A 72,089-nucleotide genomic window follows, 5' to 3' on the forward strand; every position below is an offset into this window, starting at 1 on the left:
AAATCCAACTTGATGGCGTATGTAAATTCATGCTTCTCGGGGCTCACTAGGCGCAACCCTGCTCCTGCGTCGTCCTCGTTTGATGCCCCATCAGTGTTTAGTAACCGCAACTCATTAGATGTGTCTTTCACGGGAGTCTCCACAATCTCACAATCTTTGATCTTTTCCACTGGGACTTCTGTGACGAAATCCGCCAAGACTTGACCCTTGATGGCTGGGCGCGACCTATACAAGATGTTGTGGCCCCCCAGTTCGATCGCCCATTTTGCTAACCGCCCAGACGTCTCTGGTTTTTGCAATACTGTGCCGATGTGAAAGTTGGTAAGTACTGTGATTATGTGCCCTGTAAAGTATCTGTGCAACCTTCTAGAGGCGTGAAGCAGCGCCAGTACCAACTTTTCCATTGTTGAATATCTTATTTCTGGGTCGGTAAGCACTCTACTGACATAATAAATTGGAGTTTGTACTCCGTTTCTTTCTACCATCAATACCGACCCTACTGCCTTATCTGAAGAAGATAAGTACAGTATGAGTGGTTCCTTCTCGTACGGCGCGGTCAGAGTAGGGAGCTTTATCAAACATTCTTTCATTTGCTGCAATGCGGCTTCTGCCTCAGGTGTCCACTTGAATTCTTGCTTCTTCACGCAGTTGCGCAAGGTGCTGATAAAAGGATACGACTTTGCGGCGTGATTTGATAGGAAATGGTTGAGCGCGGCTAAACGGCCGGCTAATCGTTGCATTTCCTTGATTGTTTTTGGCGACGGCATTCGTTCTATCGCTTGAACCTTCTCTGGGTTTACTTTGAAGCCGCCATTTGTGACTATAAAGCCTAAAAACTTCCCTTATTCCATACCAAAGGAACATTTGGCAGGATTCAACTTCATGTTCAAACTTCTCAACGAGTTGAACGTTTTCTCAATATCCTTTAGCATTTGGTCCTCTTCGGGACTCTTGATTACCAGATGATCGATGTAGACCTCGATGTGTTTTCCAATATCATCAGCGAATATTTTATCCATCAGGCGCTGGTATGTCGCGCCGGCATTCTTGAGACCGAACGGCATCTTTGTATAACAGAAGATGCCGAGATCGGTTCTGAAAGCTGTCTTGTCTTCGTCTTCGAGCTTCATTTGAACCTGGTGGTACCCCTTGTAACAATCTAGGAAGCATTTCCATCTGTATGGTGCGAGAGAGTCTATCTTTTTATCAATCTCAGGCAAAGAGTGACAATCGTTAGGGCATGCCTTGTTGAGATCGGTATAATCGACGCACATTCTCCATCCTCTGTTTGACTTCTCTACCATTACGGGGTTTGCCACCAAACTCTGATAGCGCACCTCTCTTAAAAATTCCTGCTTTCAACAACTCGCAGACTTGCTCGTTCGTTGCTTTGGTCTTATCCGCCCCTAAATTGCGCCTTCTTTGTACTTTTGGTTCAACGGATGGGTAAGTGTTCAAGCAGTGCTCGGTAATGTCGCGCGGGACACCGGTCATCTCTGTCGGAGTCCAGGCGAAAATATCCATATTCCTGAACAAAAGCTGTTTGAGGTGCGTTCCGATGTTTGATGAGATAGCGTGGCCTATCGTCACCGTTTGTTCTGGGTATTTGCGATTTAAAACCCATTTTTCTGGTTCTGTTGCCGAGACTTTTAGCGCTTTGGTCGGGAGCATCTCATCTGCCGACGTTACTTCCTTTTTTGCATAGATAATTGCCACCCCCGTCTCAGTTGGAAACCCGATTGCTGAGTGAGGCGTGGAAGTTACCATGTTGAGCTCTCCTTGGTATAAGAGTTTTTGTTGCCAGCCAGTGACTCTTCAGTTTGCGTGACTATCTTCGCGGCTTCTATGAGCTTATCCCACTCTTTGGGCATTCCATCTTTTCCTGTGATAGTCCTGATAAGGCTATCACAGCGAATGGCTTTCATGAAGTGGGCGCGCATGAGTTGCTCGCTTACACCACCAATTTCCAGACACTCTTTGTTAAAGCGAGTGATGAAATCTTTTAAACCTTCGTTCTCTCTGCGCCAAATGTCCGTAACCTCAGCTGTGTCGCGCTGGTAACGTCTTTACTGACTGAAGTGGTTCACAAACTGTGTTCTGAAATCAACCCATGACTTGATCTTTCCTGGTGGGAGGCTGTCGAACCAGGCGCGAGCAGCTCCCGTGAAAGTTTTGATAAACAGATGGCACCACATGGGCATATTCCATCCTCCCATGCAACCAGCGCTTGTGAATACTCTGACATGATCATCAGGGTCAGTCAGCCCGTTAAACTTTCCAACCGTTGGAGGCAATTTTTCCTTTGACAATGGCGCCAAAGCGATCTTTGGGATGAACTTTGAGTGTTCTGTAGCTTTAGCTGGTCGATAGGCGAGGCGAAAGTCTCGCTCTGCCTCTTCGCTGTATCCGACGTGCTGCCTTGGCCTGTAGTATTCATGATTTCTTTGCAAGCGATTGAAAACTGAGGAACCCTCGTCATCTTGCCATGTTGGGTCATTTGGGTCTGTATCATCCCATTCGTTGTTCATGTTGCGCGATGTGAGCCGGCTATGAACTAGTCCTCTCTGCACATTAGACGGATAGTCATAATAGCTTTCTGTTTCTCCCCGTGTATCGCGCGTGTCATGCACGCTTGGTCTTCTCTGGGGAGGAGGCCTGTTGATTCTTCCTTGGAGATTTTGCTGTGGGGGTATCTGGCGCGCCCCCTGACTCTGGCCCTGAGGTGTAACCAAGGACGGTTCTGCCGTTAAAACTGCTTGTTGTGCGCTCAAAGATTGATATGCCGCGTTGATGGTGGCAATTTGCTTGGCGTACCACGAGGCTGGAGTTTCGCCTTCGGGTAGCCCTAGTAGCACCAAAATATTCTGAGGTGGAGCTGGATTCGAGGATCCAGCACCATTGTTTCCTGGGGTTACCGTCTGAGTGATGCGAGTGATGCTCGCGCGGGGTCCCCCAGTGTTGACTAATTCAATTTCACCGATTTCTTCCAGCTGTTGGGCTTGGACGTTTTGATTGTCTTCCCCCAACACTGCATTAGAGTTTGCTCCAAAACCAAACTCATGAACGATTCCTTGACCAGCCATGATCGAAGGAAAAAACAACGAAAGCTCAGAGAAAAGAAGATGAAAGTGATTTTAGAAAACCGGTGGGCGCCAATGAAGAAACACGTAACTAATTTTATTGTTAATTAGTTTGGTTTATGTTTCAACCATAAGGGTTAATCTTCTTTGGACTCCTGAGCTCCTTAATGACCGGTTAATCCTGCAAAACAGAAACACCGTTAGCTCGTTAAGAGGGGAATATGGGGGTTTCCCTCTTAACCAGACTCCGGCGTGAGAATAAGTATCTGCTTTGAGGAGATTACAGTGAGTAAAGAGTGAGAGTAGAGGTAATAGAATGGTTTAACCTGTGAACTAAGGTCTTTATTTATAGCCGGAGAGGTGTAGAGGATGAGGGCTGATGGGCCTTGGGCCAGAAGGCGACAACGTAGCGGATATGCTCCTTGTCTCACTGGTGTCGACCGTTAGTGGCTTCTAGAAGCTTTCCGGTGCTGGCGCGCCGTGGTTGGAGCCACGTGTCATTGTTGTCGGCCTCGTTATCCCTCTGCCACCAGCAGGTAAGTGGAGATCGTGGGGCAGGTATCTCTACCCTGTGATTGGTGCCACATAGGCGTCCTTGAGTACTTTTTGTCTCCTGCACGTCAGACGATCGTGGAGCACGATTGAGCAGAGCCTGGAGGATGCGGATTGGCTCTTTTCATCTGCCACTTGTACCTTTTGTACCTTCTGAAGTGTTCATGTGCTACAGGTCCTGCGCGACCCTTACTGAACACGTAACTAGCCCGCGCAGGATTATAGTTGTTGAAGACTCTTATCCAGAAAGCTAAGTGTTGAGATCAATGTTCTATCTTGTTTAGACCCCGCGCGAGGTCAATCAATGCTGAAGTAGGCCGCGCGAGGTTGAGATTGAACATCTTGCTGATTACGGAGTATGGTCCTGCGCGCGATCTGTAGCAAGGTCTGCGCAGCTTTTTGGGACCATACCCATTCACTAGCGTAGAGTTGCAATGGGTCCTTCATTGCCCGAGAATTCTATTGGTTTGCAGGACCAAAATTCTTTGTAAGAACAACCATAAGACATGGTTCTTCTCCTTTTGGGAATGGGCACTTGAAGTGCTGGTCCATTGTTTACGCTGTGATCTGGTTCAGTTGGTCGCTTACTGCCATGGTTACTTTTATTAGCAGCTTCCTTAAAAGTTTGAATAATAAATGGCATTGCATCTATGATTCCCTGTGCCACTATGTGTTGGATGGCACTATTATCCACTTGATTTCCATTGTTATTGTTGTTCGGATTATCATTATTCGGGTTATTGTCGTTCTGGTTATTATCATTCTGGTTTTCCTGGTTCACTTCGTTGTCCATCTGAATTTTAAACATTTACCAATTATTAATATCACAAAATAATATTTAATGCAACCAATCATATGACATGCATATTGATCAAAAATGTCGAGCATTGCGACTTACTCTTTTTATATAGTATGCATCTAATACAAACCGATACTGAAATTTAAAATTACAATACTATTATGCATCAATAACTATTGTAGAGATTTTTTTTCATACACACATGTTATATATATTATTATTATTACTACCATCACCATCACAGATATGGGTTCATCCAGAACTCCATATTGCGCTCGTCGTACTTCCAGACGAGTCGCTCTCCGACCTGCCTCATTCTCTCGCTGCTTTCTAAAATCTCCTCTCCGAAAGTTCGGAGCTCTTGCACATTTTCTGCACTCATTGGGGGTGCAGGTGCTGGGACTGAGTTTGGGAACTGGGGTATAGGTTCCTGGTATGGGTATGGATTCTCTATAATTTCTCTAATGTATACATCGTTATCATAGTAGGGATCTAGAGGGTCCAAACCTGGGTAGGCTGCTAGATTCGGCATGGGTTCATCTTCGGGTATTGGGTATCGCTGCTGGTAATCCCTATGCTCATCTAGCCACGGGTCGTAGTCTGGGTCTAAGGGATTGGGTGCTGGAATCCTAGGTATCTCTTCTGGATTAAAATCATGCATTTGGATTTGATTTTCTGGGTTGTTTTCTATTCCCATGGGCTGGGTAGGAAACAGTGGTAGTGGTTGGGGTGCTATCAGTTGCTCCAGGTTAGGGTCGGCAGCTGTGGTTGCTAGGATATGGAAATTGGCTAAACTCATATTAAGCATATCCTGTGTGTGGGCATCTGTCTCTCTATTAGCGGCTGCTAGGGCTCTCTGTTGTTACAACTTTTTTATTCTTTTCATACGTTCATGCGCTCCTCTACTGAACCATCCTCTCTTTTTAGGAGGGAATGACTCTTCAGACTGAGCCTTAAACACGAATATCCCGTCTTCAATATCAGCTGAATACCCTGAGAGGGCAGGCTGTGAAGAGGTGCCTTCGCTTCTAGGCGAGCTGGACAACTGACGATACGCGTCGGAAGGTCCTTGGTCGCTAATACTGTAAATTAACAAATAGTCAAATAACACACAACAATAAAATATAATTATGCACGTATTTCCATAATTTATTTCCTAACACTTTAGATAAATTTTGGTGTCAACAGAACACTTATGTGGCTGAATTAGTGGCTTAACTCTGATACCACCTTCGGTCGCAACCCCCGTCCCCTAAGAACCCGGGAACGGGCGGCCGCAACCAGTTTCAGTGGTATTGGTGTTTATCCATTTTGGCAGCGGAAATTTCATCAGGACCGTAGTTAGGAAATATTTTATCAGAGTAAAATACCACACTTTCATAATATTAAACACGTGGGAGAAATCCTAAGTTTAAAGTACACACATTTTCATAGGGGTAAACCCTATTTTATTTAATAAAAATATCTCTTTATTTTAGGTAACTTTATAGCCACTTTTCCAAGTCTTCAGTGTTGTCCAGCTGGCTTCTATTTGGCTTTCACATTTTGTTACCTGAAACGCGTTTAAAAAACATTTTGTCAGTGGGAAATACTGGTGAATAAATCTCAGTTTAATCAAGTTTAATAAAAACCATTGTACAGTATTGAGGGCGGTCATGCAATTACATTTGTTTCCATCTACTTAATTACCACCCACGGTACTGTCAACCCGACTTGTGGTCATGTTACTCCTCGCAAGGTAGTAACAAATTTTGTATACAAAACCCCAACATACTGACGATAATTGTAGAATACAAATACTCAATAACTGTTTAATATATTATTAATTATGTGAGGTTTTGTAAAAACAATTTGCAAAAAAAAAAAAAAAAAAAAAAAAGATTACTCACATTGTTGTCTTAGATTTTCTTTTAGGGTTTCCTGGTGATTATCTATAATTTACACAAATGCACACGCGTTAGTATAATAACCCAATATTTACATTAGTAATACCCTCCCCGAGACGGCTTTCCAACGACTACGTCGGGCAGAACCACGACAGCCGTTACGGAACCCTGAATCGATCGGGCAGCTTATCTAATACGTAACAGGGGTTATGATACTTACAACGGAGCAGAACTTCGTTATTTAGGGGGGTATTATACCCGAAAAGCACTTTGACTATGTGAGAATTCGAGAGAAAGAAAAGAAAACTGAGCGAGTTGGACTGAAGGCCGAATGCCTCTATATATAATGTTTGTTCGCCTTCCGTCGCGCCCCGCGTAAGCCACGGCCAGGGCCTTCGCGGCCCGCGAGGCTCCCTAGGGTAGGCCCTAGGGTTGCTGAGTTGACCAATAGGCTCGACACGACTAGGACACGTGGCGGCACCGGGTTAAGCCTGGTGGCCTATATGTCGCGGCCCGCGTAAGAAGTAGCCGAGGGCTACGCGGCCCGTCAAAGACCCATAAAATGTGTTTTTAATTAATTTTAATAGAAATAAAGGTATTCGGGACCCGTTTTCGCATACGGGGTATATTTTAGGACATATCGGGCCACTATAGATATATTAGGGTGTCGAAAATACTTAGGAGGGTTGTTATAGCCGGCCACCGCCACCGAACACCGGCGCCACCATCACCACCCGTCTCCGCAACCACCCTTTCCGCCACCAAACATTAGCACCAATGCCACCATCAACCACCAAACACCACCGACCACCGACCACCGCCACCACAACCCACCACCGTCGCCACCCTCTGCCACCGAACACCAGCATCACTGCCGCCACAACCTACCACCACCGCTGCCACCAACCTCAGCCGCCACTCACCGCCGCCACCCATCGCCAATTTTATTACTTCTTCTTTTCCTGCCCACCAAACACTACATGGTAATGATTCATTCCATTCCCACATGGTAATCAGATAAGACCATGGAATGGAATGATCCATTTCATTCCTTTGTCCAATCCATCACCTCAACCATTCCATTCTCCCGTCCATTCCATTACCCTATACCAAACAGACCCTTGAGTTTGATGAAAGATACCACCTATGAATTGTTTTTTTATTTTTTTAACGGCAAATTTAGATCACTGAGGGACTACTGGAGTATCATAGTGCCATTAGCGGAACCAACCGATCATATACATCTCCACTAGACATAATATCTATACCACCAATGAATTACTCTACCTTTGTTACAATTGGAAACCATGGAGTTACTCATGCTTACTACGTATTTAAATGTGAATATTAATTTAACTAAAGAATCTTAACTCCAAAATGGGAAAAACTCCGGCGACCTCTTCTTAAACTTGTAGAAGAAGATGACTCAAATATTTTTTTTTATGTCCGGTTGTTATGCACATGCTAACAAACCCAATGCATGGTCCTTTAATATTTTTTTTGTATTGTTAGTAAATATTTAAAAATCGATATTTATTAATATTTCTTATGTACGTTCGGTTGTTACAAACCTAGTGCATATTTTAAAGATAATATATAAGTATATTACTTTAATAAATGCTAACAAACCTAGTACATTTTTTAAATATAAGTATAGTACTTTAATAAATAAATGCTAACAAACCTAGTGCATGTGTTTACCCTTTAATATGTTTAGTAAATCTTAAAAAAAATATAAGTATATTTTATTTTATTTTATTTTACTTTAATAAACGATATTAATCAACAGGACTTGGATATGTACAAGTTTTATTTGTATGGATTATTTTATAACGTTAGTAATTTAACAATTTTACCATATAAATAAATTTTATTGTTGTTTTTGACTAATTATTTTTTTATGAAATAGGAATATGTTTGTTAATAATTAATTTCTAAATTTCAGAATGAACTTTTGCATATACAAATACTAGGTTAGAAACCCGTGTATTACACAGATAAAATATTTAAAACTTAGTATGGTTTTTCTTAATTTTTAAAAGAATAAGTTACAAATTTTGAAACAATTATAAAACCTTAGAACCATACCAATGACAAACAGAAATTACAAATTATAAAAGGTTTGAGTTGAAAATCTAAAACACATGAAACGAATCACCATCCTCCATTAGCAAATTCTTTTGAAGAACCACTTTCAACAACATGATCAGATGAAGGTTGGTTTAATGCTAGAAACTTAACAACTGTATTAGAAATAAAAGAGTGCATTTCACAAAGAAATAGATAATAAAACAAAACACAAATACTTCTTAAAACTAAATACTTGGCGTCATAATGGTCTCGGTGTAAACTCCTCCCTTGGATCAACGGAAAAAATCACTAGGATAAAATTGATGGAACTCCTTCGCCTTCACATCATGGAACTCCTTCGTCTTCATATCAATTTCAAAAGCAGTCGTCACAAATTTGCCATCACGTGTGTCATGATGGAAGTTGCATGCAATGAAAAATAATGGCGTAGCATAGTGGGGGCGGCCGACCCCCCGAACTTTTCATTCGGTAGTTGAGATTATGTAGTTTTCGTATAGAAATTTTGGGTATATACGTTTTCAACCTCCATTCGAAAATCTCAAGCTTTACCACTGATAAAAAAGGCATCGTATTAGGAAAAGCCGACAACTTAATTTGTCCACTTTTCCCCTTTAAAACTCCGCAACTCAGCTGATTGCCTACCTAAGAAACAAATTAAGTTTGTTTTGAACAATCGGTAAATTCCAATGATAACATTTGAATTCAGAGTTAAAAGGCAAAATGAAATATCTTTTTTTGATAGTTATCCCTTTTTTTTTTTTTTTGGTAAAGGGTTAACCCGGTAAATTTTATATCAGCCAAACCAAAGAAAAACAAGAGAAGGGCAAAAACACCCCCCAATTCTCGAGTGAGACATGCCAAACTCGAGTAGACAACGCAAAAGCGAAAACAAACATTAAACACAACCCAACAACTAGAGACTAGACATCATAAGCTGGAAAAACTAGACTACAATCAACCATTATCATCGTCCGCTATCATCAGACCATGCGGAAGCGCCCACTCTTGTAAAATCCGAACCGTGTGGCTTGTAGACTTGAACTTCATTCAATTTACAATATAAACTATTTTCAAAGAAAATACCATTAGACCAGTTAAATGGGTAGTGGTACTTATGTAATTGAAGTTTTATAATTAACTTTTATAGACGCAATTATAACTTTGATAAAGAGTTAATCAAGTTTTTAAAGTGGTCGTCGTCGGAAATTAACAAATGAACAAAACTAAGGACATGTTTGGCTAAGCTTTTTTAACTAACTTATTGACTTATTAGCTTTTTCAAAAAGCTAATAAGGAGATTTTGTGTTTGGCAAACCTAAAAGAACTTTTCAAAATGACTTTTTGTATAGGAGAAAAAGTCATTTTTAATTATGTAACCTTGTTTTCAAAATGACTATCAGGCGAAAGCGGAGGAGATTTTTGGTAACGTTAGATCCATGGGTTTTTTCCTGTTTAATCATAGGTCTCAGTTTCAGTCGATAAGTTGGAGTGACTGGTGTAAATTTGTAATTATGTAACCTTGTTTTTGTTTTTGGTGGCCGGCTCGGTTTTCGGGTTGGTTTGGTGTGAATGGAAGTTTAGTTTCAAAAAAAAAAAAAAAAAAGTCATTTTAAGAAGTTAGGATGTTGTGACTTTTTGAACAAACTTATTAGCTTATTAGCTTTTAGTCATTTTACATCAATAAGCTAAGCCAAACACTTTTAAAAAAATAACTTATTGACTTATTGGTTTTTCTCACCCTATAAGCTAATCCAAACACTTTTTTAAAAACTCTTTTTCAAAAAGTCATAAGTCAATAAGTTCTTTTCACAGAAAGTCCCTTTTAGGTAAAATAAGCTTAGCCAAACATGCCCTAAATCCCAACAGTTAGAATTTAGCATGTCCCTAATCCAGGATGCATCGACGCATGATCATCTAGTCTAGACATAATATGTTATATTTGTTTTATAATCATCCCTTAAGAATAGTCTAAACCCTTCTTTCCATATATGTCGTTTAGTATACGGGCATCTGTTTCCTAATTTTAAATTCCATATCAAGATTGTGTTACAAAATATGTTTTGGAAGTTACAAGCGTTTCGAAAAGGTTTGTTTTACATCGGTTATTTGGAAAATGATTTATTGATAATATTATTTTTATGTATACAAGTTTACATGTTTGCGAGTTATTTATGAGCTTACGAGTTAACGAGTTTGCATGTTTACGAGATTACATGCTTACGAGATTATAAGTTAACGAATTACATGGTTACATGTTACAACTTTTGAACGTATATGAGTTTATAAGTTTCAAGTTTAAAAGTAAGTACATGTATTATGTTACCCAATTCAGTCCCTTTTCTGTGAGAATGATCATAAACTCATCATTACGTCATAAAGTGATATGGCACATCGTGACGGTGAGTTGATTTCACGCCGTCTCAAATTATAAGCTCATAGAGCAACATGGTACCTTATGTACAAACAAGGAGTCGTATAGATGTATACTAGAAAAAAGTAAATGAACATGTTACAATGGGAATAGGTTATGTGATTTGCCCGTACGTTGTTTTCCACATGGACGTATGGGCTAGCTACCCTATGTCGCCCATGTTAATTGATTGAACCATATGGACTTTGGCTATATTTTGCATATCATGTTTTTTTTATCAAACTTTGTGTGTTGTGTCACTCATTAAAAACAAGTCACGTCATAAAAAATTGGCCACATAAGCAAAAAAAAAAAAAAACTAAGTTGGTGTCTAGTTAGTTGGGAGCAACAAACACACAAAGTGTTAAGTTGGGAGTGACGGGGGTCAAAGTGTCAGTTAGAACTCGCAGCACCTGTCGTGGACATGGGTTGTTTAAGGATTTTACTTCACATGGTCACAGTGGTGATAATGTGTTGCGCATTCTACAACTCAAAGTCACGTTTGTGCATATGTCATTGTCCATAGCTTACTTGCTTCACATTTCTACGTGTTACATGCTGGTTATGCGTAAATCGCTTTCGCTATACTATATGCTATTAAACTTGTGTACTCACCTTTACACTATGTGTATTGACTTTATTTTAACGTATGCGACAGACGTTTAGGATGTTGTGCTATGCTTTGCTTGATGAAAGAAGTACGTGGTCTAGAAACGTCATTCAATAAAATTTGAGTTGTCGGAACAATTATTTGTCTTGAGAACAATGTCTGTAATAACTATTTATGCTTTATATGTTTATGGTATGGGACATGAACGTTAAATATATTGTCACTAATAGTGTTATGGATTCTCTTGAGCAATCTGTTTCGCTCAGTGCCTCACCCTGATGTTTTCGTCATCGGTTGGGGTGTGACAACACATGGGTTCACGGTCATGTAAGCAGTGACGAAGCTTGAAAATTTCCATCGGGGGGTTGGAAGTCACCGGACCTAAAAGTATATATCTAAAAAAATGACTGTTTTATAAAACCGGGGGGTCGTAAACGTATATACCTAAAAAATTCTATACGAAACGTACGTACGTACATACATAACACTACTGAGCGGAAAGTTCGGGGGGTCGGGCGCCCCCGCCAGCCCCTTCGTAGTTGCGCCACTGCATGTAAGAAACATTTGACTTTCATCTAGTATGATATATAACTAACGAATTCTCGCCGCATTGTGACGGATGGTAACTCTAGTTATCGCTAAAAACAATCTGTAAAAACTTCTTTATATACAACGGTTCTACTACGGCTACATATATAATATAAACATGTATTGTGTATTTAACTAAATAAAACAATACGTTAAATGAAAAACGATCTTGCATAAGGTTAAAAGCAAATTTAATCACATAGCACAATAAAAATATTGCATTTAGTAGTAATATACAGATTATAGTCATTTGTTTATTTTGCATTTACTACTTATCAAAGTATATTTCTTATTCTTAATATATAACTTTAATAGCATGCAGAATATCGTTTTTTATTCTAATATGTAACTTTAATAGCATGCAAAATCCTTAAAAGAACACCAAAACCAACTTGGCAAAATAAAACAACTAGAAGTATAAATTATTTGCAAAAAGAGGTTTGATAATGAAAGATTCGATTGACTTGAAAATATGTATTAATGAAAGACTTGAGTTCGATCAGATCCGAGGAAACAGCATCGCTTTTATTACCATTTTGTTTGATTCCTAATATAATAAATATTCGAAAGTCAAGGGTTTATCTCATCAAGATCCAATGACCCTTTTCCACTTGCTATATAAACTTAACCAAGATCATATAGTTTTCTCCATCAACAACCAAAACAAGCAATGGATCAATACAAAGGTTCAGATGTTGACAAATACAGATGCTTTATGAGTGGTGAAGGTGAGAAGAACACCACATGGAGGTATGGTAAACCCCCTACCTATGAAGTGGTCAACAAACTCTTTGAAGAAGGCAGAACCACGGTATGTTCATAAATCTATATATACGCGATATTTTTGTCACATATTACATTACATTAAGTAAGTGTATGTTGACGGGAAACAATGTACGTGAATAAAAGTAGATACGCGACTAAACGAGAGTTATTTCTTTCTAACATGGCAATATATATATATGTTAAGCCATGGCCCGCAGGTTCATTGGAAGAACAAGTTCAAAATCTGGTGAAAACATGGGAAATGGAGTTGTTCCATAAAATAAACCCGAAAGATCGTAAAACAACTGATGTCACAAAGTTAGAAATTATTGTTAATGGTAAACTCATGAGAAACTTACTAAGCTTTGTTGTTTGTGATTAATATAAACTATTAATATCCTAACGACCTGTGATTTTCAGGGCGTAACCCTTTGACACCAGAAGGTGTAGCTGAGATAGGTGGAGGGTACAATATGTTTCTTCAAACTTCATTGCCAAAAAATTTACGACTATACGATCCTACTGAGGAAACTGTCGATACGGCTCACGAACTCTTCACCACTACATTTGAAAAAGGTTTCGCAATGGAGATTCTCCAGGTTTATTCTGGTCCTCCAGTGATCGTGTATAAGTTTAGGCACTGGGGTTACATGGATGGACCGTTCAAAGGCCATCCACCTACCCACGAATTGGTAGAAATGTTTGGTGTATGTGCAATGAAGGTAAGAATTAATACAACTTACTACCTTTTTTTTTACCGAAAGCTAATTTAACTTTTTTTACCGAAATTGTTTTTGATTTTTAATTGTTTTTTAAATATGCTATGCGAGTGTTATTATTATTATTATTATTATTATTATTATTATTATTATTATTGTTATTATTATTATTTAAAATATAAGCTGAGAAAGTTTTTTGACTCTTTAAAATGTAATTTTGGGACAAATCATTTTTGGTAGCTACATTTGTAACCATTTCATTTCGGTTGCTATGTTTGCAACCATTACTATCGGTCACAAACTTTGATCATGTTAGTAGTCTTTTTAATGGGTGTCTTGATCTCAACGATCCGTCTGTCTGATTTTTTTTTAGTTGGATGAGAACTTTAAAGTCGTGAAGATGGAGTTATTTTACGATAGAGGAGAATTGCTCGCCGGCCTCATGAAGGGCGCAGGTGCCACAACTGCTGCAACCGGTACTGGTGGGGGATCTTCGACATGCCCATTTTTTAACGGATGAAACACTGATTCATTTGCTAGTAAAATGAATATGATTCTATCTGGATGGAATAAATAAAGTTATGTTTTTATTTTTCATTTGTATCGTCTGTCTGTTGTTGTATGGAGGTTCAAAAATCGAAATCTTTAGTTTTCATAGTTGTAACTCGTAAACATTAATAAAAATAAAGTAATGTTTTTGTTTTTCATTTGTTTCTTCCAACGTGTGACATTTTGACATGTTGAGTTTTAAATTTATGATATGTTCTTTAATATTATCGTGGGTGATTATGAAATAAATATTCATTCATATTCCCTGATATATTTATTGATTGTTGATTAAGGGGTTGATTTGATAGCCTCTTAATAATTTCATTAAGAAATGATATTTGAATCGTTCAAAGGTAAAGTGTGTTTGGTTCACTAAAAGCAAACATTTGAATCAGTAAGTTATAGAGAGCCTCTGAATCGGCTATATTTATAAACATGATGAATGGAGCCTCTTATTTGGTCAGAGATGTATATGCATTATGCCTAGTGGAGATAGATATGATCGGGTGGTTTCGCTCGTGGCACGATGATACTCCAATAGTCCGTCAGTGATCCAAATTTACCGTTAAAAAAATGGTGAGAGGTATTAATGGCTCCGATGGTGGGTTCCAAACAACCCCTAAGTTATGCATTTTAAAGGATATAATACTCAAACTTTGTGTCGTTGAACATATATAACTAAACTTTATTCTATCTTATATTATTTATTGGATTATCTATTTTATTTCATAATATGTTATCAACGAGATCTACCTAGTAGGAGAGGTACCGACTATGTGTTTAGGTTAGGCTTAAGTATATATAATTAAGTTTTGGAATTCAATCTTGAACTTTAATTATATAGACAAAAGATCAAATACAAATAACTTTAACGTACAAAACGTATGAACTGAAGATTTTGCTGAAAAAACGCGGTGGCATTTTCGTAATTATTTGTAATTATCAAAATTATTCTACAAATGATCCTGTAGAGTAATTTTGATGTTTGTAGAGGAATTTTGTAAAATGTTCTTGTAGAGTAATTTTGATCTTGTAGTGTAATTATCAAAATTACTCTACAAGTGTATCAAATTACTTTGCATCAAAATTACTTTACAAGTGAATCAAAAGTACTCTGCAAGTTTATCAAACAACATACAATTCAAAATTACTCTACAAATGATCCTGTAGAGTAATTTTGTAATTTTTATAGCATTTAGTTATGGGGTTTAGCTTTATGGTTTAGTTTTTAGCATTTAGTTTGAGTGGGTGTGTTCTTTTTGGTGAGGTATAGTTTTTTGATCAAAATTACTTTACAAAACATTTTACAAAATTACTCTACAAGATCAAAATTACTCTACAAGAACATTTTACAAAATTACTTTACAATATCAAAATTACTGTACAGGATTGTTTGTAGAGTAATTTTGATAATTACCCTACAAGCAAATATTACGAAATTGTCACCGCATTTTTTTGCCTTTTTCATGATATTCGTACGTTTAGTACGTTAAAGTTTTTTATACGGGAACTTTACTCTAATTATATATTAACTTTGTATTGCTTGTTGATATTATTTTGTGGTTCACTAGTTCATTCATTCAATTCAATTCAATTACATTCAAATAGTAACCCTCTATTAATTTGCAAATAGGTGTTGTGTGTGGTTTTTACTATTCAGCTTTGTACAAGTCTTTGGAGCTTCTGTACAACTCTTTGAAGCATCGTCTAAGTGAAGTATCTGTTATTTCAAGTCTTTGAAGCATCATTTGAGTGAAGCATATGTCATTTCATGTATACTTGATATTAACTTTATACTCTAATAATAATCGACTCGATCACTATCCAACAGTGTTTTGGTTTGATTTAATTGCCTGTTTAACCGATAAATAATTCTGATTTTGGATGGATTAATTCCTATGATGATTTGAACTTTCTAGGTTGAATATAAGCTAGCAATTGTATCGATCCTCATCCAACATTATTTGTTTTCATTTGAATGATTGTGATTTTGTATGGATTCGATGTGTTATCTTTAACATAACCATGTCCTTTTCTTGGGTTTTAATTTATAATTGTAGTTAAAAATTTATTCCCCATGTGTCCATGACATCAATTTTTCGCCCTGCAAATTATCATAATTTGGTTGTAGTTGTTGTTTAGGGTTTCCGCGCTTTGTGGTGAAATTGAATGTAGTTCTATCTGTCTAGATACGGTTTCTCTTATTACGTGTGCCTAACCCAATTTTTTTGTTGTACGTCTATAGATTTATATGAATTTCCTTTCTTAGTTTGCATGTGGTTGTTTTTTCTTAGTTCTAATTGACTAAGGCTGGCTTTAAATGGCCAATTGTGCATACTTATATGTGTTTAAGCTTTTTAAAGTCCAACTAGAAGTAACTAAGCTTGAATTGGTGAATTTTATTCAAGAGTTCAACTACAACTACAAGTAATGGGAAATTTGGTTGACTTGAAAAGTCAACATCAATAGAATAACAATTTGCTGTTAGGAGGCCAAAAGTTACGACTTTTTATCTCGAGACTAAAACTATACATATTAATGTGTAATGTTTCTTCAATGGATAATCTCCACTAAGGTTATTGTGTATTTGATATGTAAGTTATGTAGATGAATGATGTGTTTAATTAATATTCAATCATGAGAATTTCATACCATTTTGTTTTGTTTACTATTTTTAGGTTTCTTAGTCGTATATTAAAAGAACATCAAATAATGTATCCATGATTGAAGGTTGAACATTGCTTTTAAAACCATAATGTATCCATGAATGAAGGTTGAACATTGCTTTTAAAACCATCTGTGTTTACACTTGTTATTATCAAGTTAAATGTTGGTAAATTACTAATTAAGAAAGGTAATCTATAACGCCCCAATTTTCTTTACACTTTAAAAGACCACATTATGAAGAAAACTTTAAAAATTTTCGGCATGACCCATTCGTATTTTGACCATTAATCCCCGTCATAAACGGAAACATACCAATATACCATAACATAAAAGACCTTTTATAAACCAAAACGAACATTATATAACCCTACAAAAGTAACTTGGGTTGCCTCTTTAGAATGAAAAGTTGTGACTTTTCAAAAACCAAACACACATACCCCTTTGCTTAATTATTATATTATATAACCCTAAACAAAAAGTAACTTGGGTTGCCTCTTTAGAATGAAAAGTTGCGACTTTTCAAAAACCAAACACACATACCCCTTTGCTTAATTATTATATTATATAACCCTAAAAAAACAACTTGGGTTGCCTCTCTAGAATGAAAAGTTGCGACTTTTAAAAAACCACACATACATACCCCTTTGTTTCATTATTATATCATATAATATTATAAAAAGCAACAACGGTCACCACTCAAACTCAATTAGTCGACGTGTCTCCTCACACGTTGGTGCCACCTTTTCACTAACACGTCTAATATAATAATTGAAATGATTCAAAATCACAAATTTCAAATCGTTCACTCGTAGTCGCACGATTCTTCCATCCACCATGCCCATTAATATGATCCATATTTTTTATCATATTATTTTATAAAACCATTGAATATTTTTTTATTTGCTTGATTCGGTGATTGTTATTTGCATGTGCAAGTTATCTTCAGGATTGTAATTCAGTTTATGTTTTTTTATAACATTTTGTTTTGAATTCGATTGAGTCGTTCGTATTGAATTTTCATTTTGATTGTTTATACGCTATCAGATCATTTGTTTGTTGTAGTGTTTTTGATTGTTGATATTATCCATATGACATAGATTCATGGTTATACGTGGGTACAGATTCGGTGATTCTATGTTTATATAATTCTATTAGTGGGGTACTTTTAAAATTTTAAATTGCAGAAACAGTAATTTTGTGGATATACAGAGTGATATTGGGATAACTCTATGAGACAAATAGTTCTTAAACATTGTCAAGTGATTATGGATTCACATATGCCTTTCCATGTTTGCCGTTTTTCCCCTTCTTGAATCACGACACATCTCTACCAAATATAACATTTAAAAATTTGTTTATTACAAAATTGACATAAACTGAATACGCATCAGAATTCTAACCAGAATTTGTTTGTTTCATCACCAATTGTAGAAGACATTGAAATTGGAGATTTTGAATTAGGTTTAAATTTAATAAATTGATGTGTTAGCATGTATTTAAATGCAAAATTATATCTCATTTGATTAGACTTTGTTGTTGTATCGACATGTAGATTTTGAAGCAAGAGATTTTACAAGAGAAAGTGTGTTATAAATTGGAAAGCATATACGAAAGAAGGTTCTATAATCTTCGTCACCATGCCGGTTATTTTCATGTTTGACTTTTTTTATTATTTTTTCCTTTCTGATGAGCCAACCAAAAAACAAAGTTCTAAGTTTTGCTTTGAACAAAAATAATAAAAGAGCGAAGTGTGTATCACTATGATCGAAAGAATTAAAAACCACAATAGGATGAATATGAATAAACTAGTTTAATACCCGTCCGTTGGACGGCTTACGCTAACAGTGTAACAAACAAAGATAATGTATATTGAGGGTGTTCAGCAACGCTTTTCCTTTTCTTCTTTTCCATATCCTTTTTTGAAAAGGTTGCAACCATCTAACTTTTTCTTTTCTTCTTTTCAAACCAGTAAACCTCGTTCTCAAAACACATTATCCAAAAACTATAAAAATGACCTATTAACTTTTAAGAGGTCAAAAACTTAAAAGGAGCTCAAAATAAGCAATCTCAAACACCCACATTAAGTGGACACAAATCTAAACAACATTATAAACAAAAGCACCATTTTTAACTTATAAAAGGAAAACGAACGTGAACAGTGTACAACCACACAACAATATAAAATAAAAATGACAGAGTGGCAAAACATGAAATGGTGTCATTTTAATGCAAAAGTAAACGGTAGGCACCACTGTGGGAAATTGTTTCAACATGAACACGGACTCCAACGACGACAACAGAACATTCTAATATCATGTGCCTCAGGCATGTTTGGTTCAAACACGACCGTACTGAAGTCTGTAGAGCGTAAAACATTCCCTAAAAGTGGAACAAAACACGTGTAAGTAAATAATACGACACACTAAATGAAAGTAATTAAAAAAATTTAAAGAGATTATATATGTAATAACATACATTCGGGCTGACGAACCAACTTGACCCGAGACACATACAAAATAGATTTTCGTTTTATTTCCCTATAAGTTTTTAGAATATCAGTATGCCTCGTGTCGTATAAAGATATCCGCATTATATGACCGCTGTCACAAATAATAATTTTGTTAGAAACCAAAAAAATCTTACTTACAAATACCAAAAAAAAAAAAGAAAAAGAAGTTTGAAAGTTTTGAAAGATAAAAACGTACGTCACGTCTTGAAGAAGAATAACAAAATGAAAATGATCCTTTATACGCTCACCCGTGATAATTCTCCCTACAACATCTATAACGAAGTTAATTATTTTTTATATTATGTATTAAAAAAGCATAATATACAAATATAAGTGTAATGAACAACTTATATGTACCGATCATTAGTTTAACTGATCTCCTATCGTGCATCAGAGTTTTGATAGAGGGAACTAACGGATACAGACGGAACCCTCTTGGGACATGGCTCAAGAATGGAATAAGTTTAGTATATTCACTAATTACGATCTTGAAGTCACCAAAAACCAAGATGTGCCTTTCATGTTTTGGCCACTCTTTGTATTCGAAGTTTTCAATTTGGAAACGACTTAATACAAACATGTTGCCAACCAAATTCATGTCATCGTAAAAGTGAATTAAACATGCTGGGATGAATGTGGCTACTTTTTGTCTCTGAAAGATGAAGAGATTTTTAGTGATTTAAGTAAGAAATAAATTTTTATTTAAAAAAAGAAAAATGACACTTACGGCTTGATCGAGAAAGATAACCAATAATTTGTTTTCACCAGCGATAGACAAAACAAACTCGACCCAAACGAATGTAACGGTATACCAAACTCCGTATTGTGTGAGAGATGAAAAATAGTCAACGATGGAATGCACATCCATTATCAATTAGACCTACAACTTTAATGTTATATGACAAAAAACAAAAATTGAATGTGTTGTTATAATTGTAGTAGTTGAAGATATTGATTTGAAAATTTACAACTTATATGAATTCAAAATAAGGTTAACATATTATTTTATTATAAAAACATAATTTAATCCCTTTAAGAATATTATATTTATTGTGCCTTTGGGCTGCTATACATAATTCAAATTAAGGTCAATTTATTATTTGGTAAGTTGAAAGTCGGGAGTGGTACGGTAAAAATCATTGTTATTGGTCAATTGGTGAAAGTTAAGATTATTTAAATCCAATATCCCTATAATGTATATCAAAATTCTTAGTCAATGTCACATGTTTGTGTAATTTTATTTTATAAGTAGGCCTTCAAAATTATAGGATATTATTAATAGGTCTCTATAACCTTACTAAATTCTAATATATTTGATTTTACCCAACTCGTTTTGTTGGACTCGGTTTTACCCGACATGTACTTAACCCCGGTTTTACCCGACATGTACTTTACTAAATTCTAATATATTTGATTTTACCCAACTCGTTTTGTTGGCACATAAAAATTGGAAATAGAAATAATAATAATTGGGCTTATAATCTCTAACCTAATAAAATGAGTTTGATTTACACTTGGGCCCAACCCATTTATTCAACCTAAATATATAAGTCAGTGTGTTATACTAAAAACCCTAAAACCATATACACACATTCAGCAGCCGACATCATCTTTCAGACATCTGCTTTCTCTGTCCGATCATCGGCGACCGGTACCGGTTACGGCCGGCTACCGGGGTCCCGTGGTTGCTCGCATGTCACCCCACACAACCCCAAGCTCCCTCTTCATCTTAACCCGCCGCACATACGCTGCCCTGTCCAAAGAGAGAGAGAGAGAGACATCGGAGAACAGGAGAGATCGGAGATCGGAGCACATACGCGGCGACTTTAATTCCTTCCGACAAGTTCACCGGTAAAACATGGTGGTGTTCTTGATGAAATAATCCAATCATTGCAACATCAAGTTGAGGTAATTCTTGTTGTTAAGTTACTTGGAAGATCTTTTGTTTTAATAGGAAATTAGGGCAAAATTAAATGATGAAATTTGGGATTTGTTGAATTTCTGAAATTAAAACATTTTTTTTTTTTGTCAAAGTTTGGTTCTTGTGAAAAATTTGTGAAAATCTTGGACATGAGTTTCTGTTTTAGGGTTTATGTTAATATTGAGAAATTTTAATTAGGGTTTTTTGGATAATTGTTTAATGAGGTGAGATTTGGTTACAGATAGATGAGAATGTTCAAAGAGAAATCATTAATCACAGCCTAATAATTATTTTGGTTTCATAGTTTTTGTTAATTGTATTAGTCATGATATTTAATATTTTTTTATTGTTTAATACGGATTGGATATATATCAATCTATTAAATCGTTCTTGCTTGAATTGCATGTTTCTTTAAGTTGTTTTATTTTGACTACCGTTTGTGACTATATACACCGTTAGTGTCTTAACTATTTATATTGTAACTCAACGGGTTTGGCTAGTATTTACTTAACTCAATGGGCGGATCTTAGTATGGGTAGGGGTGCACCGCCCCTTGTTTTTCCGCTTCGTAGTGTAGATTTTACCGAAAACTCTAAAAAAATATACGTATTGAGCCACCCCACAAAAAAAAACCACGTTTATCCTTGCTCTAATGTATCAGTTCTCTTTGCATATATGTATCTAAAAACTATTGGAAAAAAGGTTATTATACTTCTACACCGTTGGATAATAAGTGTCCTTTCAAAAACGCAAAGAAAGCTAATAGTGTTTAGTTATTTACACTTTATTTAAATCTGGTCATTCACAAAATATATACAATTCACAATAATTATACCATGTGTAGTGGAAGACACAAATAATGCTCCCACCCTTGGGCATTTTACGTCATGTGTCAGTCAAGTCAGCAATAGTGTATTATAGGGCGTTTTTTTCTAAAATGGTTGTAGTAGGGATGTGAGCATTGTGGGGCATTATGTTAAAACTGGTGTAAAAATTATATAAAAAAACCATCAGGAAAAGGGAATTGGCCTACCAAAAAGTTGAATACATGTCGTCGGCCAAACAATTCAAGAAGAGGCGTGGAAAAAAGGACGTCATATGCTTTTTTTGAAAAAAAAAGCCTCGGAAGGCAGTTGATAAGGGGCGTTTTTTTTGGGAAAAACGCCCCAAAACCCTCACTACGGGTGGTTTTACAAAAAATTAACAAACTATACATCATTCTATACATGTAGGGTATCTATTGAATGCTGATTTTCATATTGTAATAACTTTGATAATAACTACTTATATTTGTCCACTTGATAAGATCGACATACGAAATCATAGTAATGGGTCTCCACTAAAGATAATTTTGTATGCTAGAAAATGATTAACAATAAGACAAACTTACAATAGGCATTTTAGTATGTATGTTCAGATTTACAGCTATAGTCCGAATAATTTAAGACTTGGTCATCGTTTATACATAAACACTTTTTGATATAGACACTTTTTGATATAGTAATACATACATGATTTTTAGGTTGTAATAGCTCTTTATTATTTATACATAAACACTTTTTGATATAATGAACTTGTTGGAATTTTCAGGTTCCTAAATGTATCTTTATTTGGGCAAAATGGGAGGCACTCAGACTGCTAAATGGGATCTGGGCTGGCATAATATATTGGAGTGGATTTCAGCTTGTTAAACAAATGACGTGCTGACGCAGGTATATGATCCTTATGCGTTTAACTTCTTTCAGTCTACGCATATTATGCCTAAAACATGTAGTATTAAGATTTGTATGCCTAAATAAGAAAAGGTTATGCCTAAAAATTCTCTAGTTCTTGTGGACTTTGTAGTGAAGATGTTGAAAGTTTGAAGAAGCTTTATCTACACAATCCCTACATAAATAAACATTAAAAAAGAGAAGCTTTACCTGGGTTTAAAGAGAACGTAGGAAGAATGTAGGAATCTTTATATACGTGTAATCCTGAATTAAAGTCAGCATTAGAAATATCAATGTATCTAAAACACATAAACAATAAAAATGAGAAGCTTTACTAACCGTTGTTTAATGATTTGAGAAGTGCATGAATGTAAAAGTGAAATATGACATAGAAGCTATATTTAAAGTCTTCAATGAAAGCAGTTATTTTTACTTACAAGAACGGTTAACTCTACCCACTATCACCATGTCTTAATCCCACTCACTCACTTCCTACAATTTAGGATTAAATAAGTTACAGGTTTTCCTATGGTTACAATTCATTTATTTTAAGGCAACTTATTTTTTACAATCTCCAATTATGTATTTTCACTTCAAAATTCCAAATCTATTGGATTTAATTAGTGGTGGGCTGGTGGCAAAGTGGGCAAGTTGGATGGGTTTGGGTAATGGGTCAAGATGGGTTTTGGGTTAGGATGGGTTAAGATGTGTTTAGGTTAATGTAGGTTTGGGTAAACATGAGATGAAAAAATAATTAAAAAAATAAAAAAAAAATTCTAAAAAACTAATTTAAAAAATAAAAAAATGCTAGGTTCAACTCGGCACTACGTACGATATGGGGCAAGTATAGTGAAATACAGCGGTGAACATATTTTGATCTTTTTTTTCTTTCTTTAAGTCGAACCCATTATGGTTAGCACTTGTTTTGATCCAACTTATTTCGTTAGAACTTGTGTTCACATGTTAACCGACCCAACCTGTCAGTTTTGCCTGGTTTAGCTAACTAATGTTGTTATTCTTATGTGTTTTTTTTATTAATTTTCGATAGATGAACTACAGTCCAACAGAAGCAATGTTACAAACTGCTATGAGAACCTTTTTGACTTGCAAGACTACACGTATGTTAAGCTCGATCGCCTTGATGAGTTGGAGATTACAAAATTCGGTAACATCAAACCTGGAAGTTTGTTTTTTGAAGCTTATGTTGGCAAAGTCATGTATGCTAAAGAAAGTAAGAGTGTACCGATTTCCTTGCTTGAATTTTTTATTTAATTTGTTTTCTAAATCTTACTCTTACACCATGTTGTATGAGCGTTTAACATCAAAGCTTACATTTGATGCTGTTGGGAAACTTTAGGTTAAAACTAAAAAATGTCAAAAGGTTTAAAATGAGAAACATAAAAACCTTTGGGTTAAAACTTAAAAAAAACAACTTTTTTTTTGAAAAACACCCAATACACATCTTACAACCATCAAAGCAACAAAAATTTGGAAATTTATAGTTTGGAAATAGATACCTCATCACAAGCTGCTCCATGTTTTTTTATTGTTTTCTGCTCATCATCCAAATTAGCAAGTCCCATTTCCTGAAATAAGAAATCAATGAAAATTGATGATCATGAACATATCAAGAGTTATAAGTTTATATTAACGGTATTAACCTGATTACATGCAGGTCCATTATGAACCAACGTTTTCTGCTGCTCATCATCCAAACTGGTAAGTTTCATTTCCTAAAATAAAAAATCAATCAAAATTGTTGATGATAGAAATATCAAGATTAATAAGTTTATATTAAGAGTATCAAATAAAAACCTGATAACATTCTGGTCCACTTTTTATGAACGGATTCTGATCCGCATCAGTCAAATTGTTGATGTTGATCTCCTAAAACAACAAAATCAATACAAATGTTTAGTGTATGGATAGGGACAGTAGCAGGTTTGTAAACAGATGCTTTTACTAACCTTTGCTGAAGTGCCCGATAAAGTTGCTAAGGGAGGTTGATTTTCATTGGTAGAACACTTTTGGTCGCCTAGTTCGAGTTCAGTTATACTTTGCTTCATTTTTTTTGCTGAAATGCTTGATCGAATATGTTTGAAATTGTTACATGCAGGTGCATTATATAGCACAAGATCATGGGCCTAAAATTCTGGAGAAAACTTGCAAGAGGAGTGGAGATCATGGGCCTAAATTTCTGGAGCAAAACCACCAGCAGAAAACTGCAAATAACCTCCATTAGAGTGGTTATTTTTGGGAGTTTAAAGGGCTGAGATTTAATCTCAGCATGATCCGACGGTTGAGATGGATTTCAAAGTTAACTCCCACTTAATGGGTTCCATATATATATATAATTTGATAAATCGTAATTCTTTTTATTCAGTTACAAAGAAAGTAACCTATACTTGACCTATATTTCTTAACTTAAAATCGAATACTAATTAAAACAATATAAATAATTTGGCACCCAAGAGTTCCAAGGGGAGTAGTAATCGTTTCCTGTGTGGACTGCACATGAGTACAGGTTTTTAACATGTTTGACAGAGGATCAGAGGATCGATCATCCCATCTCCAGGCGTCCTCCGAGCCGTGATAAAACTCCAAGATCTTGAATGATTATGTATTGACCAAATTAAACTCCACCACAGCGTATGTTTTTCCGTTTTAAAACGCCACCACTATCTAGACAACATCTTCACATTGAGGCTTTTAGGGGAACAATACCTAGGCCACCTCGATCTTAGGTGCAGTTACAGTTTCCCAGGATACGCAATGCTTTTTTGCCCGATTGAAACCACCAATATATTATATCTTTTGAAAATGCTTTCTTAGTTAATAATAACAAATCAATGACCTGTACGAATACATTTTTTAAGTTTGGTTTACTTTTTAAATAATTAACATTCCGCCCGTGCGGGTTAGAGTTAACTCGTTATCAACATTGTTCAAAACTAAAACAAACTACTACTATTAAGTTTTTGCCCAACTACAAGGACATCAAAAGATGACATAAGTTAAAAATTCACAAGACTAAAACTAGGACCACATTAAATTAACTATAACGGAAGCGTGAGATGGGCGTAGATCAAGTGCGCTCGTTCCAAGTCGACCAATCGCTTGAGTTGAGGATTTACCTACATTTAACAACAAACAAATAAGTTAGTATTTCGTCACTAACACAATTATCTAATAAATCGATTCATCTCTATCATGACTTTACAACATTTAGTTGCATTTCTACCCGTTAGACGGTTCATTACATGCTCGTCTCAATGTAGAAACGAAACATACTATTCTTAACATACCCGCTAATGACGGATACTAGTATCTTTAACATAGCCTCCATTCGGTTCGTTCAAGACGAACGAATACCTTCTTTTCATTCTTACACTTACGCTCCAGTCCGAGAAAGACGGACCGAATAAACTTTCATTCATTCAATACTTAACTTTCCATTATCCGGTTCAACTAGAATGAACCGGACATGATGCATGCCTCTTTAAGAATCTTTCATTTCCTCATAATCCATTTACAGCGGATCTTACTTTTACTTCCAAACAACCATAGACTCCAATATCAAAATTTTAACATACGACGTGATACGACTGGAATTAGTACACATAAGACATCATAATAGAAATGTAGTGTACACTAGCGTACCTCGATCTTGTGAGCCTTCCGATTTCCTAGTGTTGGAACCTTCTTCTTTCACGCCTATAACAACACATTCATTCATTTATTTACTACAACTAAATTTCATTCATTCATCCTCCAAATTATGCATATTATTCTTTTAAGCATTTCATCAAACACTTGGTGGGTTTCGCATTAATAGGACACTATATGCAAGTTTTTAAAGCATAATTTCCTACTAGTTCACCTCATAACCCATCAACGATCAACAAATTCATATCATTCTTTAATCCAACATTGCTTTGCCTATGATTCAAGTATTACAACTTCATCAAATTTCAACATTTCATATAGTTATATCTAATCAAATCATCATATTCCTAGCACATCTTCATAAATTAGTATCATACAAAAATATCTTTCAATTTACCTAGAATCCAACATGAGTCTCATTCTAAAAAGAAATTCTAACTCAGATTCCTCATGATTGTTACAAGAATTCGTGATTGGGTTGAACCCCTCATACTATAAATCATAATTTCAGAAAATTAAGCTTACCACTTCACAAATTGGAACTTGCTATTCGAAATTTGAGCTCATGCATCAGATTTTCTTTTGATTTAAGCATTCAATTGCTTGATTCATGAAGCTAGGGTTTTCACCCTGTGTTTTTGTTCTTGGTCGACATCCCCCAGGCGCACCATCTGTGTGTTCTGGGGTTAATTTTTGTTTTTAATTATTAGGTTTAATAATTTACACCTTTACCCCCTTTACTTTATGGGTGTGTTTAAGTTCAAGCTTTTTCCATACTTAACTACCACCATACCATTTTTCAATAACTTAGTTCAGTTCTTTATTAAATATTATATATACATATATATATATATATATTATTTTTTTGTTAACGTTTTTGGGGTGTTACATAATCAAACTTCAAATTATTTATAACATAATTGCTGTGTAAACATGTTACATCACATGCTTATATCATCGTTCAACCGGTATATATTTATAACACAATTGCTATGGTGAATTTTACATATAGTATTTATATGATTTGTTTCTACATTACTAGGTAAGAAAGGATAAGAATAGTAAATTAATATGAGATAATCTTTGAAATACTTCCGAACCTTATTAAGATGAATTTCAACTTGCAATTTATGTGTCAATTCTTTTTTGGTACAACTAGGTCAGCAACAATCTTTGATACAAAAATTACACTACATGCTACCTCGAATATTTATCTAACAAACACTTATAACGTTCTACATGTCTAAGCGTTTGTACAACGCATACGAATACTAGAAAGTAATGGCATTTAAATCAAAACGACCAAATTTCAAAAATCTATATAAAGCCTCTAGTCACAATGTATTCGGACCACAAATTCAAATAAAAGATGAAGCACCTTCGCCATTTAAATCAAAACGACCAAATGTCAAACTCTATCTCAAGCCTCTAGTCACAATGTATTCGGCAAAAAAACAACATATAAAAAGATTTCATCACTCGTAGGACATTTAACCAAACGATTCACCTTCTACTAAGACCGTAAGTAATAAAAAGAAGGCAATGACAAGTCCACAACATAGAGTTTCTCCACTCGATGAATGAGAAACCATGGCATGCACATAGCACTTAGTTGATTAACATTTAACTTAGATTTTATTTTTCGTTTTTCATTTAAGATATAACTTAGTTTTTTTCTCCTAACTACCAAATTAGAAATCACGATATAAATTAAGTGTAACAGGCTAACAACAAACCCTAATTCTAATGTAGGCATTCATTCATATATAGATGAAATCGAATTTGACGATTCTAATAATTCTTATTGTGTTTATCTTGTTCTTGCAGTTGAACCAAACATGTGTGTTCGCAATTAATTGATTAGTAAACTTTGCAATTAACTGATTAGTAAACTTCTGCTACAAATGCAAATGCAAGGTCCCATCAAAATTCTAAGTAAAATACATAGTTATGTAAGTGTATGAAGTCAACACACAATTGTATTCTAAAAGTACACAACAAAACAATGTTGTTAAAATTGCGGTGCTTTTACATCTCCTTCACTTGTTAGCGCATGTACATCCTTGTGATCTTGTGATATCCCACTTAAATATACACCGCACATATTTTAGCAAATAAACACTATGTAAGTACACATGTTTTATCCTTGACAACATCCAATACATTGATTTAAAATAAAGTGAGTAAAATTTGTTTAAGAGTATAACGTAGGCCTACAGCCCCTACAATGTCGATTTCAAATGTCTTAAGTAGGAAAAAGTCTTGTTGACCACTACAAGAAAACGTGGCAATTGTGGCGACAAATGCCGCCACTAAAGGGTTTGATCTGCGCTGCTAAAGGGACGTCGCTATTTCTCTTTTTGTCCTCGCCAAAGGTTCTTGTCGCTGCTAAAGGGTTACCAATTTTAGCGGCGACATGACATCACTGATACATCGTCGCTATATGTTTTCGTCGCTAAATACTTATATCAATATTTCCAGTTATCCGAATACACAAATTTGCCAATTTTTAGTTTTTCGCAACACAAACAAACTAAATAAACACAATACTTAACATCCTAAAATTGTATAAAACGTTTAATTCGTACATTCACATCCTAAAAATGCATAAAACATAAAAAAAAACTACAAGATAATTGTCAAGGTAAATAATACTTAAATGTCATCGTCATCGTCGTTATAAAAAATGTCATCATCATCGTTTGTGGGCTGCTTTCTGATATGCACCAAATGCAACATATAAATTACATCAAATAAGGTATAAAATCAACCCTTTTATGTACTAATGTTGGAAAAACTGTGTTTCTTTGTATACTTTTAATTTTCATGATTAAAAGAGCTTAAATGTATAAAAAGAACAAATTAACGACAAAAACCAACATAAATACAAAAGAAGAGAAGTTGATACATCATACCGAACCTCTGAGCTTCACCCTAAGACCAAAAACAACAAATTAAAAGACAAGCACGGGGTCGTGCCGCCAAGGCATTGGGTCGTGCCCCACTCCAGATTCCATGAAGAAAAAGACAAACAGATACAAACAAGAGACATGGGGCCGTGTCCCATGGACACGGGCCGTGGTCAACACCCAGATATGTAAAATCTTAAATAGTACAACAAGTATAAGGCCACGGGGCCATGCCATTGACACACGGGACTGTGTGAGCATACAGACTGACACAACTCATTAAATTAAGACAGAGAAGAAGGAGACACGGGGCCGTGCCCTCCGGGCATATGGCCGTGCATATGGCCGTGTGAGGAGTCTGTTTCCAGCTATAAATATGGGTGCTTGGTTCAACTTCAATCCATTGATATGTGCCTCCCCACGTAACCCATGCACCACCCACGTCTCTGTTTTTTATAATTTCATGCACTCTTTATTGTAATTTATGTTATTTAATGTTAGTGGGTTAGTGTAGTAGTGGTCTAGTTAGTTATGTCTTTCAGTTTCTTTTGTTAGCCTATAAAAGGCATGTGATGATTTGGTTTAATGTTATGTGAGAAAATTACTTCGAAACCTCCTTCATTTTTCTTGTGTTACTAATTTCCATCTCATTTCTTGCTTATCTATCTTTGATACATATCAATTGGTATCAGAGCAGCCTTGATCCATGGATACTCGCAACAAATCCAATGCTGAATTCCGCCAAGAGATGACCGAAGTTGTGGCTCGTCATGAATCCAATTTCGATCAAATCCATGCTACTTTGCAAACCTTGCTTACGAAGGTTCAATCCTTCGAAGTCTCACTGAATTCGGTAAATACCGTACTCGCAAAGTTTCAAAACCTTGAAGTTTCACCAAATAATCGGATCGTTAATGGAGTAGACTTGATCGTCAACACCAACAACAAAAAACCGTACTTGAAGCTTCATTTCCCACGTTTCGGAGGAGATGATCCGCAAGGTTGGATCTACCAAGCCGAACAATATTTCGCTTTTCAAAAGGTGGACGTCGGTGATCAGGTCAACTTGGCATCCTTTCATCTTGATGGGATTGCCCTTCAATGGCATCGTTGGATCTCGAAATTCCGAGGGCCCTTGACATGGAATGAATTTACTCAAGCTCTTTTAGGTCTGAAGACCCGTCTGAAGCGTTATCCCGACTACAACAGAAGACTACCGTGGCCGCTTATCAAGAGGTTTTTGAGAAGCTTTCGCATCAAATCGACGGTTTGCCAGAAACCTTTCTAGTTAGTTGTTTTATTGCAGGTTTGAAGGACGAAATTAGGTTGGATGTGAAGATTAAGAAGCCACGAAACCTGTCGGAGGCAATAGGTGTGGCTAGACTGGTTGAGAAGCGGAACTCAATACAAGGAGAACTCGGCCATGATATGGTCATTTCTCCTTCACTTCCGACTTCCGCGGCTGGGGTGCTTGGGCCACCACCAATAAAACAAACGATAGCATCACCTTCTACCATCCATCGCCTTACTACCTCGGAGGCACGAGAACGCCGGGAAAAAGGGTTATGTTATTATTGTGATGAAAAGTTTGTTCCGGGTCATCGATGCACAAAACCAAAATTCTTCATGATAGAGGCATCCATCGACGAGCTTAACGGAGGAACCGGACCACCGTGGCTCCTTGCGAACAAGCAGCGTTCGAGCGGGGGAGAATGATATGTGCCTCCCCACGTAACCCATGCACCACCCACGTCTCTGTTTTTTATAATTTCATGCACTCTTTATTTTAATTTATGTTATTTAATGTTAGTGGGTTAGTGTAGTAGTGGTCTAGTTAGTTATGTCTTTCAGTTTCTTTTGTTAGCCTATAAAAGGCATGTGATGATTTGGTTTAATGTTATGTGAGAAAATTACTTCGAAACCTCCTTCATTTTTCTTCTGTTACTAATTTCCATCTCATTTCTTGCTTATCTATCTTTGATACATATCATCCATCCCTTGGCAACCCTCTCTCTCACTCACTGCCACTTCTCCACCACTCCAACACCATCATCCACCACAATCATCCAAGTTTAAAGTGTGTAGTAGTCTCGGGATCCAAGATTGATCGTAAGAGTCTTTGTCAAACTATGGCCATGCTTGGTTAACTTTTATGTATTACTTTTGATTTCCAAGCTTTGGTTAACTATTTAATTGAGTATGTATTAATGACTTTAATAACTAGTTTTTTATATTGAAAGTGAACTTTATTCTATCATTTCTTCATGTTTTGTTGATTCACTCATTCGTGTCTTTACGGTCTATATAAAGCGCGTTAACTGACTGTAATGGGGTTAGAAGAGCGGTTTGGGTAAAGTTCTTGGCTCGTTCAGTGTATAGATCCTACGAGGACTTGATTCAAGTTTATTAGGACTTCCTTTGAGGCAGATAGCATCAAATCAGAGGAAGTAAGAACAACTTGAATCTCTTATAAATAAACTACTATTAAAACTTTAAACCGGCTTTGCGGGACTATATCCCTGCTAACCCAGACCAATATGGCCGAGTGTAGTGTTGCCTCCAAAAGAGGGACATATCACATTTTGCATTAATAACTTACTTAATTATCTTTCAATATTTGGGCCTTGCGGGACTGTATCCCTGCTGACTCAGACCAATATGGTCGAGGGTAGCATTGCCTCCAAAAGAGGGACATGCCACTATAACTAAGATAATCTCTTAAAAAACCCAAAGTGCGGAAATCATAAAAGGATACGTAAAATATAAGTCGGAACCAAGTGATTCTATCTTGTCTATTTGTTTCTTCTATTATTTTAGTTTCTTTTTCTTTATTTTTAATTTATTAAAAATCCTTTCTCAAAATTTGGTTAGATTAGATGTTAACGGTATTCCGGTACTAAAAGCTCGTGTGTCCTTGGAAGACCTCGGTATCTTATCATCACTATACTACGCCAACGATGGGTGCAGTAGCCCTAGCGTGTTGTAGAGAGTGATAGTGTTATATCGTGTTTTATAAATTTAAAGCTTGATAAACGAGTAAAAGTGCTTAAAATATACCAAAAAAATTTGTACCCACTCGCATCACGTCACTTTCCCTTCGAAGCAAGATAGTTGTTAAGTTGATTAAAAAATGCAGGGGTTTGGAACAAACCCGAAACAAATTCCTACAATAATACATATCAAAACCCATATTAGGGGAGGCGGGGCGGTCCGTGATGGATCCCCCGTCACGCGTTATATAATCACGCACACCGCCGCCGCTGAATATATAACGCGTTATTTTATCAACGCGTTAGAATCATCACGCGTTGAAAAATTTGAATGCTCTGTGAGTTGATTGGATAAGGCTCTGTATGTATGTATCTCTGCATGTATTTGGATAACATGGCATGTCTCACTACTTACACGTGTACACTCACTTGAACATAGTCATGAATATATATTTGATAATTACCATGGTGACCACCCCCACTACATTTCTATCACTAGTGGTGATGACATGGCATGATTTGGTTGGATATTGGGAGTGATAGAAATCTATCACTAGTGACCACCCCCTCCCCCCTTAACATACTACCAACATATATTATTTACCAAAGTAACATGCGTTCATTGATCCTTGTATAACTTTTTAAAGTAAAATTACATAGTTTACCTCAGAAAAGGGTTGTTGAGTTTGAGGCTGCGCACCCAACACATTCGAGAGCATATTGAAAGACAGTTTATGCCCAATCCCCCGTATCCATCCCCACCGATCATCCAACACACTCTGAAACGCGGCAACCTTATTCGTCGGTTGAGAACCGCCACCAACGGTAGCTTTATAATCTGCACCATGTCCATATAAATTAAATTTTCATACATTCACTTATTATTCACGTGAACAATTACAACTGGTTTAAACTATCACAAAAGATACACGTTACACATATTAAGCTAACACATATTAAGCTATGATTGTGAATTATCACCTTAATTTAAGTCCCAACACATTCGTGGACATCTATGAGTTTGACCATATTCATAGACAACATGCTAACACCCTTTTTTTTTTACTTCGGATCATATTCATGGGTTACTTGATATCGCATTCTAACCATGTTAGACAACTCCTTTTATGAGATGCGGTTGAGGGAAACCGCACCACTTTTTAAAGTGCCGCACCAACAACACATTTTTAGTATCAAAGGGCCACAACTTAAAAAGAGGAGCACAAAAGATTGAAATCAAAAGATGGTTAATCAATAGACGGTTCAACGGGGCCAAGTTCGACGAGTCAGATACACATACCTATGAACATTCAAGATACATTGAATCAATTGATGAACAAGTTGTTTTATGCACAACCAATGATCAAATAAATACAAAATTTATAAGAAACATTATTTTTTTATTTATAACTTAAAACTTTGTAAAAATGAAGTTTTGTTAAAAAAAAAAAAAGAACACTCTCCAAAAATATTCCATGTGCAGATACTTTGAAATTTCAAAACAACAATGAAAAGCTATCTTAATCCTTTTTTTTTTTTTTTTTTTTTTTAAATGAGACTCATGGTTTCAGTGGGAGAGATCTCTCTATAATCTATCCATTAAAATGGAGGAAAAAGTGCCCGTGTCCAACCTTCGCTAAATCCGTTTAGTGAGATTTTAATGAGTATTTTTGTTTATTACATTTAGTGTTCAAAATCGCCATAATCCATTAATCATTTTCTGAAACAAATCCTTCAAAAGGGGCTACTGGCGAAATTCATTGCATTAGGATTTAGGATACACTCGCCTTTGAACCGGGGAAAACCCTTATCTAGGGTTGAAGCCTGTGAACACTCGTCTGAAGGCACGACAATGCAGTGGGATAAAACCCACTCAGTTTTCAAGGATCGAACTAACGATCACCGCTGCCGAAACTAAATGGTGGGGAGCGGAATTAAACCTGGGTCACTTAAAACACCAGGTCTCTCCCCCTCACCAGCTACCACTCTATCAGGGGCGTAGCTTAGTGTGAAGTGGGGGTGCACCCCCGGTCCCCCCCCCCCCCCCCCACCTTCACAATGTTTTGGTTAGAAGTGTAAAATTTTCTATTTTTCGTCCGAAAATTTTAAAATTATATAAGATCGTCCCACAATTATTTTGTCTGAATATTTATACAATATATAAATTGAGTCACATGACTTTCCATCCATGGAAATTTTTGGTCAAGCCCCGTCACATATGATTGGCTTTTTTTATGCTATTAAATAAATAGTCAATACCCGTTCAAAAAAAAATAAATAGTCAATATACTTAAAGTTTGCAACTAAAAATAACTACTTTTAACTGTTTTTATATTAAATTCAAAAACTTAATGCCATGCATCACTATCACTATCAATTAATATTTCCATTTGTCCACAATATATGACCTTTAAAAAAATTTGGTATTCAACGGTTGAAGAAGACGCACCCAACCAGAGGAATGAACAACAGTTTGTCAGACTGCAAAAAAAAAAACAAAAAGCATTTGATCTCACATTTCCGTACTATCCCTAAACCCTAACCGTCACCGATCTCAACAATGGCGGTTCAATCGCACCTTCTGCTCGATTTCAGACCTCCGATTTGAAATGCAGCCTGTTAATTCATCATCACCACCATTGTTACCGTTGATTCCAATCGCTTTTAATCATGGAAGCTTAATTCTTCAAGGTTTCGAGATTTTTAGGTTTTCGTTCTTCGGTTCGATTCTGTTTTCTCACGGCGGTGCCGCCGGCGGTAGCGGTGGTGGTATGGATTTGTCGAAGGTCGGTGAGAAGTTTCGTAGTTCAGTCCGTTCCGCCAGATCCGTAGGGTTTCGTTCTTTTACGCTCGATCGACCTGAGGTAATTGAAATGTTTTAGTGATTGTTGATACACATTTGTTATGTAACGTATGTTTAGATCCCTAGTTTAGTATTGTGTTATAGGAAACGTTGAGCGAATAGTTAGTGAAGCTTTTGACGAGAAGTTCCTTTACGTTCGTTCGTTTGCTAAATGAACGAACGCGAACAAATGTCGCTTTCGTTCAATTGCGGTCGTGAATGTTTGGTAATATGTTTGTTTACATCCGTTCATGGTCTACGTAGCGTATATGTCATCCCCGACTCCCTGTAGCTCAAATGTATAGTAACGAAACCGTGTGGATGTTTTAAGTGTAAATAAGGCGGTTACATAACTGTCTTGTGTTATAGCTTATAGGAACTGATCTGTTTCTGGGGAGAGTAGCTTAGAGCAATTGGTTTTAATGATTGTGTAGTGTAGTGTAACATATGTAAAAGTATTTGAGCTACTTATTCATTTTGTTGAAATTTCAATGTATGCATTTGAAAGTTGACACCACTGATATCCTTAGTTGTGTGCAGCATCCCTGTAGTTTTATTTCGTAGGTGATTCCATAGATGTCAATAATGATCGTAGCGATCGCTATAGCGCGCTATGTAGCGTATAGGTCTAGTGTCGCTATTAGGGTTGTAGCGAAGAATAGCGAGAATAGCGACACTATTTTTTTTATTTATTTTTGTTTTTTTTAATATAAACAGTAATTAATTATAGCTATAAAATAGCTGGATTTTAGGTTTTTGTTAAATATACATGTAAAATAGCATATATATACCAGGGTATTTTGTTAAATATACATATAATATGCATATACAAATTTTTCTAGTGTATCGCTATTTATAAAATAGCGCCCGCTATTTATCGCTATTCGCTATGTAGCATATAGGTACTTTATCGCTATTCGCCATTAACAACTATGGGTGATTCCATGTTATGATGAACAATGGACGCATTCTTATTATAACCGATATTATGTTGAGGACTGTAAGAACCGCATAAACCACATGATTTAATGATTTGATGAGATAGTGGGCCGGGGTAGACGATTATGTAACCGCTCTATGTATTACACTTAAAACAAAACGTACAAGTGCTTTATGCCATTCTTGCAGTACTCAACATAATATTGGTTCTGAAATGAACACCCCTCTGTGTAGATGGTGTGTAGTTACACAACTTAGGTTGGCAAGCCATATAACAGAGAAAGAAACAAATCACTATCGAGTGGTGTATTCTGGGAATGCTAAGATGTTAGAGTGTATAAATCATCAGATTAATTTACCTTGTAATGACTAATGATGTAACATACCATGAGTTAATAACGAAAATCAAACATGCATTGAGTCTGTAGTAGAGCTATAAAGACTTTGGATGTTCGAAAAGCGTAGAAGCATTGAAAATATTAGTTGCTGCAACATTACATTCAACAACTTTGGTCATTAATATAGTGATTTGATAAAAAGTTTATGTTAATGTTTAACATGCCTTTACAATATAATTATATGAAAAATATTTATTGCAGATTCCAGCTCGGGCTGCAACTGCAGCAACTATAGCCCGTGCACTTGCTTCAATCCCTCCCAATCATAGACAAAGTCTCTCTTCAAGTTCTGATGAACTGAGTTCAATATACGGAAGCACATCTAGAGCTCAAGTAGTGGAGGAGCTTGAAGAAGAATTTTATGAAGAGGTTTAACATTTTTGAGATTTGTAAATTTACATTTCTGAAATATAACACCCTTACTGAAAAAAAAGGTAGTTATGTAGTTTTTGTAATAGCGTACACCTCATTTTGTAGTTTCAAGTTGCTTTAGTTATGTTTAGTTTTAGTTCTAGAGTTAAGTGTAAAATTGTCCCTAGCTATGCAATTAATATCGGTGATATATCACCGATATATCGGTTATTGGTCATTTGGTCCCCATGTAAAACATCGGTACCGATATCATCGGCAATATTTGACCCATTTTCCCGATATGAGTACCTTTCTTCTTAGTTCTACCATTCGCCTTTCTTCTTATTGCTGCTATTAGTGTCTTAAGTCTTAATTGTTAATTGTTAGTGTTTTAAGTCTTAATCAGTTCCTACTTGCTACAATTGTTAGTGTTTCACAAGTTGAAAAAGGTTACTTTGTTAATGGTAGGAGAGTATACTGAATTGTTGGTGTTAAATTGCTATATACATAAATTATATAAATTTTGCATGATATTAAAATTACCGATATCCCACCGCGATAACCAATATCTCAAATATCGGTCCTTGACCAATATCCGATTTTTTACCGCATTAACTGCTTAGGTCCCTAGCTCACCGAAGGTAGTTTGTATAAAAGGGTTATTACCGTTTGATTATTTCTATTTTTGTATGTGTTTGTATACTTACTCGTTTGTTTATCTTTAGTTTGGTAGTCGGTAAAGAACGTGCGTCAAACTATAATATTTATGAATTTTGCTTTTTATATGAGCATGTGAACAATGCATTATCCCATGTTATATATATGTTTGGCATCCACTTAACAGCTGCTGAATTTATGTGTGTAGATGTTTGATCCTGTTCGGCACACTTTAGAGAATCTTTCGTCTGAAGAAAACGAGCTCACATATTTTGAAAAGAAGGTAATATCATTATTTATTTCATCCATGTAATGGAAGCTGTCAAGGGGCTCGTTACTGTTTGGAAAATTAAATATTCTGTTTATTTTTTAGTTTTATGTTATTTACAGGCTGCTGTTAGGTTATTACAGCTGGACAAAGTAACAGAAATTTTGTCTCACCAAGTAATGGATCACCATGAAGTAATGGGTAAGTTTAATATTCAACTTCCATTGTTTATATAGCATTAGTACGCAATTCTTTATTCTCTTTAACGTTCTTGCAAGTCACAATATTTTGGTAGCAATTATCTTTTACACATTCTGTCATAGATAAGAACAGCGTGCTAATAGCCTTTTTGTTTCCAGTGAAAGGAATGCATTTGGTAAAGGAGCTGGAGAAAGACATGAAGATTGCAAACATCATTTGCATGGTAAGCAGGTGATGATGTTCACATTTATTTGCCTTAATCTGATTTGGTTGAGCCATAAGCTTAAGGACACTAGAATAAGTCTAGCTTTATAATGAAGTATGTGATTAAGGTATTATGCTCTTTTAACTCACAAGTCATCATTGATGTACACTTGTACTTGCAGAATGGACGAAGACACTTAACTTCTTCAAGGAATGAAGTATCAAGGGATCTTATTGTAAACACAAATTCTAGAAGGAAACAAGCTCTTCTGGTATTGCACATCCTGTTAAGACCCTTAACATTTATTTGGTTAGGAATCTTGTGATGCAGTTAATATTGGTGATATAGTTATCTGTCCCCATGTAAAATATCGGTGTCAAATATCTATCAGAATATCGGTACCGATTTTATCGGTGATATTGACCAATATTAGACCCATATATCACCGATTTTCCTGATATTAGCACCTTTCTTTTTAGTTTTACCATTCTTTTTCTTCTTATTGTTGCTATTAGTGTTTTAAGTCTTAATTGTTAATTGTTAGTGTTTTAAGTCTTAATCAGTTCCTACTTGCTACAATTGTTAGGTTTTTGCAAGTTGCAAAAGGTTAATTTGTATGGTAGGAGAGTATCCTGAACTGTTAGTGTTAAATTGCTGTATATAAATTCTGCATGAAATTAAAATTACCGCATTAACTGCATAGTTGATAACCTATATCTCAAATATCTCAAATGTCTCAAACATCGGTCCTTGACCGATATCCAATTTTTTTACCGCATTAACTGCATAGTTGATATAAGCTAAATTTCGGTGAAAGTGACAAAGTGATACGCAACTTTGGCTGTTATAGTGGTGTTCCTAGGTTCTCCGCATTGTGTTAGATATTAGCATAAATTAGTTGTTGAGTAGAAATTTTACAAAGCAAAAGCTGTTATCTGGTTTATCTGAGTCAATTTCTGTTAAAACAATCCTTTGCGTCTAACCGTACTGACCAGCTAGTAGTTTACTTTTTTTTTAATCAATATACATTCAACTGATATTAGCATGTCTAGAAATGGAATATTTTAAGATGACTAACTGTATAACCACATCCTAAAAAATGCAGGACATACTCCCAGTATTAACAGAGCTTCGTCGTGCACAAGACATGCAAGTAGCACTTGAAACCCATGTCACTGAAGGGAACTTTTTTAAGGTCTTAAACTGATTTCTATATTTTTTCCCAATTTATTAATTATTTTCCTTTGTGTCAAATATTTTTTTATTCATATTTCTATGCAAAACTGGGTCACTGTACAGGCATTCCAGGTCTTGCCTGAGTATCTTCAACTCCTAGATGGTTTCTCAGGGCTTTTGGTCATACAAGAGATGAGTCGTGGTGTGGAGGTAAGAATTTTAATCAATTGAACATTACTTATGATCATTTTTTCAGAAAAAAAATGTCGACTTGTAAAGGGATCCTATAGTGAAGAACTGAAGATGGCCATTTTGCACTTGCATGCCATATTTACATATAAAGGTGGCAAAACCTATAAAATGTCAGATTTACAAAAATGACCAGATATTTTAAGAGTAGTAGCTTCCACATGGTTTACAGGAAAAAGGGTTGCCTTTTTGCAAACACAACTAACATAAACATATTTGAATTACACTATTTAATGACAAGAGGCGAATAAATACTGCAAGTCAACCTACATTCAACTTTTACTCCAAGAAAGAAAAGTAGAAGGTTTACAATAGAGTAAACTGCCATTTTCGTCCCTGAGGTTTGGCCACTTTTGCGACATTCATCCAAGGGTTTGTTTTTTCGCATCTGGATTCAAAAGGTTTGAAATCTTGCCATTTTCATCCAGCTCATTAACTCTACCCATTTTTCTTTTCCGTCTTTTTTGTTAACTTTACGGGCAATTCGGGGTTTTTTTTCTGGGGTATTCGGTCTTTTTACATAAAGTGAAAAAGACCATCGCCCTATAAGTTAACAAAAACAAAGAAGTACCCTGACTTAACGGAGAAAAAGGATGGAGTTAACGAGCCAAATGAAAATGGCAAGATTTCAAACCTTTTGGATCCAGATGCGGAAAAACAAACCTTTGGACGAAAGTTGCAAAACTGGCCAACCTCAGGGACGAAAATGGCATTTTACTCTTTAGAATAATATGTTGAGTTGTGTTTATTTGCGATGCATAACCATTATTCAACCACTTTCATGAAGTTTAACAATTAAGAGGTAAGCTAATCAATCTACTAGAGGGATATCTGTGCTATACAGCAGATAATCACCCCCCTTTTCACTTCCTTATATAATTGGTTCAAATCGACGATAATCTCCCTCACTTACCAAATATTATTAGATCAAGTTGAAAATAGTTTTGGACGGCCTAGATTACATGGGCATGATCAACATATTGTTTGACTGCCTGGCTTCGAGCTCTTAGTTTTAAGAGGTGTGAAAGTGAAAACCTGCATGCTTTGTGGTTTTATATTGATATCACAGCAGTACACTTGTTGATGTTCAGTAGGGGTGTTCTTCGGGGTTTTTTTTTGGGTTGTTGGGTTTTTGGCTGGGAAAAAGTGACCCGATAACCGACCCATTTAAAGTTCTGGTTGACCGGGTTCGGGTTATTCAGGTCCGTGTTAGTGCGGGTCGGGTTGTTCAGTTTTCAGGTTTAGATATAAAATGAAAATAAATGTATATTTTACAAAATATCATCAAAATTCATATTGCTACTAAAACAAATCATCAAAATTCATATTGCTAAACAATATCATCAAAAATCATCTGGTAATATAATATCATAATGTTCAAAAGTCTAAAAACTTAATGTTCCAAACACTAGAGACTCCAAACCAAAACACATCTATTAGAAAGACAATAAATGTTCAGGTTTTTTTCGTGTGTCGGGTCGGGTTGTTCGGGTTTTTGCTGGGAAAAAGTGACCCAATAACCGACCCATAGAAGGTTCGGGTTGATCGGGTTCAGGGTTTTCGGGTATTCTCTAATTCGGGTTCGGGTGGCTTTGAATTCGGGTTAGGTTTCGGATAAAAATGGACAGCCCTTTGTTCAGTACTAGTTTAAAACAAAGAAAATATGAATATTGTCTATGCAGATCTGGCTGGGAAAGGCTCTACAGAAATTGGATTCACTTTTACTGGGAGTGTGCAGAGACTTCAAAGAAACAAGCTTCTTAACCGTGAGACATTAATTTATCGGTTTACGTTTCCTTTTCTTTTTTCTGGAGTCCAAATGATAACTGAATTTCCTTATATAATCATATATCGTGTACTGCCTTCTTTTTTCTACATGGAGTTTCATGAGATTATATTTAATAATTCATACTGTGTCCTGCAAGTGCTACCAATTTGAAGTGTTTGGTTTTGTGCTAGTCATTTTATATTGGTATGTACTAGTATACTCATGGATCGCAAATAATACGTCCTTCGTAGTTTAAATTTAGATTGTACAAATTACAAACATCACTTTCTTGGTACTGAATGTACTTTCAATTTGTATGTTTTTTGGCACATGTTGTGATGCTTACAGGTGGTTGATGCTTATGCATTAATTGGTGATGTTTCTGGTCTTGCCGAAAAGATACAAAGCTTCTTTATGCAAGAAGTTATATCAGAAACCCATTCGGTGCTCAAGAATATTGTGCTACAGGTACATGTATTATTACTAAATGCGTAATAAAGTATCTGATTTTAAATTATTCAATATCACATTATGAGTTTCAGAATGCACATTCAAACTCCCTTAATAGCTATAACCATCTTATTTCTATTAGCTAACACGGCAATGATGAATGTTGCAGGATCTAGAAACTGATGAAGTTCAAAACACTAGGTAGCATTACTATGCATTTGTAACCAGTTCTTTGGTATGCCTAAAGCTTCCTTTGTATTACAAATTTGTTATTAAGCTATAATCTTCGTGTTTGCATATTAGGCTTACATATAGTGATCTATGCACACGCGTACCTGAACCCAAGTTTAGAGAGTGTTTGTTGGCAACACTATCTGTCCTCTTCAACTCGATGTGCTTGTATCATGCAATCATGAGTTTCAATTCAGATCATAAGGTATTATTCATAGGCTTATCACTTTCTTGGAAGTTGATACCGGGTAACGATACCATACTGATCATTTTTGGTACCGGTACCCATTTTTTTGGTTTTTCGGGACCAGTACCGGTACCGGTTTGGTACAATACCAGTATTTTAGTTGATTTACTTTCGAATACCGGTACCATACTCTACCATACCGATTATTTTCGGTACCAGTACCCATTATTATTGTTTTTCTTGTTGCTGTTTTTCGGGACTGGTACTGGTACCGATTCGGTACCACTTCAAGGCCCAACCCTCTTAGATGCATTAGTGTGGTGGTTGTAAGTGATTAAAATAGGCTGTTTACTAGAGATCAGAGGCTGCGATTTCAACTGTTTATTTATGAATGAGACGATTTGGGTTGTGCTTTATTTTAGACGGGTCAAATAAACAAATTTAGCTAGGAAGGGGAATAAGTCAAACATGTTGAAAGCGGAAAGCCTAAAGTCTATTTTAATGCATAAAACCTCCTAAATTGTTCCATGAAAAGATTTAGACTATTGTTGTATAAACGTCTTTATGTTTTTATCATAAAAATTGGACAAGAAGGTGTTAGCAAATCAACACAACGCGACCCTTTTTAACCCTCACTAAAAATGCCGTTTTAACCCAAATCAGGCTAGCCCGCCCATCTATCTGCTGTAATAGTTTCCCATAGAGATTACAATGTTAGGTATCAAATACTAGAGGGGCTATATTGTAAATGTTTCATAGTCTAGGGTGTTAGTTGCTAGTTGAGTTGTGTACTTAAACAAGGATTGAACGTAATGTGCTAGTTGTTTTGTTGGGCTTTGTTGTTGGATTGTGTTTCTTGTGTCCTAGGCGTTGGTATGTCAAGCCTAGTTGGCGTGTCTGATTTGGGCATGCCCTTGTTCTTATTTTTTCATTTATAAAATTTACCTGGGGTAATCCCTTTACCCAAAAAAAAGGTAGCTATCGATGAAATGTCTCTTTTATTTCTGTCACAGGTTTCTTTGTGCCATTTTTCACCTGCTGTGCATGACGAATCTGAAGGCAATGTTTCCTCTAAGCATGTCCAACATGCTGACTCATCATCACAAAATGGTTCTCTGCCTGAGCCGGTGGGCCAAGGGCCCAATTCAGCTTCAGCACAAGAACCTACAACACATGCCACCTCATTTTCTGATCCTTCGGGTTCAGAACCGAGAGATGATGGGAGTGCGGCTTCAAGCAGTGGGTCCTCTTGGTTTCAGCTTAGAAGTGACGCAACAACGTTTGTTTCACAAACATTACAGAGGGGTCGTAGGAATCTTTGGCAACTTGCAACAAGCCGTCTTTCTGTATTGCTTTCGTCTGATGCTGTTGGTTCTACTAGCATTCATCAGTTTTTAAAAATTTATGAAGATCTCAATGTTTTCATCTTGGCTGGTGAAGCTTTCTGTGGGGCTGAAGCTGCCGAGTTTAGGCTCAAAGTGAAAGCTATTTGTGAAAATTACTATGCTTCCTTTCACCGCCAAAATATATATGTAAGTTATCATATATATTCTTGGTCTCTCTCTATAAGGTGGTAAGTTCGAGTGTTCGGCCCCTTTACTTATAAATGGGTAGAATTGGGTTGCGTTTCTCTTAAATGGGTCAAATTATTTTAAGCTAAAATAGGAGAACAGGTCAAATGAGCTGAACGGTTTAAACGGGTAGAAAGTTGCCCAAAATCCATTATTAGTACATACAACCTTCTTACCGGTTTTATAAAAAGATTTATATTATTATTGTAACGATATTGTTTTGGTAATCATAGTTAACACGTTAGTTACGTCTACATGAATTTAAAAGACGAATAAAAGAAATATTTGCGGCCCAACCCGACCCAGCCCGGCCCAGTCAGTTTCAACACATATCAAAACTGTTCCGTTTTGACGGTTTACCCAAAGCGCACAACTTGGTTTTAAATTGCATGATGCGCTCCAATGCGTTTTGATCCCAAAAGCCGGTGTGCAATGCGTGATGCGCGCGCATTACGTATGTGAGGCATTTGTCATTTAAAAAATTGTTTCTAGATAATATTTTAACTTGTTAACTTTAAACACTAAAATTTTAGAGATTAAATAAATAAATACAAAAAATAGCTCTAGTACGATCAAAAAAGTTCAATATAACCCAAATATGCCTTAAACTCTTATGTGTACAAGTAGTCTATGCAAAAGGTACAAGTAATCTATGTAGGAACTCACTTAACAACTTCAGCAGTCCATAGTGGTCAATTTCAAAAAAAATGCGTGCATCAGGAGCGCATTATGCAATTTAGAGCGCATCATCCACGCATCATGTAATCGCAGCGCATTGCGCATTATGCGCTCCTGATGCGCGCATTTTAAAACCTAGCTGCACAACTTGGGCATCTTGCCACCTATACTCTCGAACAGTGCATATCAATTTTCCTCAAACATGTGAATATTGTATTTCAGGCACTAAAACTGGTTTTGGAAAAAGAGAGTTGGTTTACAATTCCACCCGAGACAATCCAGGTAGTTAGTTTTTCCGGTCTTGTTGGTGACGGGGTTGCATTGGTTATCCAATCCGCTTCAAGAGAGTTGCAGTCTCAGAAATCAGATCTGATGAAAATTAGCCCCAAACAGACTGGATTTTCCGATTGGATTAATAGTGGAAATCCATTTTGTCCGAAAATTGCTTCAAAGGAATATGATGATCCTTCTACATATGAAGAAACCAATGAAAGTTACAATGAAGCATGTTACAAAAACAAGTCATCACTTAATAGTAACGGTCGTGTTGATCCTGAAGATGAAGATGAAGATCTTCTTGCAGATTTTATTGATGAGGATAGCCAATTACCGAGCCGGATATCTAAGCCCAACCATTCAAGAAATCACTCTTCATCATGGAGTATTGAAGAGATGGAAGCACACACAGGATCTTCAATCTGTGCCCTTAGGTTAATTATACCCCCATAGGGCTGTAATTGAGCCGAGCCAGGCTAGGCTCGAGCTCAAACTTAAATGATCTAGCTCGGCTCGGCTTGATTGTTTTTTTGAGCTGAAAAGTCAAGCTCAAGCTCAAGCTCGGCTCGTAAATACTTCGAGCCAAAAGGATCCAGCTCATAATTTTTTTTACAAATATTGGTAGCAAAAAAATAAAATAAAAAAATATAACACATATTTCTTAAAAAAATATACATATATTCACACACACGCATACATACGAGCCATTGAGTAGAGGCATGAGTCGAGCCATGAGCCGAGCACCCTGGCTCGATTACAAAACGAGCTGACGAGCTTTTTTCAAGCGAGCCTCAAGCTTTTTGAACACCCTATACCGCCAGACTCTTTGATATAGTAGAATTTGGTAAGAGATCAATACGGGTTTGGGTTGATATGGGTCACTTTTTTATGGGCTGAAAAGGGCCAGGTCGGGTTGGGTTGATTTGCAAACACTTTTTGTCCATTTTTTGAATATGATTACAAAGGCGTAATTGTTACAATAATAATCCAACTCTAATCAAAACGGTTTAGGAGGTTGTATGCATTGAAAAGAGACTTTGGGTGACTCTCAACCTTTTGACCCGTTTCCCTTTCGGATGAGCTTTTTAAATTGATCCGTTCAAGATTAAAACACAACCCACAACGACCAATTCATAAGTAATTGGGTTGAAATTGCCACCTTTAATATTACCAAGTGTTACGAGTTCCCTTTACTAAATGTTGTGATTTATGTGCAATAGGTTGATGGATAAATATGCAAGACTAATGCAAAGATTGGACATAATTAACATTGAGTTTGTCAAGGTACGTGACATAGTAATATGTTTTCATTATTCCCATACAAGTATATTTTGCCGTCACACAACTTTTTTCTAAGCCAATCACTTCTTACAGGGTATATCCCAATTTTTCGGGATATTTTTTCATTTTGTTTTTGAAAGCTTTGGTCAGCAGAACACCAACCCTGGCGGTAAAGGATTGAACGATGCTCTTGGTTGTGAGTTCTCTAGTTTCTCTATGCTTATTTTCTCTTTGTTTACTTATGATTGAAGATTTATTTACTTTGTGGTGCTCAGATCAACTGAAAACAGCTTTAACCAGAATACGGCGGGATTGCGGTCAATGGGTCAAATCCTCATCTCCATTTTCTTCATCTTTATCTACACCCTTGAATATGCCGTTATCTCATACTGACAACAGGCTAAACGGTATACCCAGTTCAAATCTTAGTCATGTGAGCAGCACCTCTTTCGGCCTCAAGGTATATTGCTGCATGCCATTTTCATTTGCTGACATCAGCTTATTTTTCTTTAATGTTGAACTAGGGGTGTGCACGGTTCGGTTCGTTTTTGTGGTAAAACCGAAATCGTAACCGAAATGTTCGTTTTCGGTTTTAGCAACGATTCGGTTTGGTTTTTGGAACAAAATTACGTGAGGCTCATAAATAAAAAGTATAATCCAAGATATAGTAATTTTTCTTAGATGTTTAAATTTAAGTCAGTATGTTTAACCTTTTTAATTAATATCGTTCACATAAATCTAACTTCTAATCTATTTTTATGTTTCTCTAAAGTTTTTATTAAGACATTTTCTTTTATAATACTTTGAAAATCATTTAATTTTTATGTTAGATTTTGTTATTTCTTGTAGGCAATGGATAAATCATTTCAAAGATAAATAAACATGTTAATGTTTTTATTATAAATACTTAACATTCAAGAATAAAACTAATAATTCCTAAATCAATATGTAACAAACATTAAAAATGACTTTTTAGGTTATTCAGTTCGGTTCGTTTTTTTTTTTCGGTTTTTTGTGCGATTTGGTTAAATCGGTTTTTTGCTCACCCCTATATTGAACTGAAGCCTTGCATTTAGTTAGAAAGGTGAGTGTTAATAGATAAATATAATGGCACGTAATATTTTATATGGTTATGATGCAGGAAAGATGTACAGGAGCTGACACATTATCTCTTGTTGCACGATTATTGCAAAATTCCAAGGCACATCTTCATTCAGTTCTTCTGCAGAACAATGCAGCAATTGTTGACGACTTCTATGCGCATTTGGTATACTTCAGCTATTTAATTAAACACAAACTAAAAATTTTTAAGAGTTAATTATTGTTTTCGTCCCTGTGGTTTGTCAAAAATCACTATTTCAGTCCATTAGTTTAAAAATTGCGATTTCAATCCCTGTGGTTTCACTTTCGTAACCATTTCAGTCCCCGTGGTTTCACTTTCGCAACCATTTCAATCCATTATTCTGTTAAGTACAGGGACTGAAATGGTTACGAGCTGGACTGAAATGGTTACGAAAGTGAAACCACAGGGACTGAAATCGCAATTTTTAAACTAATGGACTGAAATAGTGATTTTTGACAAACCACAGGGACGAAAACAGTAATTAACTCTTTTTTTAAACGTTCAATTTTTATCAGGTTGGCTCAGTCCCAGATCTTGTAGAACAAATTCATAGAACAACTGCAAGATTACTTCTTCACATTAGCGGGTAAGATACAACATGTGCACTAGTTGGATGCATTTTATTTTTTATGAGATTAACAGCAATATTCTATCATTTGGTTTCTCCAGAAAGATACGAGTAATGTACACGGATAGTCCATGTGGTTTACCAAAATTTTGGATTTGGTCCCTAGCTTTCCAAAAGTACACATATGGTCCCTGTGGTTTGCACTTTGTAACGCATTTAGTCCCCAGCCTTTTCCAGAAGTACATGGATGGTCCATGTTTCTACATGTGCCTTTAGATTTGTTAGCTGGGGTCTAACTGCATTACGAAGTGCAAACCACAGGGAGCATCCATGTACTTTTGGAAAGTTAGGGACTAAATCTAAAATTTTGGTAAACCACAGGGACCATCCTCGTACTTTACTCAGAAAAATATTTGTAATATGTGGGAGCATCAAGACTCCTTTTTTATGTTGTAGAACGTTATTCATTGGCTGTCGTGAACTTTTGTGTCACTCAAACATCTTGACGTTTTTTGGTTTCATAGAACCAAGATAAATCACAGAATTTGAATTGTTATTGATTAAATTAAAATAAAAAACATAAAGTCCTATATATAGGACATTACAGAAAAAGGAAACAAATAAATAATAAAGAAAACGTCAAAACGTAATCAATCTAATTATTTGATTTCCTATAATTTATCCAGTAATACATCACTGTCTATCAAACCATGACTGCTAATATTCCATTTGTTTCTTATAATGTTAAAAATGGGAAAATGGGCAGGTTGGGTAGTGGGTCAAAACGTGCCGGGTGGTTAGTTTTTGGTTGACCCAAAACACTTCTTGTCCAACATTTTAACTTTCTGTAAATAATTTACATGTCGATTATGATTACAAACATTATATATTCCCAAAAACAATAGAACTTTTTGAGAAAGATGATTTAGCATGAAAATACACTTCAGGTGACTTTTTGACCCATTTTACCTGTTACTTGTAAACTTTTTTTAGAGTAAAATGCCATTTTCGTCTGGCTCGTTAACTCCATCCATTTTTCTCCGTTAAGTCAGGGGTATTTCTGTCTCTTTGTTAACTTAAAGCGCTGTTCGGTCTTTTTAAGGGGTATTCGGTTTTTTTACAGAAAGTGAAAAAGACCGAATTGCCCTTTAAGTTAATATAAAAGACGGAAATACCCCTGACATAACAGAGAAAAATTGATAGAGTTAACGAGCCAGATGAAAATTGCAAGATTTCAAACCTTTTTGATCCAGATACGGAAAAACAAACCTCTGGATGAAAGTCGTAACTCGCAACATTGGCCAAACCTCAGGGACGAAAATGGCATTTTACTCATAATTTTCTTTTTTAAGTTGCACAATTGACCCAATGGAGATAAACATGACCCTGTTTGACCCTTTTGTAAATATATGGGTGAAAATTGCAGGTATGCTGATCGAATTGCGAATGCTAAATGGGAAGTTAAAGAGCTAGGAATGGAACATAACGGGTGATTATGATTTGCATCTACATCAATAAGAATATCAAATGTTATTCTCTATTTATACTACTTTGCTAAAGATGTTTGTAAATTTTTTTAACAACCCTTCTTTGGGCATCTTCTCCATGGTTAATAGGTATGTTGATCTGTTATTGGGAGAATTTAAGCATTACAAGACGAGGCTCGCTCATGGAGGCATTCGACAGGAGGTAAAGTCAAGTCCAAGAATCAATAACGAACAAACACATTATCTATAGTAAAACTCACTTTATTATAATCAAGGAAAATATAAATAAAAAAACCTCAATTACAATACTCTTAGGCGTGTAAATGAACCAAACGAACACAAACATATAATCAAACACATTTTTTTGTTCATGTTCGTTTATTAAGAAAATGGTCGTATTCGTGTTCGTTTATTTTTATTTAAAACCTAAACGAACAGTTCAGAACATAAACAAACAAACTTAAACGAACATAGTTTAACAAACAATAAACAACACAAATGAACATAATTGAACAAACATAAATAAACATGATTGACTAAAAATAAATGATCATAAAGTAATTTTTGTATAAATTAGTGATTAGTTACGATAAATTGCATTGGAAAACCCGTTGTTATTACTAGAAAGCGCAATTACCAATTATTATATTTATATCATCATCATCATCATCATACTCAGTAAATCCCACCAATAGCAAAGCTAAGGTAGGGTCTGAGGAGGGTAAGATGTAGACAGCCTTACCTCTACCCCGTAGGAATAGAGAGGCTGCTTCCAGTGAGACCCCCGACTCGATAGTAGTTTTGCATCAAGTCTTGGACATAAGGCACATAACACTCAACAATTGAGACAACTACCGATTAGTGCATGTACCCCTCTGTCTTTCGGCTATCAACGCCACCACATGATGCATGATTAACCATCCCCCTCTTTTAACGTTATTTTCACGAAATTAGTAAAATAACCTTAAAATTAGTGCACTTTCACTTTTGCCCCCCGAGCGCCCACACATATATACATTATTATATTTATATAATTAGTAGAAAGTTTCCTTTATGTTTAATATGTATTTAAATATAACTACTTATGTATTTAAATTGAAACAAACATAAACAAACGTACATAAACGAACATAAATGAAGGAATCAACGAACAAAACGTGTGTTCATGCTCGTTCATTTATTAAATAAACGAACTTCCCTCCGAACAAGTTCACCAACAGTTCATGAACGTTCGGTTCGTTTACAGGCCGAAATACTCTCATACGAAACCCTAACTCGGTAACGTATATTTATAGTGTTAACCCAACTTGGCTAACAAGAAAACCACTAACCCTAAAAACACCCCATAGGGTCGCTACGGCCACGCAGCTTGGATGTTCGGGTTGGGCCACCGGCTTGGGCCCGAAGTCTTAAACTGGGCCAACATAAAGTCCAGGATCATGTTTTCTCAGTTATATATTGTTTCCCATTTCTTATTTTTGCATCTATTAAATTAACTTGGTTAGAAACTATTTCTGCAACCCCAGGTGCAAGATACATTAATAGGGTATGGACTTGAAAATCTTTCTGAAACCATTGTCGACGGCTTATCACGAGTGAAGAGGTGTACTGATGAGGGTCGAGCTCTAATGTCATTGGATTTTCAGGTTTCCCCTAAATTTAAACCGCAAATTGATTCTTGGTTTTAAAAAGCGAGAGGCGCACAAAAGCGATGAGGTCTAAAATTGAGGCGCGAAGCGCAAAAGCAGTGGGCTTTTCGTACCCGAGGCCCAAGATGTTTATATAATTTTTTTTATATATCCCATAGGTTTTTAGCTTCCTTTAACCAAAATATAGCTATAAGTAAGGCTTTTATACCATTTTAATTACATGTACAAGTCAAAAAACCCAAGGTACAACATTTTTATGCAGTAAAACGCCTAAGTTACATGAGGCGCGCGCCTCAGGCCAAAAAGCCCACAAAAAAACGTCAAAAAATGCGCTTTTTGGTTGCTTCCTGTAATTACACAAGGCGAGAAGCAAAAAAGCCCCAAGCCCTGCGCCTTGTTGCGCCTTGCGCCTAGGCGCACCTAGGGAGCGCCGGCGCGCTTTTTAAAACCAAGCATTGATTATGCTTAGAGATGGAACATGGGTGGGTTGGTAACGGGTCAAAGTGAGTTTGGGTCCAGCACTCCAGGTGGGTAGATTTTACCAGTCGGTTGGGCTGGACCCGAAACAATTTTGTCAATTTTTCACAACATTCTTTATAACTAATTAACTACATTACATGTTACGTGCATACATCTAATTATTAATATAACAAAAGAGGGTGTCTTAGGAATATTACCTAAGACACAACCTCTACTTTTTTTTTCCATATTTACAACAATGCCATCCAATGTTTTTTTTCTCTTTTTGTGTTTTCAACCCTTCAACTTTAGCATTGCCACTTACACCCTCTCAGCTTTCTAAAAACTTTGTAAAGTGTCATTTTGACCCCCCCCCCCCCCCGGAGTTTTACATGCTTATTTCTTTGTGCGTGGGTCAAATATAAAACGCATTTATGCTTGTTTTTATGTACTTTTTTGGTTGGTCTATGTTTTTTTCGGAAACGAGTCGGGTAGACGGTATAAGTTCGAGTTACTTTACGTTTCAACTCCGCGCTGCGTGGTACCATTCTTTAACGTAAAAAACACCATTTTCTTACGTGCTTAGTTTAAAGTACGCTTCGTAAATCCAAGTTGGTTTACATTTCGATGTAAATTTTCTCGGTAACGAGTCTGGCGGAACTAGAACATTAACTCAGGGGTATCCCAAAAAAAAAAATTTACCGTGCAATCATACAATATTAAAAAAAACAACAATAAATAAATAAAGTAAAAAATTCTTTTCGACCGCACAAACCGTAGCATTGTTCAAAAATTCCGGGCCGATTCGATTGCGTAAATCCGTCTTGACAAGCTTCAATTTCGAAAAAGAATTTAGTTATTTGGGCTAATCTAATGTGCTATTATTTAGTTATTTGGGTTTGTATCAACACCAACTGGGCTTATTGTTGGTTTGTAAATTTTTTTTTGAGGGGTGTTCTCGTAGTTGTTTAGAGTTGTCCTTAGTATAAAAATCGAAAAAAAATAAAACTTTACACTACTGGAAAAAAGTTGAGCCGTAGCCCGTGCTACGCCTGGACCTTCTTTAGGTCTGCCCCTGATGAGTCAGGTCAAATATAATACGTTTCCGTGCTTATTTTCATGTGCGTTTTCAGTTGGTCTAAGTTTCGACGTAAATTTTGTTCGAAAACAAGTCAGGTCAAATATTTAACGGTATAAGTTCGAGTTGCTTTAAGTTTCGACGCCGCCGCAACTCGCGGCGGGTCAAAATGCTAGTTACAAATATAACTACCTAGTGTGTTTGGTAGACTTTCGACCCATTTGGCTCTTTACTCTTTTTTGCTAAAAATTTGAATGTACCTATTTGTTAGAGATATATTTCCCGCATCAACTCATTCTTAGCGATAATATATTCAGCCGAGTATGATAATATATTCAGCCGAGTATATCGGCTGAAATATTATCGCTAAGACTCATACCCAATTTACGGATCAAAACTGTCACCTCTAACTATGCTTGCTGATTTTGTTTATATATTTCTGTTCCTGGGTCTGTTGAAAATGATGAGGTTTTTTTTTATGTTGAATTGTTGATTCAGGTTTTGATAACTGGCCTGCAGCATTTTCTGACCATTAATGTAAAGCCGAAGTTACTACGAGTTGAAACGTTCATCAAGGTAACTAACCATAGACTAAATTAATTTACAGTCTACAATCTCTTATCCAAAGTTTATCCTATTTTTATTTGGGAACAATTTGTTATTCATTTAACAGGCGTTTTATCTTCCAGAAACCGAATACGTTCATTGGGCTCGTGCTCATCCCGTAAGATACTTTTTTTCCGCTTTTGCTTTTGCTTTTACATACTGCACTCGCTACTATAACGCTACCAAGAAAAACAACTTAAATTATGTGGCGAGTTCAATGTATAACCAATATTAAGTGAAGAACAACGAGAACCGCAATAAGCACATGTACGTACGTACTGCTTCTATGTAGTGGGAGAGAAAAGGATTGGCAAACATGTGGTTGGTTACATGAGTGTTGTATTGTATTATATTTAAACAATTGGTACAGGTGTTTATGTGGTTCTCAGGGTTCTCTACTTAAAATTGGTTCTCTTTTGAACGTCCCTCGTGTGAATGGAATTCGAATCACGTAACTACTTATTTACATCTCAGGAGTACACAAAAAGCCAAATTATGGGGCTAATCAACCTTGTGGCCACCATGAAAGGTTGGAAAAGAAAAACCAAACTGGAAGTGCTAGAAAAAATAGAGTCAGCTTCAACTCTGTAGTTTTTTTTATTTAAGTTTTTTTTTTTACCCGGTCATCGATATTTTTCAGCTATCAACCCTGTGAATCATACGTCTACCGGACCTATATATATTGAGGTTAGCTTCGGAAACGTGTCGTTTTTGTTTGCGTTTGTAATTTATTTTTATGTTATATATGGTGTGTTAATTGAACTCTCAAATTATGGTGATATATATATATATATAGAGAGAGAGAGAGAGAGAGAAAGTATATCGTACAATATGCCTTAATGTACGCTGCTTATGCTATGGCAAATCGCACGTTATCTTTTGAAAAAAAAAGAAATTCGCATGTACACTATGTCTGTGAAATCGCATGTAGTAAACTAAATAACTTAAATAGCATAGTCGCATGTTGATAATGATACCAAAGTCGCATGTTTGATAGGTGAAATCGCATGTTGTTCAGTAAAACCCAAATCGCATCATGTTTCAAAATCGCATGTTGATAATGCCTCGTGTACGCAATGGACGTTAAGCCCAATTATACGTTAACGGCCTCTATATATATTCTTATTTGGGATGTAATTTCTCTTATTTGTGATGCAACTGCTTTACTATCAATAACTATTTAAATTGCATGTGAATCTTTAGTTTAGAAAATAAATATATAAAGCAATACTATGAACAGAGAATTATCAATAAAACTCTAGACCAATAAAAAGATATCCAAGCTGTAATTACAGGTCTATACTATTATTGTCCATGGCTTGTTTGGATCTTAAATTCTATAGTACCACCAGATTATGTGAGCTTCTGTTTCTCTACATTTTCCAACACCATACCATAATGCTAAAATATCATCATCATCATACTCAGTAAATCCCACCAATAGCAAAGCTAAAGTAAGGTCTGAGGAGGGTAAGATGTAGACAGCTTTACCTCTACCATACCATAATGCTAAAATATACGTGTAGTAAAATGATAAAATTGTAGTCAAAGGGTGACGTAGTGGTAAACGCTTGAGTCCTCCTTGCATATGTCTGATTCCGATTCCACTTGTTTCATGCTTTTAGCCCCCTTGAAGACCACATGGTCAGCACAAGGTACATTTTATCTTATCTTCTCTGGGTATTGATGGTCACGTGAATTTTCTAGTAACGGGTTCTCAAGGTTAAAAAGTGATAAGCTATTTAAGAGGGGTATGTACTTTGGGTATTGATGTTGTAGTCGGTTATAAATAAATGATATTAACTTGTTTTTATTATGAAATAGATAAATATGTGAACTTTTTTAGTATTTTAAAAGAGTAAATATGATATGATAACACTTCAAGAGGTAAAGACATGATTTGAATATTCAAATGAAGAAGCATCTTTAGTTTTAAGCATTCGATAGAGTAGTTGAAATTTTGAAATGACCGTAAAAAGACTTGAGTTTAAGCATTCGATGGAGTAGTTGAAATGACTGTTTTTCGGAATAAGACGACGACCACAAGTAAAATAATAAAGGGAAATATAAAGGCTTTGGGATATTTTTGGATTAAAAAACGAGCTCCTTGTAATAATATAGAATGGAATGGAATGGAATGATTGGTGTAAGTTTGAGTTGTAATTTGTGTTTGTTTTGTGCTCTAGCAATTTGCAAAAATCATATTTCGTACATTGGTGGGCTAATTTAACAAAATAAAATCAATCATAGGGTAAAGATACATGACAGACTAATCTTTTTTATTATTATTATTATGAGAACTAAGTGTGAGATAATTATCTGTTGGAATTTAATATCGAAAATTTTGTTACATCCAATTAACAAATGGAGACATCGTATAAAACTTCAAACTAATCATCAATCACTTGATATATAAAAAGCTTTGGGGGGTTACAGCTTGATCCGTTCCCACAGGAGGACCAATACAAGGGTCTGGTATCACCTCACAATAATATCAAAGAAATAATTTTTATATGTTATATAGTATATTTAATACTCATATTTTGTGTAAATAATACACGTATCCAGCTTCGAATGACAAACTCATATATACATCTCCAAAAGATTTAAACGTCATTTTAGTCCTTGTGGTTCAGGTTATTTTGGGAGTTTAGTTAAAGGTTTGAAACGTTATCATTTTAGTCCAAATAGTTTTAAACGATGCCATTTTAGTCCACTAGGTTATCTTCATCTATTTTTTGTTAATGAAAAGGGCAATTTGGTCTTTTTATATGTAATTCTGTTAATTAGAAGGGCGATTCAGTCATATAAATGATTGAATTGCCCTTCTCGTTAACAAAAAAATGGATGAAGTAAACCCAGTGGACTAAAATGGCAATGTTTGAAACTGTTTGGACTAAAATGACAACGTTTCAAACCTTTGGACTAAATTATCAAAATGGTCAAACGACATGGACTAAAATGACACCAATAACAAACTATGAGCCCATCGCTTGTTTTTGCAAAGTAGATATAACGATCATATATAGTAAAGTTTTGTAATGTGTTGGTGATTTTAGTGTCATCAATTCATTTAGATAATTGGGATTTACTTAATATCGATATGAGTTAAAAAGGGGTAGAGTGCACGCTCATTCAAAACTAATATAGTTCTCCAGCTTTGGGCAAAAGTGAGGTCAACTGGGTCGCTCGCACCCCTTTGGGGGGTCCAAGAAGTAGCGGCAAAAATCGATTAGCAGAGTTCAATATCCCAATTTAAATCGGAGATAATCAAACGCTAACACAAACTGAATTTGTAAATCCAAACGTTTTTAGAAACGACTTGAGGTATATAACGACCACAAGATCAGCCTTCTTCCCAATCAATACCGTCATCATCATCCTCTTCATCACCTGACAGCTCGGCTGCTTCAACATTCAAGTCCACCTTGAAAGTCTCGCCTGCAGATGGTCAAACAGGTCAGATTATATAATTCAGCTAAACCTATGTTGTCAAATGCGCAAAAAGCGCGCGACTAGGCGCCCGGGCGCAGCGAGGCGCACCAATAGCGCCTGGTGCCTAGGCGCAAAAATGGGTTTTTTTTTTGAAAAAAACGACCTGAGGCGCAAAAAAGGCGCACAAAAACTGACTGAGGCGCAGCGCAGCAGAAAAAAAAAACGAAACTGAACTGAGTACGAATAAAAACTGCCTCACGCTCGGAGCTGCATTCGTGTCCGCAGGTGCGGGCACGCATGAGTTCAACCAAACTCCAGCTCAGAAACTCATTATATATGTGGAATCTTATTTATTTTCAAAGCATAACATATTTTTTATATTTTTTTTATCTATGTGCGCTTTTCTTAAAAAAGCCCACGCTTTTTTTGCGCCTTGCGCCTAGGCTCCGGGCGAGGCCGATGCGCCTCGCCTGCGCCTTGCGTCTTTGACAACATAGAGCTAAACAGGGAATGAACCGAATGAATCCAAAAAGTGAAAATAGTTGAAGACTATTTTTCAATCCATACAACCTTCTAGATCATTTTATTCAAAAAACTATATATATTGCTACTGTGTTAGGATTGTTTTTGCGAACATAACTTTTACCTAACTTATGCAGATAACAACGTAACCTTATATACATAATCACACAACTTTTACAGGCATCACACCAAACGACTCAAAAAGATTATTTTTTTAAGTATAGTCATACCATCATCATCATCATCATCATACTCAGTAAATCCCACCAATAGCAAAGCTAAGGGAGGGTCTGAGGAGGGTAAGATGTAGACAGCCTTACCTCTACCCCGTAGAAATAAAGAGGCTGCTTCCAATGAGACCCCCGGCTCGATAGTAGTTTTGTATCAAGCCTTGGACATGAGGCACATAACACTCAGCAATCGGGACAAAGGCCGATTAGTGCATGTACCCCCTAGTCTTTCGGCTATCAACGCCACCACATGATACATGATTTTTCGTCCGCCACTTTTAATGTTATTTTCATGAAATTAGTAAAATAATGTTGTGTAATTTCACTTTTGCCCCCTGAGGGCCCACACATATATACATTATATGAGCACACCGCAAGTAGGGCGTTTTAAGTATAGTCATACTGTATTCAAATTAAGTAGAATAGAATGCTCGATTTTCATGGTATATTTTTAAAAATTGTAATTAAGTATGTAGAAGTTGCGTGCGTCTTAAAAATGGTGAAGCCTATGCAGTTAACATCGGTGATATATCGGTTATCGGTCCCATGTAAAATATCGGTGTCAAATATTGGTACCGATATCGGCAATATAAACCGATATTTGACCGATATAACCAATATATCACTAATTGTTAGTGTTAAATTGCTATATATATAGATTCTGCATGATATTAAAATTACCAATATCTCACTCAGATAACCTATATCTCAAATATCGACCCATATCCGATATTTTACTGCATTAACTGCATAGGGTGAAGCTAGATAAAATGTCAACAATTAAGACTTTTCCTTTTTTGCCCAAATTTTCCAGCTATTTACAGAATTGCCACTGCCTCCATCCTCGTCACCCATTTGTTTTGATCAAGAGTCAAATTTCGCACCATTCTTATTTTCCTATTTGATCAGGGGGTCCTACAAATACACACACACACACACACACAAATTACCTGCAGTGGGAGTGTCTTCCCATTCAACATCTTCTCCATCATCATCACGTTGTCGTTTTCTAGAACTTGACGGGTCAACATCTGTTAAGATGCTATTGGCTGACAGATCTTGCTCCCTCTTGGTGGCTTCCTCTTGTTCTTTTTGCCTCTGAAGTATAGCAGCATAATATGCTTTCACGTACTCATCCTACAAGAGAGATCAATGAGCATACGAGTAAGATTGTAAGGGCAAAACCAGAAGTGGTTAGATGGCCAGGTAGGTTGACTAGTCAAACTAGATTGGCTTTTAACGGGTCATTTATGAGTACGGGTCGGGTTGACAAAAATTGACCTGTCGCGCGTTGCGGCGGTGTCGAAACATAAAGTAACCCGAATTTATATCGTCAAACATTTGACCTGACTCGTTTCCGAACAAAATTTAGGACAAAACGTAGACCAACTGAAAATGGACATAAAAATACGCATGAAAACGTATTAGATTTGACCTGAATCATTATCGAGAAAAATTTACTTTAAATATTTAACCTGACGCATTGCGGTGGTGCTGAAACGTAAAGTAACTCGAATTTATACCGCCTAGTGAAACCGTATTATTTATGACCCGACTCGTTTCCTAACAAAATTTATGTCGACACGTAGACCAACCGAAAACGAACATAAAAATAAGCACGCACCCTCAAATATAATAAAGTGCAAGGGTAAATAACTAAAACTGACTCGTTTCCTAACAAAACTTATGTCAACACGTAGACCAACCGAAAACGAACATAAAAATAAGCATGAACCCTCAAATATAATAAAGTAAATAATTAAAACTGAAAAAGAAACCTATATTAAGTTGAGGAGCTATACATGTCACTAGTCATTACCAAAGTTAAGAGTCCATATGATACATTTATTAAAAATCAGGGGGTGTAAATACAAATTATGCACTAAAAGACAAAAAACCTTGATGCACTAAAAAGTGTTAATATCATTATTGTAAATTTTACAAAGAAAAACAATTAAAAAAAGTGGTTATTTTGTTATATATATAATAATAATGTCAGTTAGGATTGCAAGAATCAAAATTATTACAACCATACAAATCTTTGGATAAATTTTTTTTGAAGATTGTATATATTAATACCACACTTTGAACTGTCAACTTGTTTAAGACGTTCACCTTTTAGCTCATTTTTTTGTTCAACCCATTGGAGATAAAAGACAACCCCAGTCGACCGTTTTTTATGTAAATGGGTAACAATTTCCACCTCCACGCAGAACATACAAATAGGGGTGCAAACGAGCCGAGCCACTCGAGATCAGCTCAAAAAAAAAGCTTGAACAAGCCGAGCTTAAACGAGCTCCCAAGCCTAAAAACAATCTTGTTCAGTAAACGAGTCCGATCCCAAGCTTCGCTTGTCAAGCTCGAGCCGACTCGCGAACCTAAACGAGCCTACTATTTATATAATTTTTTATTAATATATTAAATATACATTTAAATAATAATTAATATTAATATTTATATAATTATGAAAAAAATAACTAAATTATATATAAAATAACCGTTATAATTAATATAAACAAATTAGTTAATATATAATAATCGAACCGAACCTGAGCTGAGCTCGAGCTTGAAAAAGTACCTACGAGCCGAGCTCGAGCTTGAAAAACTACCTAAGAGCCGAGCTCGAGCTTTGGAAACAAAGCTCGAATCAAGCCGAGCTATGGTTTTCATAAGTTAAACAAGCTTGAGCCTAGTCGAGCTCAAGCTCGGCTCGGCTCGTTTCCACCCGTACAGTATACAAGCACTGAGCTCGTCTAGGATCGTTTGCACCCCTACAGTATACAAGAACGGTAAAAGGATTATAAAACTGATTGTTTAACTAACCTGAAGATTCTTTGCATCGTCCTCTTGGCTTATCAACTTCTTCTCATCTTTCATATCCATGGATGCTGAAGTTCCCTCCATGTTCGATTCTTGTTTTACAACCCCGCGTTGCTCATTTGTAAGATTCATCCCTTCTTTAATCATCCATGGAGGCAGAACTTTCATCGGTGCGTTTTCAGATTTTATTTCTCCTTTCTCCTCGACACCAGAGAAAGCCACTTCAACCTGTAAATGTATTGTATACCGATTTTTCATTAAGGAATGATTCTTGATAATGTCGGTTACTATGTTTTTAGTTTTATAGAAGAGTGTTTTGATTAAACTTTGACATCAGATATGCCCGCGGGTCAAGAAATGATTCAAGGTTCTAAACATTGTAGCACAAACCGTGAGATTGCATGTATATTATATAGGGTAGGAGTTGGCTACAAAGTCCAAAACTCTTAAAAAGTGTAGGGTAAATTGCATTTTATGTCCTTTAAGTTTTATCAAATTTTCAGACGTTGTCCTTTAACTAACAAAATTACAATGGATGTCCTTTATGTTTTAGATTCTTTACAACAGATGTTCTTTATGTTTTAATTTCTTTACCGCCTATGTCCTTATTTTTGTAATCTTTTTTAGGGAGAAAGGACACCGCCTGTAAAAAAAATTAGAACATAAAGGACATCCACTGTAATTTCGTTAGTTAAAAGACAGTGCCTGAAATGTTGCTGAAACTTAAAGGACGTAAAATGCAATTTACCCAAAAGTGTAAGAAGTCTATGCAGAAATTGTGTTTCAAATATTAGACATGGTGTTAGATTCTTCTGTCATGGTATTACATCGAAAAACACAAAACGTAACAAATTAAAACACAATGGAATGTATCATAAGCATGAAAATTAAAACACACTCGCAAGAAAATTAATCAGTGTGTTTTAGATTTCATGCCTAAAAAACATTTAATTGTGTTTTAAATTGTTACTCTTGGTGTTTTTCTATATAACATCATGGCAAAAGAATCTAAAACATTATGCATAAATTTAAAACACAATGCCTACATAGACTTCTCACACCTTAAATATATATAGGGGAGGGTTATCTTGAGAACGCTAAATATTGTGAGAACAGTGAAAGCGACAAAAAAACTGTGAATACTTGGTCAAATTCAAAAAACAAATTACACTTACCATTATTATTCGAATACAAAAGAAGAAATTAAATTTACACGTTTAAAGTTACATGTATTTGTATTGTAAATAAAGAAAATTTACACATGTGTAAATTTGTTGTATTTACAAGTGTAAAAATTATTAAGAGTGATTCTGAGAGGAAAGATGAATCATTTAAATACTAAATTCTTTTTTTTATGTTGTATTTTAATTACAATGAGGTTTGTATTAAAAAAATATATTTTTATTGGTTTTTTATTCATTCTCGAGATAACTCTCCCCTATACACACACACACACACACATATTTTGCACATATACATGTGTGAAGAGAGAGAGGGAGCGAGAGAAACAGGCACCTTTGTCTCTCCAAGAAATGGCATAGGGGTTCCTCCCTGTCCCGATCTATTAGAATCATTGCCAGTCGGATCAGAACTAGATGCACGCGCAACCACACTTGCTCTAAGTTCCCATGCTTGAAGAGTTCCGTAATCAGGGGCTTCTAAGTCTTTTACTCTGCTAAGCTGATCTGTCAAAGGTTTAAGTTCTGCCTGCATTTTTATCATCAATCAATTTTTTAATACATCAAAAAAAAAAAAAATAAAGATGGAGAACATAAATGTAACTACTAAATTGATTGTGTGTAACTATACTGTTGCTATTTAAAATATTAACTAAAATAAGACATACATAAGTAAAGGATGGTTTGTGAAATGAAATCTTTTAAATATTTTAATGAGTAAACTTCCGTTTTGCTCCCTGTGGTTTGGTCACTTTAACGGTTTTGCCCCAAACCTTTAAAAATAGCCATTTTACTCCCTGATGTTTTGATTTTTTTGCCAGTTTGCTCCACGTGCTTAACTCCATCCATAATCTTTGTTAACTTAAATGACATTTTGGTAATTTTAAGATAAAAGTAAGGGCATTTTGGTAATTTGTATTTATTTTGTATTTAAATATATTACTACTCAAATCTCCAACAAAAGACAGCCATATCATCTCCTCCAAACCCACCTGCAACTCCATCTCTCTCCTCACTCTTCTCTCTCTCAACATACATGTTAATCTTCATTCTCCATCACCATAAACCAACACCTCCACAACCATCATACACCATCACAACCGTAACCATTATGCACCATCACCACCATAAACCACCTCCACACATTCCAAACCCTAACACCACTACGGCACCGCCCCATCACCTCTGAGCACCACCATTACACCACCTCTGCCATTCAACTCTCGATAAGAACCGTCACCTCCGAGCACCACCATCGAAATCACCTACACCAAACCCCATCTACTTCGAACCAACCCCTCAACTCTCGTTAAGAACCTTCATCGCCATCGTATTTGAAACCCTAATCGAACGGCTAGGGTTTGAACGTTTAGATCCGAACGTTTACATCGGAGAATCGCCAGAGCCGCCGGAGTTCTTACTCCTCCCGCCGGAAAAAAACAGTTAAATCGCACACCAGTAATGTTTCAATACATCATTGAGTTTGGTTTCCTCGGGATCAAAACCCCTCTCATAATTTCATTGAACGTCAACCGTGGTGTTTGAATTTATTGATTAAAGGGATAGGGTTTCCGGTTTGGGTTTGTTTGAGGAAGATGAATATTTTGGTTAATAAGAAACAGAAAATTAAGTGGTGGAGGATGGTGGTGATGGCAGGTGGTGATGAAGCTGGGTGAGAGGAAAAAAAAGGTGATGGAGTAAAATGGCTATTTTTAAAGGTTTGGGGAAAACCGTTAAAGTGACCAAACCACAGGGAGCAAAACGGAAGTTCACTCTATTTTAATTTATCCATATATGGTTTTGCTGCTGTCGTATTAAACTGATTATTTGACTCCTAAATTGGATAACTAGAAGGAGATGGATCAACATTCTATCAACGTTTCAGCCAACAATCCACCATGTTTCAACCAACAATCCATCAAATGATTCGTAACTTAATTAATTTAGAGTAAAATGCCATTTTCGTTCCTGAGGTTTGGCCAGTTTTGCAACTTTTGTCCAAAGGTTTGTTTTTCCGCATCCGGATCCAGAAGGTTTGAAATCTTGCCATTTTCATCCGACTCGTTAACTCCATCCATATGTTGACGTTAAGTCAGCGGTATTTACATCTTTTTTATATTTTTAGTGTGTGATATATACACACACACATATATATATATATAAACAAAACACAGGTAAAATGACGGAAATATCCATGACTTAACGTTAGAAAATGGATGAAGCTAACGAGTCGGATGAAAATGGCAAGATTTTAAACCTTTTGGATCCCGTCATCCTGATACGGAAAAACAAACCTTCGGACGAAAGTCGCAAAATGACCAAACATCAGGGACAAAAATGGCATTTTACTCATTATTTGAACTTATATAATAGAAAAGATCCAGCACAATGATCTATTATGGGTAAAATCCATTCGAATCATTTTTTATGATCAAACTTCCATTATTATAATAAAAAGTACCTCCATTTTTTGAAGCAAATCCCTTAATTTCTCACGACGTCGTCTTCTTGCGTTATCATCACCGTCTCCAATATCTTGAGAAGCTAACTTGTCGCTCTCTGCAACCAACTCCGTGTTGCAACTTTCACAATGAAACGAATCATCTTCAAATGAGATCAATCGGATAGCATCCAACGCATTATATCTGTGACAATTACAAGAAAAAATACTTGACTTTGATTGATCATGCATCCTTTAAATATAGAAATAAACCAATAAAGACTAAACCTTTTCCCACATTTTGGGCATACGTATTCCTGGACAGTGTTCTTGTTGTCGAGTTCATCTTTCAACTTTTTCTTCATTCGCTGCATTCTATACCTCACTACATCATGTATCTGCAAAAAGTGGGCACGATAGATGAGTTTCGGAAATATTTGAAGATAAAAGTTGATCAACTGAGTCTTTTATAGTTTTATAGATAACTAGAATTGTGAAAACTGAAAAATCAGTATCAGGTATTTTATTCATCTGCTAGCATTCTTATTGTTGCATAGAGAAAAATAGAAATAACATGCATAATTTTATCGTTACTATTATTATACATTAACAAATGATGTAGCTTCTTAGGAATAGTGTGGTGGTGCTAACATGCACCGCCACATGTCATATTCTCATTAGTCCCTGATTTCATTGCAATCTCAGATTTTTCCGGTCAGGTTTTCTTTGCCAATTTGAGTTGTTTCCGTTGCGTTTTTGTGTCCGTTGCGCCCGCAACGCGGGTTTTGCCCCCACTTTATTAAAACTTTAGAATATATCACTTTGACACGCTCGACTTTATAATACGTGTCGGTATAAGTTCGAGTTTGTCTACACTCTACACTTTATGCCGGGTCGCAGTATAAGTTTGTGTTTGTCTTTGCCTGCATTTTAAGTCACGTGACGGTATAAATTCACATTTTTTCTTTAAGATTTTTACCGGTTTTGCCTGCATATAGTGATAAACTTAGTGATGATCAGATTTGTCCAAAAGCTAGAAAATGTGTACACATTAACTAGCTTTCATAATGAAACTCCAACTGGGATAAGAACAAAAACGCCAGGTGAATGTAGTGTTTTAGAGGGAGGAGAGAGAGAGAGAGCTATGCAGTTAATATCGCCAATATATCGGTCCCCTGGCGAGATATCGGTGCAAAATATCGTTACCGATATTATCGGCAATATTGACCATTATATCACCGATTCCTTATATCAGTATATCTTTCCTCTTAGATCTACCATTCGTCTTTCTTCTTATTGCTTGCTACTATTAGTGTTTTAAGTCTTAATTGTTAAATGTTAGTCTTTTAAGTCTTAATCGGTTCCTACTTGCTACAATTGTTAGTGTTTTGCAAGTTGCAAAAGGTTAATTTGTTAATGGTAAGAGAGTATACTGAATTGCTAGTGTTAAATTGCTATATATATAAATTATGCATGATATAAAAATTACCGATATCCCACTGCGATAACCTATATCTCAAATGTCGGTCCTTGACCTATATCCGATATTTTGCCGCATTAACTGCTTAGATATTTATGGAATATTAATAATTTTAAATACATAATGTACTTTTTTTGTTTTTTCCTCTAAATGCCTATGTTGTCAAAGACGCAAGGCGCAGGCGAGGCGCATCGGCCTCGCCCGGAGCCTAGGCGCAAGGCGCAAAAAAAGCGCGGGCTTTTTTAAGAAAAGCGCACATAGAGAAAAAAATATATAAAATATGTTATGCTTTGAAAATAAATAAGATTCCACATATAAAATTAAAAAAACTATTATATGTCATTTAAGATCATGTAGCTAATAGTTGGTAGCAAAAGTTTAGGACTTATATGTTGTGAGTTTCTGAGCTGGAATTTGGTTGAACTCCTGCCCGCCCGTCCTGCGGACACGAATGCAGCTCCGAAAACCCGAGCCCGCGTGAGGCAGGTTTTTGCACGCACTCAGTTTCGGTTTTTTTGTGCGTGCGTTTTGTTTTCTGCTTATGTGCTGCGCCTCAGCACTCGTTTTTGCGCCTAGGCGCGCGCCTTTTTGCGCCTCAGCAGCGTTTTTTTCAAAAAAACCCATTTTGCGCCTAGGCTGCCACCAGGCGCTATAGGTGCGCCTCGCTGCGCCCGAGAGCCTAGACGCGCGCTTTTTGCGCTTTTGACAACATAGCTAAATGCACTTTTTGTATCTCAGGAAAGATAGTTCTTAGAGGGAGGAGAGAGTGAGCCTGTGAGTGAGAGAGAGAGAGAGAGAGAGAGAGAGAGAGAGAGACCTGTGCATAGTCGAGACAACAATAAGAGTGAGTGTGCAGCTTAATCTTCTCTTCTCCATCTCTTCCAGGAAGATTATCAGCAGTGGCAGCAACTGCAGCGCTATATGCTTTTGCACCCTTGGCCGTCTGTAATAGATATAAATGAAATATATAAAAATCAACATATTTCCTTAATAAAATCAAATAAGAAGGATTATGTACATTCCTACATAGATAAAATTTATGAATTTGAAACAACTAACCTCTTTCCTATGATCCCTTGTCACTAGCTTTTCTTCTTCAAAAAACCGCAAAGTTCTCCGAAGTTGTTTTAAGTGCAGCTTCAAATCTTTTGCTAAATCTTCTTCACGCACCCATTGTCGTCTACGATAACGGAACAAATTGCACAATCATAACAAAAGGAAATATAAGAAAACTATTTAAAGATTGCTAACATGATTGCATGTTTAAATTAATTTAAAATTAAAAAAAATAAAGATTCTTTCCTGCATGCTTCAAATCATGTATTCGATTTGTGAAATTAACTTAATTGTATTTAGTTCATAGGACCAATATTAATTTAGTATAGCAATTAATACGGTTATCAAATCTGATCAGTTACCAACTTCTAATGTCTTCATCACATGTAATATAAAATCTTACATCCGCCTCGTCATTTAGAAGAATGATGTATTCATATTGTTTTATTTCAACGCTTCGAATGCGACATGTATTGATCTTTGGGTGCCTAATGGTACAAAGAGGGTAGGAAAAATCCAAACACGACCTTGTGGGAGTTGACAAATATTTCATATTAATTTAATGTATTGGAAAGCCGTCGTAAAAGTAAAACATAAAGGAAATAGTGTTATCAAACTGCAATGCCGAACAAACTAAGTCATAAAAATCTAATCAATATACCGACAATTAGCTATTGTGGTTATCTGTTCACAAATTAGACTTCTTCAATGTTACAACTGAGTAGTTAACAACACAAAAGCAAGCCCAATGAACAAACATTTTAAAGCAAATAGAGTTTATGCTACGCCGTGAGGACTGTTATATGCAGCCAACTGTTCCGTTGAAACTAAAGCCTATGTACACTGATTAGATGCTCCATCTCTTATGACAAATGCTTCATTTATGGCAAAAGAAAACACAGATTTCTAACTCCATTTAAAATAAAAATTCTTGGATACCCAAAGTATGAAAAGGGCAAAAGGCTACATAAGAATCACACAAAGTGGTAATAAGTGCCATTTGCAGTTTTGCATTCCTCTTGAAGAAGTGTTATCCAAAGCTGCCCTTTATAACTATCTTAAAATAAAAATAAAAAGGATAAGAATTCCCGTATCAGCTTTTCATCACTTCCAAAATGGTAAACCTATTTACATAGCTGCCAGCCCTAATTGAATAGAATAGGATTCGGAATAGATAGGAAATCATATAACATATAAAATCTATGAAAAGGTCATCCTGGATCCTGTATAGAGGAGTCCGGTAAACCAATAAATGATGTAGACAATTCGTCATGTACAGCGTGTGATTAATCGGTTTATACTTTTTAGGTATAGATCAGTAATCGCTTTCATGGTTGTAAAAATCCCGACTAGCCTCCGATTAATCGCTAGTCGGAGGTTCACCGATTAATTTTTATCTCGGCCAATTAATCAATAGGCGGTCAACAGTGGTTAAATCCAATCCTAATTGGCCAAAAATCGATGACTGCCTACTGTCTAGCGATTCCGGCCAAATTTCGGTCAAATTGTTGACCAAAACCCGTAAATTCTGGCAATCATTCCTATCTACTTGAAGATATGGGCCAATAAAGGTGTTAAAAACATGTCTACTTAAAAATTTAAAAATAAAAAAATGTGTGCATACTGTATACACATATAAAACTGAAAATTATATATAAAATCTCAATTATTAATCCCGCTTAATCACTAGTCGGTACCCTACCAACCGACTAGCGCCTAGCGCCTAGCGATTCTTACAACATTGACCGCTTTCTAGTGCTTTGACTGAATATGCAATAACTTACTCATCAAATCAGAACTTCGTAACAAATGATTGTATGATTATCACTACTTCAACATCCAAACAGCATCTCCTATGGCCTGTTTTTACTAATTCTAACTCTTAACTCCAATAATGTCCCTTAAAAACCCTAACTATAATTGAAAATTGCTGTATTAATACGTTTAGAAGAGGAAAAACAACCTTGTGAGAGCGTCAAGAACAACAACAGCAATGCCTCTGTTATCACTCCTCCCTGATTTCGGTTGATTATCTCCTTTCGCTGTTATATCATCGTAAAAAGCCCTAGCCGCCAACTTCACCAATCTACAAACATCAATTGTTATCATTATTAATAATTAAACACAAATTCATGTATGTAAGCATAAGAATTTGTTAAGAATTAGGGATTTTACTTGTTGAATGGCTCGATACTCATGTTTTAGCTAGGGTTTGAGGATTTAGCCGTTGAATTTGGTGGATTCAAAAGCGAATGAGTGAATTCGGGTACCGATCGATCTGGCGATTCGCCACTGAAAGGAAGAAAGAAGGAATCGAACGGAAACTAATGCATTCTTTTGAGAAAATTGAGAGGTTTATCCCTATTTAAAGCGGATCAATGGGCCGAACTTGCTTTGGGTTTTGACCCGTGAAAAGTCAATCGACCCGACCCGACGTCCCGACCCGACCCGAACTCTTCCTTTTATGGATATCCGGAAAATAATAATTAAAAAAAAACTAAATAACTATTTTGTAACGACAAATTTGAATTACTGACGAACAACTGGAGTATCATCATGTCATCAACAGAACCACCCGATCATATCCATCTCCACTAGGCAATAATGTTTATACACAAATTTAGAAGGAAACCTAATAAATCTTGGAAAAACCCCCTTGTGGGAATTAAATCCAGGACCTAATGATTCCTAAGGGTCTGTTTGTTTACCTCTTAATAGAGCTCTTAATGGTTCAGACCTCTTACTGGTTCAACACTTAATGGTTCAGATTGTTTGTTTCGCGAGTAAATGTCTGAATGGTTCAGACATTTGCCTCTGAATGGTTAAGTTTTATACAGAGTCTGAATGGTTAAGACCTCTAATCTGAATTGGTCAGACATCTATATATATAATATATGAACAAGATGTGGGACACGTGTCAAGTGATGGTGCAACCAGAATGGATTTTTGGAGGGAAAAATGTGAGAATCCTTATGTTTTCGCACGGGATCCGAATGGAGATAACCATACCCGCATATTTTGACCCGGGTATATAATGAACAAAAAAACCCTAAACATTCAGAACCTTAATCTTCCAGCCTCCATCGATCGCCGTTCTTCTCCAATCGATGAACTAATCAGGTACGCATTCAGATTACAATAACAATCAAAATGATATTGATTAGGTGAGGTTTTTTGTGTACTCATATCTGAAAACCGTATGAAGCAATCGAATCATATTTATGATTCACAAACCCTAAACTCTACTATGCCGCTTCAGATCATATCGCCTTTTCATCAATTGCTCTCGCATCTTAGTTCTTAATCTATTGTTTTCTCTATATCTATCAATTCGATGTGTAAGGCCTACCAAAGTGAAAAATGATTTTGGTATGGACAATCAAATTGATGTTTGTAAGTTTATCAGTTAATTGATTTTGCTTAGTTGCGTTGTTTAAATTTTATCAATTTTATGTTTTTTTTTGTATCTTAGTTCCAGTTCATTAAGCAGAGATGTTCTTCTGTTGGTCTTAAATAATGATGCCAGAGGTTCTAATGAAGATAATGATCAACATGTTTTCGAAGCTGAGGTTTTTTTTTGCAATGAAATTCCCTTAAAATTGTTTATCAGTTTACTTTTAGCATTGCGATAGCTTTATTATTTCTTATCATAAATTAATTTATGTTGTTGTATTATATGTACAGGGATATGCAGTTTAATGATTATGTCGGCTGGCTTAGATTTGTGTTTCCACCTTTGATTTCTGGTGAAACATGACTTTTGCTTTGGTTTTTTCATACGGATCATATTTTTGTTTCAATATGGTTGAGTTGAAGTTTCTCTTTTATCTTTATATGATCTTTATTTACAGAGTGATGAAGAAGCAGGGTGTGAAGGGGCAAATGGCTTGGGTATGGAGCTTTATGTGTCAATTTGAATGCATATATTTCTTAATATGTAGTGACATTTGCAGCATTTTATATATTGTGTATATGATTTCTGGTTTGAAACTTGTGAGAAGCTTAGGTAACTAATTTTAATGCATATATTTTTGTGAAAATGGGAGCCCTAAACAATAAAAATTCATCTTATTTCCCCTATGTAATAGGGCAATTCAGCGGACGCTTCTTTGACAATGAACCACCAAGGAAGACACTTTTTGTACGACAATAATGAAGTGGAGCTTGAAAAGCGAAGAAAGGGGACCAGTACAGCTTGGGTTCAAGTAAGACACCTTTTTTTTTCTTCATCTTTGATGAGCGCGTATGTTTTATATTGTAGTTGATACTAATACGATATAATTTGGTGGCAAAAGTTAACATCACAGTGAGGACTTCTAACTTTGGTGAGATGCATCAAGAACTGATATGGATCCCAAAGAGTCATCAGCAGGATGGGCCCGCACCATATGCTGCTAGAGATAATGATAATTTCATATCTTTTGTAACTGAATTTTTTGTGCAATCATCTAGAGGTCACAGATAAAGACCAAGCTGCTGCACGCTTGATGGTTATCATTGATTCATTTTTAGATTATTGCAGGTTTTATTGTTTACTAGGGAGGTGTATAGAAGGTTGTGATCTCAGCTTCAAGTGTAAATGCTCTCATGTTTGTCATGGGTGTAAATGAAAGGTTACAAATATGATACAAGTATTGTGTCTATGCTAGCTGCAACACTAATTCTCTTGCTCTATTAGCAAAGGTTAGATCCATTAGCAAAGGTTGGATTTGTTACTTGCAGCAAAGGTGGGAAATTTTAAGATTTGGAATATATTGTCAAAACTTTAAATTTAAACTTGAGAGCTAAAGAATGAAGCCCTTAACATGTTTTGCTTACAAAATATAAGTGACAATGTAGAACCATAACACTTAAAACCGAATAACATGTAATAGTTTTTTTTAACATTTTGCACCTTGCATGTGCTCGGCCAGAGAGTTATGTGCTTCTTGAGTTCTTTTTGAAGTACTGTTTTTGAAGAAGTGCTTTATTTTCAAAAAGAAAAAAACAAACAGGGATATTGTCATTCTTAACTGTCAACTGTTGTAACTCAAACATATAGCTAAACATATAGCTGCTCTTTGTTTAAACAATACAAGTTTTGTTAAATAGCTGTTTTGTTGTTTCTGATTGTAGGTTACTCTTTTCTGACAATTACTATTGATGGAAGCAAACAACTCAAATACCATGTCATACCGTCAGGCGAGCTTCTTGTGCATAAATTTACGGAATTACGAGCTCCTGAACTTGATTCCCTCTACTCAACAATTGCTAGCCTGCTAGCCGGCTGAATAACGATTTCAGATCTCAGAGAAATAAGAGGAGATAACTACTGGTTTTCACAACCGGGCTTCAAAAACTAGATTTAGAGATAAGCAAAAAGTGGGATTTTTTAACCAAACAAATAGTGATGGAAATATAGATAAAAATGTTAACCAGGCTCCTGCTCTTCACATTAGGCACAAAAAGGAGCTTAACAAGAATCTTGATAGTGGTTTTTGCATGTCTGGTGATGGGACAAAGAGGCTTTGAAGACATGTTTGGCATGCAAAACGTTTTACAATGATTAAGCTTTGGGGTTTCCACCTTCCTTTTGGTTTTTATGGCAGGTAATGTCTAATCTATTGGCTAAATATACACACATGATACAAGTATATTATTTCAATAATAATCTGGTTTTTTACAAAAGAGGTTTTTTTCAGACTCACTACTATCTACTATCTGATTCAACAGGTAATGAACTGCAATTTTTTTATATCCTTATAGTGTTGTTGGAACTCATTCCCATACAGCCATGTTAGATAAATTAGGAGTAGCGAGTTACGGAG

At 35.9% G+C, this 72,089-nt stretch overlaps 3 protein-coding genes and 2 long non-coding RNA genes across 9 annotated transcripts; 2 read left to right on the forward strand and 3 right to left on the reverse strand.

Moving 5' to 3' along the window:
* The first annotated feature begins 12,613 nt into the window (after positions 1-12,613).
* Positions 12,614-14,205, forward strand: LOC110907523 (pathogen-related protein). Its single transcript, XM_022152496.2, has 4 exons — positions 12,614-12,827; positions 12,987-13,119; positions 13,202-13,503; positions 13,874-14,205. The coding sequence occupies exons 1-4, from the start codon at positions 12,687-12,689 to the stop codon at positions 14,018-14,020; spliced, it is 723 nt and encodes a 240-aa protein (XP_022008188.1). The 5' UTR covers positions 12,614-12,686; the 3' UTR covers positions 14,021-14,205.
* An 8,668-nt stretch (positions 14,206-22,873) lies between these two features.
* Positions 22,874-24,733, reverse strand: LOC110907533. The gene is made up of 4 exons (XR_002573959.2): positions 24,674-24,733; positions 24,520-24,574; positions 24,376-24,444; positions 22,874-23,122 (listed from the first exon to the last, which is right to left on the reverse strand). It is a non-coding gene; the product is annotated as an uncharacterized LOC110907533 (long non-coding RNA).
* A 1,066-nt stretch (positions 24,734-25,799) lies between these two features.
* LOC110907539 lies at positions 25,800-27,186 on the reverse strand. Its single transcript, XR_002573960.1, has 3 exons — positions 27,050-27,186; positions 26,519-26,572; positions 25,800-25,992 (listed from the first exon to the last, which is right to left on the reverse strand). It is a non-coding gene; the product is annotated as an uncharacterized LOC110907539 (long non-coding RNA).
* Positions 27,187-34,789: 7,603 nt separating this feature from the next.
* Positions 34,790-53,883, forward strand: LOC110926955 (syndetin). 5 transcript variants are annotated; one of them, XM_035985425.1, is made up of 25 exons: positions 34,790-35,287; positions 36,804-36,971; positions 37,819-37,893; positions 37,984-38,079; positions 38,238-38,302; positions 38,466-38,555; positions 39,390-39,479; positions 39,584-39,670; positions 41,392-41,475; positions 41,826-41,945; positions 42,097-42,128; positions 42,231-42,363; positions 43,359-43,877; positions 44,817-45,304; positions 46,091-46,154; positions 46,245-46,347; positions 46,427-46,611; positions 47,293-47,418; positions 47,790-47,860; positions 49,269-49,331; positions 49,459-49,531; positions 50,856-50,975; positions 53,014-53,091; positions 53,189-53,239; positions 53,596-53,883. In XM_035985425.1, exons 4-25 carry the CDS (start codon positions 38,058-38,060, stop codon positions 53,710-53,712), a joined length of 2,781 nt encoding a protein of 926 aa, XP_035841318.1. In that variant the 5' UTR covers positions 34,790-35,287; positions 36,804-36,971; positions 37,819-37,893; positions 37,984-38,057; the 3' UTR covers positions 53,713-53,883. The 5 variants fall into 5 exon arrangements, 3 of the variants coding, with proteins under 3 accessions (XP_035841318.1, XP_022026269.1, XP_022026265.1); XR_002585445.2 differs by having other exon boundaries at positions 34,811-35,287; positions 38,001-38,079; positions 49,269-49,371; positions 53,596-53,833; XM_022170573.2 differs by having other exon boundaries at positions 34,812-35,287; positions 38,001-38,079.
* A 2,342-nt stretch (positions 53,884-56,225) lies between these two features.
* On the reverse strand, positions 56,226-68,585 carry LOC110926965 (transcription initiation factor IIE subunit alpha). Its single transcript, XM_022170585.2, has 10 exons — positions 68,458-68,585; positions 68,246-68,368; positions 66,286-66,406; positions 66,044-66,169; positions 64,035-64,144; positions 63,768-63,951; positions 61,644-61,835; positions 60,132-60,356; positions 58,259-58,445; positions 56,226-56,562 (listed from the first exon to the last, which is right to left on the reverse strand). Exons 1-10 carry the CDS (start codon positions 68,478-68,480, stop codon positions 56,468-56,470), a joined length of 1,386 nt encoding a protein of 461 aa, XP_022026277.1. The 5' UTR covers positions 68,481-68,585; the 3' UTR covers positions 56,226-56,467.
* Between the last annotated feature and the right edge of the window lie 3,504 nt (positions 68,586-72,089).

Source organism: Helianthus annuus, chromosome 2 (genome assembly GCF_002127325.2).
Source record: "Helianthus annuus cultivar XRQ/B chromosome 2, HanXRQr2.0-SUNRISE, whole genome shotgun sequence".
Lineage (NCBI taxonomy): Eukaryota > Viridiplantae > Streptophyta > Magnoliopsida > Asterales > Asteraceae > Helianthus > Helianthus annuus.

What these genes read in the sequence shown, in the direction of transcription:
- LOC110907523 (XM_022152496.2), top strand. Translation starts at nt 12,687, where the DNA reads ATGGATCAATACAAAGGTTCAGATGTTGACAAATACAGATGCTTTATG. An exon ending in GTTAGAAATTATTGTTAATG is followed by an intron (nt 13,120 to 13,201) that starts GTAAACTCATGA and finishes TGTGATTTTCAG; the next exon opens with GGCGTAACCCTTTGACACCA. An exon ending in TTGGTGTATGTGCAATGAAG is followed by an intron (nt 13,504 to 13,873) that starts GTAAGAATTAAT and finishes ATTTTTTTTTAG; the next exon opens with TTGGATGAGAACTTTAAAGT.
- LOC110926955 (XM_022170573.2), top strand. Translation starts at nt 35,033, where the DNA reads ATGCAGCCTGTTAATTCATCATCACCACCATTGTTACCGTTGATTCCA. An exon ending in GTTTCAATTCAGATCATAAG is followed by an intron (nt 42,364 to 43,358) that starts GTATTATTCATA and finishes TTTCTGTCACAG; the next exon opens with GTTTCTTTGTGCCATTTTTC. An exon ending in TAATGTCATTGGATTTTCAG is followed by an intron (nt 50,976 to 53,013) that starts GTTTCCCCTAAA and finishes TTGTTGATTCAG; the next exon opens with GTTTTGATAACTGGCCTGCA.
- LOC110926965 (XM_022170585.2), bottom strand. Translation starts at nt 68,480, where the DNA reads ATGAGTATCGAGCCATTCAACAA. An exon ending in TGCCCAAAATGTGGGAAAAG is followed by an intron (nt 63,952 to 64,034) that starts GTTTAGTCTTTA and finishes TAATTGTCACAG; the next exon opens with ATATAATGCGTTGGATGCTA. An exon ending in CATTTCTTGGAGAGACAAAG is followed by an intron (nt 60,357 to 61,643) that starts GTGCCTGTTTCT and finishes ATACATTTACAG; the next exon opens with GTTGAAGTGGCTTTCTCTGG.